Source organism: Uranotaenia lowii, chromosome 3 (genome assembly GCF_029784155.1).
Source record: "Uranotaenia lowii strain MFRU-FL chromosome 3, ASM2978415v1, whole genome shotgun sequence".
Taxonomy (NCBI): domain Eukaryota; kingdom Metazoa; phylum Arthropoda; class Insecta; order Diptera; family Culicidae; genus Uranotaenia; species Uranotaenia lowii.
In genome coordinates, this window is record NC_073693.1 from 20300155 (window position 1) to 20369392 (window position 69238).

The following is a 69238-nucleotide window of genomic DNA, read 5'->3' on the forward strand; positions in this document are numbered from 1 at the left end:
AATAGAACGATGCCGGTTTGCCGTTGTGCGCTTAATCAATTACAGATACAGGAATGACAGCAACAACATCCTTATTAACAGCGCACATTCATGGGAAGAAGTCAATGACTCAATTAGCGAATCATTCGTCATAGTAGAACATTGCTTAGTCCTATTGTAAGATCTTAATCAAATGGACATCCTATTTACAAACAGCTGGGGGGGGGGCTATACCGGAACAACGTGATCTAGCTTGAGGTATAGAATTCAAATTAAAAAGATGCAATGTTGAATATATACCCAATTAATTTTTTAACTAAATGTTTTCTGTTATTTTAGAACCATTTTCAGTAGTTAAAAATTCAATGTTTAGTTTAGGTATTTAAAATCCAATTATCAGGTCATGGTTTTTCATATATTCTACGTTCCACTGAAATAACATTGGAGAAAGTTGGCGGAATTTATGCACAAACCATTGGGAAAGAATTTCAAATATTGATAACCTATTGATCTCGAACCGACCTCAATGGAATATGAGTGGGATGAATCACAAGACAGTTTGAATTTTCGTTCAAAAACTCTCTTTAAACATTTTGATCCTTAATGCAAATTAAATGAATACTGATTCTTGATTTTAAGTGAAAAGAATTAAAAATTGCTTTGGCAATAAGTCAGCTCTTTAGAACCTCACATCCCCTACAAACACTTCAAAGATCATCCATCATAAATGTCTCATGGCTAACAAAATTATTCGTACGAAATAGATATAAATTATACGACAGCCAAACAGCATTCTGATCAAATTAAGCTCCCATTATTTGATATTTCCGGCTTACATTTCTCCACCCATCATCATGTGTAAAAGTGTCCCGAACGTTAGTTCTTCCGAGGAATCACACCAAGAATACTCGCTCCACAATCAACTAAGAATGTTTTGGGGGATCGTCCAGGGCTTCTGTGCATCTTAAATAATGCTTAGTTCCTGAATTGCATGAGTTTCGTCATTTTCGGAAACGGTTCTACGGACTTATCCCTAGACCGATTATGGTGACCTACAGCTGTTCAATTGATTAAACGCTCAGTACCGCCTGAACGCCCGGCCGAGAACGTCGAATTCCTTTCGCTAGGTAATACAACTTCCTTACTAATGCATTATAGATCAGGCTTATAGGGTACCGACTGGGAGTTGATTGATCAATTATCGATCATCAATACATTCCTAAATTTGAACAAGCATTTCTCCAATAAATTGCGAGTGAGTCTGAACCTGAGGTAGCCGTCTGAGATCGATCGACATACTATAAGAAGTATCAACGGCGTCGAGATCGAAACATTCTAACCGTTGTGATTGCTCCCTGCAGGCTGAGATCGTTGTGTTCGAACGTTGCAGTGTTTGGAGAAAGTTTGCTTTTTGCTGTGATAGGAAGATTGATAGTGTTGTTCTTTTCACCCGGACGACTGATAACAGAATCAGTGAGTTTGCTTTCTTCGATTCGTAAGGTTAATCGTTCCTGTGAACAGCGAATTTTGTTTTTGAAAAATTATGTACATGTTTCGATGTTTATAAAGCTTCCTAGGTCAGCCAAACAATAAGTTTGCGAAAACAATTCTTGGGAAACATTAACGGTTTCATTGGAACGAACAATCGAAACTAGGCACGTGGAAATAAGAAAAAAATATAATTGAAGGGGAAACATCTCAGTCAATCCTTAGATCTCAGTCTAGTCGAAAGTGATATTCAAAGTAAAAAATAATTTGAATATTATACTCATTTCAGAAAAATGATTAATAAACTACTGCCGTTGTTCGCTGTTGCGCTGTTAGGTAAGTCAAAAACAGTGTATTTTTAGATAACTAGAATTTAATAAATACCTAATCCTGTTCGTATTTGATACTTTTTTCTTAAATTATAAAATCTTCATATAACTTAAACAAATTAAAAAGTAAACTTGTTTTTTGCGAAACACTTACCTAAGGTGGAACCTGAATCCACATCTAGCGGCTCTCTAGGTCCCATGAATAAGTCAATCTATCTGACTCGGGGTTTCTTGGCGTTGACTTGGGTACCTGATTGGACTTGAAAGCTTTCGGTGAAATCTTCGAATGTTTGTGAGAATCCTGGTACCTAGTTTAAAAAAAAGTGGATTGAAACTTCGGTTCATGTGTAATGTATAGAAATGAAATCATATCTTTGCTGAATTCAGAAAAAGAAAAATAAGCAAGCGTTCCGATAAAATTATGTTACTTTAGATCGAGACTTCCACTTAAAAAAAAAATGTCAACATCGGATTGAGACTTCTGCTAGTTAAAAATAATGTAAGCGAATTTGGATGAATACACTTTTATATCTACGAGTTGAATGAACACAGACATCAACGGAAATCAAACCGTTGAAACGGGATGGGACTTCTGCTTATAAGAATCAGTTACAGTGGATGGAGTCTTCTTTTGTCGTTAGATCGAAGCCAGCATTTGCATATAACAACATTCAAGATTCTCGTTGACAGCTCCAATAGTCCCCATTCTGAACCGCGCGTGAGCGCGAATTCCGATAGTAAGTGAAGTGACAGATGTTCATTCCTAAAGTTCTTCCGAAGTGACGTTTCTCACCTAAAGCACTTGGCCATCGTCACCTCAAGCGCGGCGCAGAATTAGGGCCAATATCTCAGCTTGGACTACGCCACCATGAGCTGCTTCGCTACGATGTTCATCTGGATTCCAATCAAGGGCATACCTGAAGATTTCGTTTTCATATTTTCGCAGCATTTGCCCAATCCATCTCCACCAATGTTCCCGAATCTCGACTTGTGGTTTTTCGTTTAAAGGGAGATCTGGCGTTAACTTCAAATGTATCGCAGACTTACAAACGCAAATCGACCCGATTCTGGTCCGGAATTCGATATCTTCTTGACTTGCGACCGGTTGTCGTTGGCCGAGTAAAACAGTATCTTCGGCCAGGTCAAGGTCGTTTAGCTGCTCCATTGCCGAAGGATTCCACGGCAATACACGGTTTGGTCTACAGTCAATCGTACCAGCGAAGCAGTTATATAAGATACTTTTTTGTCTCACTCCAGCGGTTACTGAGATTGGATCAGACAAGACACTGCGCCGTGCAGTTCCTTAACGAAAATGCCTCGTACTGTGCTTCGAAGTAATGAACTGGTTGGGACTCCTCTTCGACTTGATGCAGCTTTTTTTTATGGTTCACTTGGTCGAATGCTTTCAACGAACACCAGCAGAAGAGAATCCTGAAAATCATTGATATATTCCAGTATTATTCGTAGCGGCAATCTTCTCGTGGTTCCTCTTTAGGATCCCTTTGCAGAGTACTTTGAGGGTTGTACAGATCAACGTTATGCCACGTCAGTGACCACACTCTGTAAGGTCTCCTTTCTTCGGGACCTTTACGAGGATGCCCTGCATCCAGTCGGCCGGGAATGTTGCAGTATCCCAGATGTCAGCGAAAAGACGGTGCAACATTTGTGCTGACAAAGGTTGCATTTCTGCAGGGAAGCAATCGATACCAGGCGAATTGTTGGATTTCATGTCATTGATTGCCGCTCCTATTTCAGCCAGCGAGGGCGCTTTCGAGTTGACGCCATTAATGCGACTTACTGTTGGTGCTTGGAGCTGCGGGTTCTGCTAGCCATTCCTATTCGTGACTCGGAAGAGTTGTTCGTCAATCTTAGTCCAAAGTTTGAGCTAATCTGTTCGATCTGTCTACATCTGGCCTGCTCGGTCTTCAAGCGACATTCTAGCAATAGTACACGCACCATTAAGGCAGCGAGAAACGTCATGGGGAGTATATTCAGGCTCTATTATCTCATCTACAAGCTTGTGGAACTGCCTTTTCCAGATCCGCATATCCTAAGCAGGCGGCTGCTTTGGCAGACCTGGTACATGCTTGCTCAGTTCCGACTTTCGCTTTTCTCCTGTTACGACCATTCCAGGTTTCATCCGACATCGATTCACTTCTTTTTCCACACATTTTACCGAGAGTTTCATGCCTCCTCGTGATGATTCCGATTCCTGATTCGACCTGCTTGCCATACATATAGCAAAAGAAGCAAAACATTCATGACGATATTCATCATTCGCTGGAAACTTTTGCGACTTATGTTCGGTCCAAAAAGCAACCTAATAAATTGAAAATGAACAATAAAGCCTGTAACATGGCTCATTAGGCGGCGCACACTATCTTCGTCCATCGTTTTAGCTATAATGTTCCACCAGGTCTTCATCTGATTGATGTCTTTGAAACAATGTTTTCCTTTGCCTTGAGTCTCGTCTTCATGATTGCCCAGTATTTTATATTAGGGCGGAACTGAGGGCAGTTGGGTGGGTGGGTTAAGGTTTTTCGGAACAAACTGGACCCCTTTCTCTGCATACCATTCTTGAACGACTTTGCTGTAACGACAGCTTGCCAAATCTGGCCAAAACATTACGGGATTGTTGTGTGAACATCCCCCCGATCTATTTCCAAAAAAAAAAAATTGACCTGGGATTTGCCCGAAGTCAGACTTGACATAGGCTTCATCGTCCATCAGAAAACACCCGTCGAACTTGGTCAGCATCTGGTCGTAAAGCTTTCGAGCACGGATTTTGGCTACACTATTCTGTTTTATGGTACGATTTGGCTGTTTGCTAGCTGGATATGAGTTGATTCCTTCACGGTGGGCAGTACCGAATTTTCTGATCAAATCACAGTCCGACAGATTGGAATTCCTCTTAATCGTCTTCAAAATCTTACCATGCAGTCCAGTCGACAGTTCCACTCCGACGATTGGCTTGAGGCTTCCGAATCATCGTCTATGTTTCCTTATAGTCGATTGATAACGCGCCATACGGTATTTCTGGGAAATAGAAGTTGTTTAGCTAGCCTAAATGCAGGCCACAATTGATTCTCCAAACAACTGTGCGCACTTTTTACCCTTCTTACTCCTTCCATGTTGATTGTTTACAAAGTACAGCCGATTTGCGGAATGTGAAAAATACATACGTGAAGCTGACAAAATTCCCGACCCGTGGGCGCCAATAACTTCCAAATCCATCCACCAGGAGCGCCACAATATGGGCAAAAGTTTGTTCCAATGCTAAATGAAGCAAGCTTTAGAAGCGAATCAAACTCTGGCGTTTAACCATGTCATGACGACATTCATCATTCGTTGGAAACTTTCGTGGCTTATATTCAGCCCAAAAGGCAACCTAGCGAATTGAATTTAACTCTATGACGAAAAAGCAGTCAATTTTGGGTAATCTTAGCAGTTTATAGCTTGGCATTTCCAGAAAGCAGCAAAGAAATAACCTTAACCGGGCTGCCTGGTTCCATTTGAATTGTTAAATTGCTTTTTCCAACTTGTTGGGTTAGCTTGTATATTAGACTGCCCCAAAAATGTATGAGAACTTTCAAGCTTGTGTAATGATGTGTAATAGATCCGTTTTCAAAAGAAATTGGCCGAAGGGGACCAAAGTTATTCATGCAAAAACAGGATTTTCGTGTTTCTCCCGAACAAAATGTCTCAAAATCCCATACAAACTATAGGCTCGTTGAGCGACCCCTTCCCGTGTGATCCGATCTGGCCTAAATTTGGCATGAGACCTTGTACTAGGCCTAGGATCAATTTAAGCCTGCAGCGCATAACTTTTTCAAATGTCAGGTCATTTGGGGCACTGTATTGTGTATTGTTTATTGCTTTTCATCGATCAATCGAATCTTGATATTATGACATAAACATTTGAAAAGTCGACTCATGGCTCATAGAATAAAATCCGGTTTTCAAAAACCGTTCTCTTTGAACTAATCAACTAATCAATGAATGTCATTGACATATTTTCATCCTTTGAATCAAGTTGCTGAAGTTAGTTACAAGTTATACTACATAGTTTAATGTCCATCACCCTTTACAGCGCCCGCGCTGATCCTCGCCGACTTCAACGAAATCGACATCGATCGCTACCGGCACCACCTGCCGGCCAATCTGCAGAACCTGTCGATTCCGGACTTCGACGAGATCGAAAATGCGCTGAAGCAGAAGTGCATCGAAGCCGGTGGCTCCGACGAATCCTACGAGGAGGTCAAGGAGGCTGGTAAAACGCTGGCCAACTGTATCAAGGGTCTGGTTGACATTGATCAGTTCCGCCAGGAGATTGAGGAAGCCAAACCAACCGGTGATTTAGATACGGTGTTCAACAAGTACTGCCGCAAGCGGAACACTCTGCTCGAGTGTGTGAATACGTTCTCGAATACGCTGGATTCCTGTCTGGACGATGAAGAGGAACGTCACAAGGGCTACGGACTGGATGTGTTCAAGAATCTGCTTAACTTCGTGTGCCACAAGGATGGAGATCAAATTGCACGTAAGTTTTGTCAATTAGGAAGACTCTCAAACCCTTCTTCAAACAATTATTTTTAACAGTCTTCATCGCCGAGAAGGGACCGGAATGCTTCCAAGAGCAGAAAGACGATCTCATTGCCTGTGCTAACGAAAGCTTACCGGAATTTTTGAAAGGAATTGACACCAGCAGCGGAAAAATTCCGAAAATCGTTATCGGCCCGAAACAGTGCGAGTAAGCGACCTAATCCAACAATGTTTTTAACCCCATGTAAAATTTATACTTTGTTAAAACGTAGGGACTTCACCAAGCTGCAGAATTGCTTCGTGCGGGAGCTGGAGCAGTGCGATGAATCGACTCCGGCCAATTTGGTGGAATCACTGTTCCGATTCATCCGAAAGGGATCCCCTTGCGATACCAAGGGCAAATCCGGACGTAGATAAACACTGCGGCTTACTGTGGATGTACCGGAGAAGAGAGTTTCATGTCGATCAAAGCAAAATCATCAATCTTTCAGAAGCAATTAAAATCAGTTGAATAGTATACAATGTGTTTTATTACTTTTGAACCAGAGCTGGAAACAACGCCCTTTTTTTAAGTTTTCGAAAGATTGACAAATTGTGCCCGTTCATTAGCCAATCGTTTTGCTGAAAAGTCAGCTATCTCTTTTAAGACACAAATATCGCCGAGTAGTCGTATCGTTAGTTTTTATACATACTGATATGTATTTATCCATTACAGAACTGTAACATATCTGGTATGAGCGATCATGTCATGCTATACTACAGAGATTGTTGTTGATAGTAAGTATCACAGCTTGGTGAGGTTAAACCATCACAGTTCTAAAAAGCCGAAATGAGAAAGGAGCGTTCCTTTACAAAGTTGTACTTACAAAAATCACAAAATTTTTAAGCGATTGATTTGAAAATTTATGTCGAAGGTCTTGGATTTTGGATTATGAATCACTGGTTGAACCTCTGAAAGATGATATTATTTTCGACTTATTAAATTCAATATATTTTGTGCGGTCACATGGAGCTTACTAAGAAACAAGGAAAAAGGTTTGTGTTATACTGAAGACGATTTTTGTAAGTATTTTTTCAAAGCCCACCTCGCAGTAGTTATTTAAGTTTATCAAGGCATATAATTATCGTGCAGAAGTACTTACGTCCTTTTATCGATAGTTGCGTACTGGTCCTGATTTTCGGTTTGGTTCAGAAAATTCGTTTGTGGTTGATACGGAATTCAGGTTAACGATCCGAATATTGGTATTGGGGCGGGTCCGGTTTACAGGTTTGGTCCAGAAAAATTTTCTGTTCGGAAACGGAGTTGATCCGTGTAGAGGTTTTCTGGAAAACGTTGTAGGCTTGAGGTATCTCGGCGTAAACTTTGGTTGGGCATGGTGTACCTATTTTGAAAAAAAAAAAACCGGAATGATATTTTATTTTTATCATGCTTATCAACATAAAGCATAGTTAAAAGAGAGTAGAAAAATGAAGAAATAAAAAAGGACAGCAGAATAGGATAACAAATTCTTGCGGCTCTTCTGCCCTGCCCATGTTTCAACGAATTCGATAGTTGATGGTGTAAAACAGGAAGAACCCTTTCAAAATAGCTGTGAGAATTTGCCTTCTCTCCGATCCATTCTGCCAACCCACTCGTATCCTCCAGGCAGTGATCCATTTCTATTCTGCTGTTCAGCACCGTCAATGGAACTCTCGCTTGCCAGCCTGGTCTTCCACAACGTCGAGTGCTCGGGTCTAAGATACAACATGACATTGGTCCTTCGGGCAGGATATCGGATTAGCGTTTCGCGTGACTCAAACAAAGCGATAACCGCGATACAGTAGTTTTTCGATTTTATCACGATAAAAAAAAATTTCACCGTGAATATGGCGAAACCGTGAATTTGGCGAAACTAAAAATTGAAGTAGAAAAAAGTATTTTTACTGTCTTTAATCAATAATATATAATGTTTTAAGTAGTGGAAACGTTTTGTATCAATAAATTTTGATCATAAGGCGTAGTTATCGAAGATTGCTTAGCAAAAAGGATCGTTATCAGTTCAAATTATTCTTCTCTAAAGCAAATTTTTAGGGTTTTTCTTGAAATAAAACCATGTTGTTTATGCATTTTATAGTCTACATCTAATTAAATTGAACTATTTTGTTTTGATGAAAATTTAACAGCCGTTATCTCTTATTTCGATTTTGAAAAAAAGGTCAAACAAATTAGCATCAAAAAATTTTTTTTCTGCTAATTTCAAATTTCAATATTTTAATCTTAACACCTTTGATGAACTAAAAAGTATATTTATTCGAAAAATAGTTTAAAATTTAGACTTTTAAAGTGTGTTTCTCGAAATTTGCTTTATGGGCAGGTAATCTTTTGTCTTTATATGTAGAAAAACAGAAATCTTAGTCATATTTTCAGACAAAGCTAGCAGAATTTCATTTTGGTCTTCCAAAATTATCCATTCAGACAATACTAAAGGCTATCCAATAAGGATTACGCACGAAACCCTCTAAAAAACAAGTTCAACAAAGAAATCAGAGACACTTATCTCTTTTCAAAAACGCTTAAATTCGCCCACATTTTTATATGATTCGCATAACCAAAAAACTAAAATTTTTTAAAGCGACTAACCAACACAAGTAACAACACTAGCATCAGCGTGACGTTAAAATACTTGTGTCGATTATTACAAGCGTTTTTAAAATCCAAATGACGATTTTAAACACTATACAGATAAAATAAGCAGTTCAATGGCATTTTCATATTATTGGATACCTATATACTATAACATAAACCATAAAAAAATATTATAAAAAAAGACGCTCTATGCTTTTGGATGAAAACTAAGGACCTGGAAATGGTTTCTGAATGATTTCTTAAAAAGCGTGATAAAATCGAAACAATAACCGTGATAAAATCGAGCGTGAATTTGGCGAGTATTGATAAAATCGAATAGTGATAAAATCGAGAAACTACAGTATATCCATTGATCCGCACGAGTGAGCTATTCCTCCACGCCACGATAATCGCAAGTTTTGTTCCGTTGCCGTTAGGTGTTGAATTTACGCGTCATGCTACATCGGGGGGACACCTCTTGAGGTTCTATGCCTAATAATCTCGCGCATCCATTCAAAACTTAAGAATCCAGGGCAGGTGCAGGCAACAATCATTAACATCCTCTAACCTTTTTATTTTTATTTTTTATAAAGAATTATGATTCTCTGGGATAATTCATCCCTAAGCATTCTCAAACCTCTGATGCGGGCCGAAAAGAATCCGGCTCGAAGGACCAAAGGCCGCGTACGGCGTACAGCACAGTTTGCTGCTCCATCTCCAAGTGTTCAATCTACACGTTTTCTTTTCGGTATGTTTCCGAGTCTACAGGATGTGTTCACAACAATCTAAGACCAGTATTTTTAAACTATGACCTGTAGAAATCAACAGAGGATCGCAACTTTTTTCCTTTGTTCATTGACTAATTGAAGGCAAGCTTCGCCGCCCTTAAGGAAATCTCATCAATCGTCTACGTACGTACCCTTAAAACCTGGAACTGTCATCGAACAAAGCTACACGACATGTTTGATTTATTCCAATACTTTGTATTACGGTTCATACATTATTCTAGTTTCTATGTATCGGTGTGTGTTAATTATAATCATAGAATTATAGTTATTACTTTTTAATCATTATAGTCGGATCTCAGTTGAGTTATGCTGTACTGATGTTTGAAATAATTAATTACACTACTTGCTACCAGACACATGACACGCTCGCACTAATTTCGCGACCGAATGAACGAAAAATTCCGTTCGGTTCTAATAAGATTTTCTTGCTAAAAACCTGTGTGACATCTCTGGTGGTCACCCTGTTCCAACACTCAATATTATTTTCGTTACATAGCTTAGCAAAACATACCTTTACAAATATGCTTATAGGAAACAAAAAATGACAAAAATGCATGTTTTAGCTACGAGAATAAAACATTCGACTTTTGTTCTTTTTAATGGTGCGTTTTCGACAAAAATAGTTCCTTCGCTCGTTAACAAAGCAGAATAAACCTGCTACTGCAGTGTGGGGGTCAATGGTAATTGTCCTAATTCACTTTCTTTTCTCGAGAAACAACAGTGCTGCAGGCAGACCGTAATAAGAGGTTCAAACAATTGAACTAACATGAAATAAGAGTTTTTTGGGAGGGCATATTTGTGCGAACGAAAACGAAAATGTCAATTGGTTAGTTTCTAATGACTGATAAGTTTTTTACTTTAATTAGTTAATTTTATATTCAATATATATAAATAGTTGGTTGATTCTAAACGACGATTGCGATAACTGGTTTTCGTTTCATTGTTGAATAGCTTTTTTTGACATTCAGCATTATTCGTTAAGATTTTGTTTTTTGCCTATGTTTGAATATCTCATAACGTTTAATTATTAAATGCGATTTATTTCCTCCAGGCTGGCTAGCTGGGGGATTAGCGGTTTCATTTGCGCATAAATGATACAGTGGCTAATAAATAATAAACGCTAGGTGCTGGTTTGCTTCTACGCTTTTTTTTTTGATTTTTTTTAAAGGGTTGCTTGCGTTATACTTCAGTGGTATAGATAAAATTTGATATCTGATTAAAACATTGACGACTGTTTTGTTTTTTTTTTCTACTACTGTATGTTATGTCTTATGACGGTTTTACAAGAGTTAATGGTTTTTTACCGGAAAGAACTTCGCTGGTTCGTTTGACCAATCGGTTTGATGTTCCAACAACGAGTTCGCATTGCGGCGTACCATCGTATTTCAGCTTTTCCTTCTACAATTTTTAATGTGCTAAGCTATCAGCAGCACAAGATAAGCGCTTCTACACACTTTTAAGTTCATAAATCTCTCATCTACGCATAAATATATCCTAGAAACCTAAAACAGACTGGTAAATAAAGCTCACAAACATAGACAACTCAAATTGAATAACAAAAATACATTGCACTGTTTTCTTTTTAATTTATAGTCGTTGTTTTTATAGAGAGAAGAGGAAGAAATGCGATTTCTTGGAAAATGTATGTTTTAAATACATTGGGGTAGAATAAATGGAACCGTTTTCTAAACACGTTCCTGTGAAAAAGCGATAAAATGTTTTCAAATGCATTTCGATGCAAAAGGTTATGTTCAAAGTAGGATAACCGAATGACTGGTGGCAGAGGAAGTTGCATATGTTTAAACACTGAGCTTTGACGCTACTCTAGAAAAGGTTTTGGTTAATGTCCAACGTTACAATTCTGACCAAAGCTTTTCAATATCATTGAACGGTTTCCTAGCAGATTCAGTTCTTGGTTTGAAAATTATTTATTAATTTTTTTTTCTAAAATTTTCTTTTTAGGAACGTGCGGGTTTTTTGTTTAGAAGAAAATAAAAATTCTTCAATGATAGATTTAAAAGAAAAAATTCTAACAAAATATCAAAAAAAAACTTTACCTTAAAACCGATTAGCGAGTAAGAGAGCTCAGCACATCTCTATAATAGATTCCCGTGGAGGACATTTCAACCTCCGTAAAAGATGTAACTTTTTTTTTCTTTATAGAAAGGAACATTTGAAAATATCTACATGCCATGCCAAGTGGTGAGATTCAAACATTTTCCTCCGAGAGTGCGGTCATCTGTTTACTGCCATTGACCAACACCACCCGGTTGACTCGGGTAAGGTGGATAGTTGGGATAGTTCGTCGGGGGTGGTGGTGGTGGATACGGAGGATGGTACTGGGATTCGGGGGGAGCGGCCGTGTATGGAGCTCCCGGGGCAGACGCCGGGTAGTAGGGATAGGCAGGTGGAGGGTAATAGCCCTGGCTTTGGTGATGATATTGTGGCGCTTGGTAGGGATACTGGTAGGGATTGGCACCGGCGCTTTCCGGGATGTATGTTGGCGGGGTTTCGTAGCTGGCTGGTGCCGTCGAACTACTGGTAGTGGTAGAAGCTGAAGGCGTCGGAAGAGTGGCACTTTCCGGCCGATGGAAGGCAGACCCATTTGATACGGTCGCCTGAGTTGTAGAAGTAGAGTTATTGGTGGAAGTGTGGGAATAGGTTGAGTAGGGTGCGAATGGTGAACCACCAGAAGCGCCTGGCAGATGATGTGGTTGTTGTTGATAGGAAGAAGCAGTTTCTACTGGACTAGCAGTGGCAGGAGTAGCCATGTAACTGCTCTGGGAGTGGGACTGGTGATTCGGTGGTGGAACCGTGGAAGAAGCAGGAGTGGGAGGATAGCTGTGGGATGACGATGACGATCCGCGGGAATTGCTTCTCACCTGTTGTTGTTGGGGTTGGTTTGTTACTGGCATATGTTGCGGTGTCGATGAGGTTTGCTGCTGATGATAATAGTTGGAGGAATCAGTTGGAACCGTCGACGAAGACATCGTGGTAGCACCGGGAATATTTCCTGAGGATGCCGATGATGATGACTGATAGTAATTTGAGCGGTTCATTGATGGTGCTGTGCTGCTATTAGTCGATGCATATGACGAACCTGACAAAAATAAATTGACGATTACATTATTTAGAAAGTATAATAAGGACAGCAATAAAAACAAGAAACAAAATTCGACCCTACTCACCACCATAGGAGGAACCTGCTGCTGGAGCAGGGCCAGTGGCAAGCGGAGTTCCATAAGGTGACTGCTGATGTTGCTGCTGTTGGTGTTGCCCACCGTACATGCCTACAGCTGGTTGGGTGTTTCCACTCGCCGTTGTCGCTGGCACGGTCACCAATGGTGGTTGCTGATGCTGCTGTTGTGAATACTGATCGTAATAGCTGCCGCTGGTAGCAGTGGCAGTAGGAGTTCCCCCTTGAGGCGGTGGGTAACCGTAGTAGTTGCCGGCTGCCGGAGCTGTGGGCACAGCGGGATTATTGGCCGTTCCTGCTGTCGAAGCCATTGGCGTGGGGGTTCCGCTCAAGGAACTACTGTTGCTGTTTTGGCTATGGTTCATGACGGCCGGCGAGGGTGATGGAGAGGACGATGCCGATGATGAGGACACAGGATGATAGGGCGATGGATTATTGCGTTTGCTCTGGGATGCTTTCTTTGAAGTTGGCGTTGCGTTGTAGTCATTTTTCGGTTGCTTGGGTGGCTTTTTGGAAGTGGACTTTTTTCCAGAAGCAGGAACAGCTTTCGGTTGGAATTCCATGAAACTGTCGGTGGGAGTTGGTGATCTGGTGATGTTGCTGAGCGACGCTTGGAATTCGTTTTGGTTTTGATTGTTGATGATGGCGGAGGTTGTTTTCTCGAGGAAATTGAGACTCGATTCGTACTGGCCTGGTGGTGGAGGCGGAACAACTTGGGGCTGCTGACCATAATAGTTTGATGGGCTATTTGCAGTGTACGGATTCCAGGAAGCTGACTGAGGATGAAGGGATTGTTGGTGTTTAGTGCTGCCGTAGGATGAGGAGTGCATATGCTGGGGTTGATGTAGAATGGGACTCTTTCCAGAGGAACTGGGAGTATTTGGCACACCATAGGGCGGTTGTTGAGAATGACTTACAGCTGTATTCTGCGGCGAATACGTCGTTGGTGGTGGTGTCTGATAATGTTGCTGAGCATGCATGGTTTGTGGTGTGTGAGTTGCTGGTATTTGGCGGCCCATGTGCGGATATTGCTGCCCTTTATGTGGGATTGGCATTGTTTCCTGTACAGGGGAAGTTTCTGTCATTGTTGGTTTTTGCTCTAAAGTAGCTGAAACTTGAGGGGTAATGGGATCTGGTTGTTCACAGTGAATAGTAGTGGGAGTTTCCGAATGAGATTTCGTAGGACTTGATATCGCTGGAGTGGGTTCCGGAGCTTTTCCAGCTTTGTGCCTATAATTTTTCAGAGAGGACTGTGGAACTTTGGATTTGCGTTCGACGAGATTCGGTTTGTAGATTACTTTCTCTCTGAGTGGTGGTTCATCATCGATTGGAACGACAGATGGTTGATGCTTTTGTGGCGTCGGTTGGCTAGGAACTTGTTCATTGTGCTGAACTTTGAGTAAACTTTGAGTTGAACCTTGTGCTTGAGGTGCAAGCGAATAAGCAGACTGAATCATTGGAAATTTGCTCACTGAGTTGCTGTTGGTAAAGTTTATGTTCCGCGGCTTCTTGCGCACTCCGATCCTACCATCTCTTATTTCACCCTCTTCTAAATCATCATCTTTCATATCGCAATCGACAATCTCTCCCTTCTCCGGGAAATCACTCATCAATTCCTTCTCGCTATCCGCATCCAGTGGAACGATACTTGAATCCGATTTATCTTCATCATCAGACGGAATACTCAGCGAATTTCCTTCAGAGTCCTTAGAAGTCGAACCGATTGAAGCTTTGGTAATCGTTGAAGTTGCACTTCCACTTCGTCCTGCTAACAAAGTTGCACCAGCTCCCTTAGTTGCTGCATCCTTATTTTGACTGACCTTAAAGGCAGTTCTAATCGCAATGATTTTACCGCTCTCCAGCTGCATGTAAATGCCTTTGGGAGATTTAAGAACCATAACTTTCTGTCCAGCCTTTAGAACGATGTTAGATTTATCAGCAGAACTTGTCGGTATAACAACATCTAAAAAATAAAATGAAATCTTAGTTACAATCGATATTTAACACTTCAACTTCTTACCAATAGGAAGAGTCATCTCCTGCGCAGTCATTCCTTGCCGTTGCCAAACTTCCGCTGGGATCCATCGTGTCGGGCGATTTCCACCGATAGCATTCTTACCCGCATCTCCTGCTTGCATTGGTCGAACCTACAGCACAAAAGGGGACATTAGTTTTTCAATTAACAATACACCAAACTAACTAAAAACTAACCGATGCTACCGGGCGATGAATGATTGAGCCATCGGGAGTTCGAATGGCCCTGTACGTCGTACCCATCGAAGTGTACGAATAGCTTGGCTTGGTAGCGGCTTGTTTTTCCAACTCGTAGCCCCGCTGAGCCTGCCTTTTCTCCGCTGACGATAGCTTTTTTTCCTTTCGATCCACTAGCAAACTTTCGTGAGCAAACGGCGGCTTGGTTAGTTTCTTCGAATGATTTTCTAACAGACTTTGCATAACCACATCGATATATTTGTCCTTCTCCTCACTGAAATCCTTAATCTCTCCATCTTCACCGTCGTCATAACACAAGCTCGTAACCTCCTTCATTGACAAATGGGCGTCCGGGTTACACTCGTCCACGATTCGGTCGCTCATGCCTTGTTTATTAATCTGTCGATCGTAAATTTTCTTCTCCAAACAATTGTCAACGACAAGTCGATAAACGAAGCAGGGTTTCTTCTGCCCATATCGGTAGACGCGACACACGGCCTGCGTATCATGACATGGATTCCAACTGGCATCCAAAACTACCACCCGATTAGCTCCTACCAAATTAATACCAAGCGAACCTGCTCGAGTGGACACCAGAAACAGCAAAATGTTGGGATTTGAGTTGAACTCGTTGATCAGCTTCTCTCGCTCTTGAGCCGTCGTGGAACCGTCCAAACCTTGTGAGAAAAATAATAATAATTTAGACATATGTATGTAAGAAATAATTTTGAAAAATATTCGAATACTTACGATAGTAGCTAGTGTTCTTGGCCCAATTATTTTCCAATCCCGGTATTTTCTGCCTCTGCAGAAACCGTTCAATCAAATTTAGCGTAAGCAAACTTTGACTGAACACCAACATTCGATCGCCCAACTTGATACTCTCCTCCAGCAGGTAGAAAAATATCTCCATCTTTGAAGAATTTTCCAACAGATCTGGTATGTAACCCTTCATCAGTTCAAAGGCCCACTCGTACGGTATTTCGTCTTTATCCTTGGCCTTAGCAGCATCTTTAGAACTATCTTTCTCTCCCTCCTTACCACCATCTTTCGATTCCTTAGCCTTGAATTCATCTTCTATCTTCAGAAGTTCATCCTTCAGCTTCGATTCATCCTTTTCCTCCTTCACATCCACGCCATGCTCCTTTTCTTCAAACCCCTCCTTTTTAACTTCCACCTTTTCGGAACTTTCATCCGCTTCCTTTTTCACTTCAGCTGTATCTTCAGTTTTTTCATTTTCGGTTTTCATCTCTTCCTCTTTAATTTCCGATTTCGGTTCCACCTTCACTTCACTACCGTTAAACTCGGTACCACCTTCTTCTTTAACTCCTTCCATTATTTCAGTTTTGACTTCCACCGCAGGAGTTTCGGTTTTGATTTCCGGTTTAACCTCCTGCTCCTGCTTAATCACTTCTACCTTGCTGATGATCTTCGTGTCCAGGTCACAGATTTCCGTTGGTTTTCCATCCTTGCTGTCCTCCTCGGCTTCTTCTTCTGTCTTGACTACCAATGGTGCCGCTACCGGATCCTTGAGATCCTCGAGCGACGGCTGATCGGCATACTGGGCATTGGCCTGCTGCTGAGTCAAGGCAGGATCCATGGGTTGTGGAATAGGATCCGGTTGAGGTTCCAAGAGGGCTGGTGTCGGTTGTTGATCCATCGGGGTAGGCGGCGGATAAGTACCGTCTGCTGGAGGAGCTGCGACAGATTGTTGCGAATCATTTGGTGGTGCCTGTGGCTGATACGGCTGATTGGGGTACCATTTCTGTTCCTGCTGATCTGGCGGCATTTCGTTGTATTGATTGTACTGATTGTTGGGTTGCTGTTGTTGTTGCTGCTGGTCTGTAGGTGGCTGGGATTGTCCCTGTTGCTGATCGGGATAGTTGTAGTTGTTGGAATTTCCATAGTAATTTCCATTATAGGAATTGTTTTGCTGCTGAGGTTGTTGATAGTAGTTATTATTTCCCCAATAGTTTGAGTTCTGGTAGTTGTTCGTATTGCCATAGTTGTTCTGATAGTTCTGATCGTAACCGTAGTTGTAACCTTGATTGTAATTGTTATAGTCATTTCGACCATAATAGTTTCCATAATTGTTATACGGATCATTGTTTCCGTACTGTCCGCTATAATTGTTGTAACCATTTGGATCCTGATTCGGTGCCCCTTGATTGTAGTTATAAGGAGCTGGTGGGGCCTGCTGGTAGCCTGGTCCTTGGTAGCCAGGATACATACCTTGTTGTTGAGGTGGTTGTTGATTGTAGTCTGTAGTTTCTTGTTTGATTGCTGGATCAGTATTCTCCGGATTTACCGGAGCCGGAGCTTCTGCCGCTGGCGTTTCGACTGCTGCTGGCTCCTTATTCACATTGCTAGGACTAACGGTAGCTGCTGGAACAATTTTTCCGTCTTTACCGACCGCAGCCTGTTGGTTTTTCAAAGCTTCTCTTTGCTTTTTTGTAGTCCTTGGCTTCCGAGGAGTCCCATCCTTCTTCAATGCCAGCGGTTTAGGAGGCTTGGGAGCAGCTGGCTTCTTACCAGGTTTCTTCTTCTCTTTTGGCTCTTTCGGTTCTTTCTCCTTTTTCTCCACTGGTTTGGGCGGGGGAGGTGGTATAACTACTGGAGCCTTTTCAGCCTTATCAGCTTTATCAGTCTTGATTTTAGCACCTGGTGGTTCAGGTTCTTCAATTTCAAGATCCAGATCACGTTCGTTTTGCTTTAGGAAATTGTAAAGTACATCTGGATGATTCCAAATTTTACAACAAACCGCAAAAGCCTTCAATGGATTAGGAACTGCTTTAGTGCGCACTACCTCGTTCATGAACACCGTGTAGAGTTTGCGTTGAAATTCTGTCATACGTATCAACAGTACGTATTCTTCCTTTTGAGGCAGTGAAGTTTGCAGCACCGAGTGTGATCTCCGTTGAACAAAACCCAACAGCAGGGAATGCAACACGTGAGAACGATAACGCATCAATTTTATATCCTGAGGCGTCGAATCAATACACTGACCATTCTGAATAGGTCGCTCAAACATATTGCAGAATTCAGTCTTAGTTCCAAGATAATTCGGACGAACAAAGTCCACCATGCACCAGTATTCCAGCAAATTATTCTGCAAAGGATAGCCTGTCAACACAACTCGTCGCTTGGACTTGATTTGTTTTAAAGCGACTGAAATGCCCGCATGTGAGTTTTTAATTCTGTGTCCTTCGTCGCAAACTACCAAATCCGGTCCAGGCTTGACCAACGCTTCGTGAATTTCGTCAAACATATTCTTCTGCTCTTCGGTCGATTCCTTCTCCTCTTCCTGAACCACAGGCTCACCCTTCTTTTTCTTTTTCTTCTTCTTAGCCATCTTTTTCTGGCTCAAAAGCCGGTACATCTCGTAACCTATCAAAAGAACGCCTCCATTCTTGGCCCACTCCAAAACTATTTTCGCTCTCGACTTCAACGTTTTATGACTATCGTTGAGAATGAAAATTTTGAAATTGCGTGGCCTAACCTCCCCATGATTTTTCAATGCACTAGTCTCCGCATTCTCCGGTAACCATGTGTTGAATTCGTTCAACCAATTCTGCAAAGTATTGATGGGCATAATGATCAGTACTGTTTTCGAGCTTGTGTGTCTCAAAAATATATCACAAAAACAAACCAACTGCAACGTCTTGCCCAAACCCATCGAATGCGCCAAAATGCAACCAAATCCGGTAGAGCTATCATACCGTTCAATCGATTCTATGATGTTATCAAACAGGAATCGAACTCCACCAATCTGATGTGGTTTAATAATTCGTGCAATTTGCGGAGCCAAATAGATGTCGTCCTCGTTTTCTGTGTGCCCAACATTTATTACAACTCGACCCTGATCATCGGGTACATTGTACGTATCGTTCACATGCATTCCACTATTTTGCGGATCGTCATCCGAATCATCTTCCGGTTCTTCATCGTCGTCGGACAACACAATGCAATCGTCATCTGACGAGCTGTCTATAGTAACGACTTCCTTCTTCTCGACACTATGAATCATCTCCGCCTCGCTGTCCTCATCCTCGTCGTCGTCTTCATCAAACTCATCTTCACTGTCGACCATATCGCTAAAAGATTTCACCGAAGGAATTTGTGCAGCCAACGAAGTACTGGCCGACTTCACCGGCGCAATGCTAACTGAAGGTGTCAGGTTCGCTTGCACCGGTCTGGCCTTTGGCGGTCTACCTCGGGTTTCGAAAGGATTCCTTACGTAACCTACCTTCACCGGAGTGGACGTTCCCGGTTGTTGGGTTTTCAAAATCGAAGCATGACCTTGTAGAAATTGCATCACCTTCTGTTCGGTTTTGTTGGTTTGTCTTTCCAAAGCCAGCTGACGCTGGACCTCCCTTATGATTCTCTGCTGCTCCTGGACACGAGCTAAACGTTCTAATTCCTGTCTTTGAGCCGCCAACGTTGAAGCATCCAACTGATTATCGTCCATCACTTCCTTGATGTTTTTCCTCAAATTGGTCACCTTTCGCAAAGCTGCATCCTTCTTGGTAATCTCCAGAGACACTTCCTCGGTGCACTCCGATTCTTTGCTTTTACTAGCACTGGCATCGTTTTTGGACACCGGTTTAACGCTAATCTCGCCCATTTCTTTCAGTTTTTCCGAAATGTCAAAGTCCATTTCTTGGATTGCTTTCGAGCCTTCGGAATCAGTTGCAGGAGTTGTTTCTGATGTTGCAGGATCCGGGTCCTTTATTTTCAAGTCACCCAAAGGATCCGTCTCCTCTTGTTTGGGTGGAGTTTCTGGAGGCATTTCGTGTTCCGACGCTTTAAGGTCGGATATCGTCGTTTCACTGGTGGTCTTTTCAACCTCCGCAGGAGGTGCTGGTGGTATTGGCGGAGACTTTTCTGGAAGTGGTTCTTCTTCCTTCATTGGTTGTTGTACTGCTGGCTGTGGTGGTTCTGGAGGTGGTTGCGGCGCAGCCGGAGGTATTGGAACCGTTGAAGGCTCCGTTTTAGGTTTGTTATCCAATATATCTGACATTTGGAAAGAAGACTTGCTGGAATCGTTGTTACTGGGAGGAGCCGTTACTACCGGAACCACCGGAGTTTCTTCAACGGGAGGTGTTGGTACAGGTGGAGGAGCCGGGGGTGCAACTGGTGTCGTTGAGACAGGTTCCTTATGCTGTTCGGCCTCCAGCTCGTGTTTGGATTTTTTAATTAGCACATTATCTAGAATTTCTATTTTTCGTTTGGGTGGTATCCCGGAACCGTTATCCGTTTGATCAAGACCTAAGCTACTAGAAGTAGGACCAATCAACATGTTTTTATCATCACGTACTGGTACACTGGGTAATTTCGGGGGAAGAGTATTGTTTTCTGCAAACGGTGTCTTTTCGTGAGTTTTGATTCCACTCACACCTGACGGTCCGCCGGGAATGTGAGAAGGTGGAGCGCCTGTAGCCGAAGGTGGATAGGCGCCTTGACTGTGACCAGGATAGCCGGGATAACCGCTAGCAGCTGCAGGTCCACCAGGAGGAATCAGCGAATGATGGCCACCGGTTGTTGGTGGATAACCTGGCTGGTGATGATACGGATGGGCACCGTACGGAGACTGATGATGGAAAGAGTGCTGATACGAATGATAGGGGGCATGCATCGAATATGGATCGTAGTGTCGTGAGGCAGCTGCTGCTGCGGCCGCATGATGATAGTATGGATCCTTGGAATGGTGATCCATCATGGAGGGAGATGCACCGTAGCCGTAGTGCTGATATCCACCGGGTGCAAGGTGGCTGCCGGGAGGTGGAATCGGAGCTCCTGGATGCATTGGAGGCATTCCCGTGGGATTCGAACCCATGGGAGAGCCATCTCCCGGTTTCATTTCCCCTCCCGTTCGCGGCAGATGCGAGCCGTTATCCATGGTGGATTACAGGTTTTTACTGGTTGAAGACTGTAGACATTTCAAAAGATCTTTAAAATCTGAAACGAAGAAGAGAAAGGAATAACATTATTTTTTAGAGATAATAAATAACTTAACAATAGAGGCTGTAAGAGGTACATTCAACATGAAGATCGTCGAAATTTCATCTGGCGGCAAGCTGCAATAAGCCGGCGAATTGCCTCATTCGTGCCGGCGCGCGCTTAACAGACTCAAGTGCCAGCCAACAAAAAAGTTTTTAAACTGAATCTCAACACACAGTTGATGATGAGCTAAATAATTGAAGATATCGGGGCCACAAACGGGTGACCAATCGTGCTAAACTTGCCCCGATATTGGCAACAGGAAGGAGTCCTTTACGAGAGGTAGTGATCGACACCAAGCTATTAAAATTTTCCAACACGGTTGGTTCTTGGAGAACTGCGGAGCTAATGGGAACTGAAGGCTTCAACGATTGCGCCGAGGAATGGCTTAGTTGACGCATGTTTGACCAGTGATTGAACGAGTCCTTCACGTATAGCTAGCACATTGCCGGTTGACAGCGCAGGCTCGAGTACGAGGTCATGTAGTGAGGACGACGACAGGTAAACGCCTTTGGCAGACAACGCAGTTCAACCAAACAGAACCTATTTGACGTTGAAGTAATAGAAGAATCTGATGAACCTATCGGTGGAAAACCTAACGAAAGTTCTTGAGGGGCTTGCAGTGCCTTCCATTGCGACAAATTCTGTAGACTGTTAGAAAGCTACTTTCATAATTTTAGAGTGTGTTCTACAATGGCCAATACTTTGCTCGGTCCTGTGGAACAACAGCTATGATGGGCTACTGAGGATAAGCCTCTCAATGGGAGTCATCGCCCTAGCTATGGACTCCTCTACAGAGGAAGATGAGCTATGGGTCATTAGACTGAGTCGATTTGGGGTCATTTTGGAATTTCTCAAACCCTGGGGTCTCAAAAGCTTCGTATTGGTCCAAAACTCATCCATGATTTTTTGCAAAAATTTTAAGCAACGTTTACATGAGTAAATTTGAACTTTTAGGGTTGTATGGGAAAATTGAATATTTTGTACTGAAAAATCAACATCATTTTTGTTTCGTCTGTGGAACCGAGCCAGCTGATGGTTTTTGTGCCAATTTATGAAATTGTTTAAGGAAATTTTCCGCTGAACAACTTTGTCGAAGACCGTAACTTCGTATTTTATTTGGCAAAAAAGTTATTAGCTGTTTAACAAGGGTATGTCTTTTCGCATTGATTAACAATAAATTCAATTGACATCACTGCTTGAGCCTCACGAAGTGTTGCATGGAAAGTAGTCACGCAATACCTCGCTAGGCACCCTGCACGGATGTCAATTGAATTTATTGTTTATCAGTGCGAAAAGATATACCCCTGTTAAAAAGCTAATGACTTTTTTTTTTCTAAAAAGATACGAAGTTACGGTCTTCGACAAAGTTGTGCAGCGGAAAATTTCCTTCAGGAATTTTATAAATTGGTACTAAAACCATCAGGTGGCTCGATTCCACAGACGATACAAAAATGATGTTGATTTTTCAGTACAAAATATTCAATTTTCCCATACAGTTCAAATTTACTCATGTAAACATTACGTAAAAATTTTGCAAAAAATCATGGATGAGTTTTGCACCAATACGAAGCTTTTTAGACCCCAGGGTTTGAGAAATTCCAAAATGACCCCAAATCGACTCAGTCTAATGGGTCATGGTTGCTATAGAGGCGTTGAACGGTTTACAACAATCAGCGCCTAGCTCAATACCTTAGGTTCAATATCCATTGTATGCGCGCAAAAGAACGACAATGTCTACGGCTACCGTATCGCGGACCACGGTAAGATAGAGTATCCTGATCATGAAATGATGAACCATGAAATGGTGAACCATAAGATTGCCATCAGAAAACTCGAACGCTGAGGGTTCTGCGGTACTCTACTTGGCTGGTTCCGCAGTTACTTAACTGGCCGTAAATTGATTGTTCGAACGGATCACACCTTTTTCAGACAGTTCCCTGCCACCTCCGGTGTACCCCAAGGTAACCATCTAGGACCGATTATTTTCCTAATTTATTCCAAAGACGTGTTGTCACTGTTTGTGGCTATTTTGCTTAGTGTATGACCCCGTGGTCTTTGAATCAGGATCTTCAATTGTATAATCCCATTCAAATGAACAAATACGTAGCTAACAGCGCCCTCATCGGTGCAATGAGATCGTTCAACCGTTTTTCGGAGCATTTTGACTTCGACGTTTCGAGGGGGGTTTTCCAGAGAAACCTGATAATCCGATAGTTAGACTTAAATGTTTTGTTTTTTTTTTTTAATTTTAATTTTAAGTAATCATTTTTATCAATATGTGATCTGTTGATCAGAAATAAATAACAAATAACCCACTGGATATTACAGATTTTGAAAGTTTGTTCTCCTTGTTTTCAACTTGTAACAACGTTGAATGATCTTATTCTGATTGGAAGTTTGTGAAACAAAAGTGTCAAGCTTGAACAATACATTCATCTCCGTTCTCTCTGCTGTGAGCATTTCTTCCGTTCGTTCCATGCTGGTGTACATATCTATTTTATGTATTAAATATGCAAACACTTATCATCATCATGTCGTCGTCGTTGCCATCGTCATCGTCATCATCATCACCTTCATCATCCATCATCGTATCGTGTCATTTCGCCGCACCGTTTGGTATTCGGCTGCTGAGCAATTCTAACAAATCTCGCCACTAGGTTTAGCCTTGTGAAAAACAAAAAGTTTCTGCGGATTTTGATGATTATAATGACAGGGTCCAGCTTTCTGTAATGTCACCGGCTGTGCTGAATTGATTCCAGTATACCTATGAAGCTGCTGCGCTGAAGAGGAGTTTGAATCCTGGTTTGCATTTAAATGTTGCTCTTGAATCGACCACCCACCACCCCCATCGTCAAACTTCAGCAATAGAGAGAGGAAAAGCGGGGTGTTGGGCTGCGTTCCGATGTATACCGAATGGGATGATGATGTGGTTCCAAGTAGAAAATCCCTTTATTGCAATCCCCCCGCAAAAGCGAAGCACCATTCTCTCTGGTTCGTTCGGGGAATCATATTATTTGTGCATTCGACACTCTGTGTCCTTTCTTGCTCTTCGACTCCACCCTTCTTCCTCTACTGCTTTGGGATGTGGTCCAGCATCCCAGCATAAGCTCGGGGTAAACAAAACACCCGCCGTGGGTTGAGTATTTGTTGGGTGGTGGCCAGTGGGTGGATGCACAATCGGGTGGTTCCTATTCCTACCACCTCATTCAACCTGGGTGGAATATGATAGCAGCCAGCACATCCTGTTGGGTGGAAGTTGAACCAGATAAAACAGCACAAACAACACAAATTGTAGAAACACATATTCTGGGGCAGCAGCAGCATCAGGTTCAGGACCAGTCAGCCAGCCAGCTTCAGCATCGACGGCAGCAGCCGCATTGAACCTGCCGTATTGTGACTGTGCGGGATTGCCTCTGGCAAAAGGAACGAACGAACGAATTCCTGGCTGGCTACAGCAAAATGTGGGAATGCGCATGGATGAAACATTTCACAGTTGTCGTCGTCCTATCTGTTCGGTATACATATCTTACTGGCACACGCCAAGCAAAACTCGATTCAGCTTCAAACAAATGGCAACTGACTGGCTGGGCTGGTGGAGCTCGGCAAAAGTGCTCCGGGAGATTCCTATTACCCTCTATAATGTACATATATGTGCGCTGCTGCTCCTCTCCGCTGATCCTGCTTGATGTCGGGCAGAGGAAACCAAACGGATGTAGATGTAAATTTGTGCCCGAGAAAGCTAGAATTATATGCTGCATTACCATCCCAGCATGATTGTACCAAAATTGTTGAATGTAAAAGGTGAAATTTGATTTAATTTTCTAAGATCATGGCACTGGATGGAGTTTGCAGATGAAGTATTGAAAAAACTCCCTTCAATTTTTATAAATCTGAGCGGAAGTTTTATCACTTAGGTATATTCGTGTCGGTGTCATTTGTCTTCAGGAAAGACGCTGCGAAACTTCGATGGATTGATGACATAAATGAAATATGCATAATACCAAATACCTACGTTATATCCTGAAGTTGATGACCAGCACAGAGTTCATTCTTTCCAATACAATCGAAAATTTCGAATTTTGTATAATTTTAAAGGGTTAACAAAATATTGGCTTAAGTTGAGAAACGCTTTTTAAGGATCTTTTGATTATTTGCGCAATGATCAAAATGAAATACAGGAACGGCATAATCAATAAGTTTCATAGAACGATAACCTTAAACGCTTATTCAGGACACTTGTAGCATGCTACTTAGCTCAAAATTTAATTTCTTATCAGTCTTCTTAAATCTTGTAATTAAGCTGATAAGGAGTGTATTCGAAAAAAATGCAACACTTTGTTTTGAATGCAAAATTGGAAATTGATGAAATTTTCAGTGAAGCTACCTAGTAATGTAATCTTTACATTTGCAAATTTTTGTGACGTTTTGTCAAGTGTTTTCAGCGGTTTCGATTTTTAGGCGCCACGTGCGCCATCTATGAACCATGCTATGAACCACCATTTTTTCAAATCAAGGCAATTTTTAATAACTTTGTTTCCTGAAGCTTGACTTTCAAAACAACTCAAAACTTTTAATTTGATCGAAAGTTATGACGATTTTAACAGATTGTCCTCTTTCGACACAAAAACAACATATTTGACTTTTAATCACTCCATCTCTGATTTCGAGCTATTGCACCATTCCAGATCCAACCAAAACATGGTATCAACTTTGTAGGATCTATGGAAGTGTTATTGAGCCATTCATTGTGTCAATATTTATGTAACACTGACTGATTTGCAGCTTTCACAGATTGTCAACTACCTCGAGTGCTAGACATCAATAGTTTACTTGTTTCTCTTTGTTCATCTCCGGTACATCTAGGTGAGACTTGTCAACGAAAAATTTCTGGCTGGAAGCCTGCCTGCCTGTAGCCGACGAAAGAGTTCGTTTTGCTGTCCTTCACGTAATGTTTTGCGTAATGCATTTTGCGCACGATTTGACCACCGTTATTTCTTATTTACATAGTATTCCGTCTCACGACATAACTTGACGAACATAATTCCTAAAATTCACTCGGTTCATAGCAACCGTTCTCCAATTTCTCGGGCACCCCACGTTCGCCAGATCACGCTCCACTTGGTCTAACCACCTCGCTCGTTGCGCCCGTGCTCGTCTTGTTCATACCGGATTCGTAGCGAACACCTGTTTTGCAGGACAGTCGTCCGGCATTCTCGCAACATGTCCTGCCCAGCGTATCCGGCCAGCTTTCACCACCTTCTGGATACTGGGTTCGCCGTAGAGTCGCGCGAGCTCGTGGTTCATCCTTCGCCTCCACACTCCGTTCTCCTGTACGCCACCAAAGATGGTTCTTAACACTCGTCGCTCGAATACTCCGAGTGTACGCAGGTCCTCCTCGAGCAATATCCATGTCTCGTGCCCGTAGAGAACAACCGGTCTAATGAGCGTCATATACAGGTTACACCACCGTATTTTGTTTATTTTTACGGCGGGCAGCTTTATTTTCTAGCAGAAATGAAGTCAGACGTGTTTATTCGAGGGATTGCAGTGGAGAGAATTCTTTGCATTTGGAATGGTAATGATAAAAATTCAACAACTGCTTAACAAATTGCAACAATTTGCAACAATTAGCTCATTTTCACTCTCTCTGAGCACCGGTTTCTCTCATTTTAACTTAAACCTTCTAATTCTCTCTAACAAATTGCCACAAATTATAAAAAATTCAATCATTGGCAGCCGAATTTGTTTGATTATTGAAGATGATTCTCCGTTTATCTCAGTCCCCTGTGTTTATTAGTCAGTGAGATGGACTAGCAAAAAACAATTTTTTTTTTGTAATTTCCCAAATCGAAGTTTTTGATTTGCGCTTGATAAAACCTCTAATATTCCCTACCTTCATGGAATTTCATCATCTTAACTTTATTCATAGTGAAAATTAGAATGAATTAGCATACTTTCTTGAATTTTTCGTGATCCTGCCCAAAAAATTTATTCCATTCTTTCTGTATTGAACGATATCTCAACTACTTGAAAGAACGTCACAAAAATTTGCACATGTAAACATTACACTGTTAGATAGCTTCCCTTAAAAATTTCATCAATTTTCATTAATGTATGCAGAAGTTATTAACAAAACAAAGTGTTGCATTTTTTCGAATACACTCCTTAATAAGTTCATTCATTTATGCATCCTTGCTGTGAATGATTCATCTCTACACCCTTTTTGTGGAAATGATGAAACAAAACTAATTCAGTACCAATTTTTCCAAAAGTATGCTTTTGTCAGACGGATGATGTGTGTTCGAGATATTAAGAAAACAAATGACGTTTTCGCTGGGAGCTTATGGAGCTTTGAACGCGATTTTCTCGAAACAGCGATTTTGGCACTAGAATTTATACCGAATTATTCACTTTTATAACTTTTTCTTAAAATTCACATGTCTGGGGAGTATAGAGTAATCCAAACTCTATTACAAACATGTCCTTTGGAGGTTTTAAACATATCTCTGCTGATATCACTCCATTGAACAATGCTCGATTTTTAGATGATAGGCTTTCTGAATTCAAATGAATTCTTTTATGTTGCTCCAAGTCCATTGTCTATTAACAGTCCATTGTGAAGGTCATTGACAACACGTGGGTCGCAAGGTTTCCGGCTGTATAAGGTTTGGGTTTCGAAATTCAAATTTAGATAAAAATAATAACAATACAACAAATAAAAAACTGAAAAGGAAAAGGTTTTCTTACACCGTTTGTCACTCATGTTCAACACACAAACTAAAAAAAAGACTGATAAACAAAATTTTGGAAACATATTACAATGAATGTTTCAAATTTTCGATAAGTCAAGAAAGTAAGAAATTAATTAGTTTCTAAAGAATTTCTAAGCAAATTTAAAATTAAAAAAATCTGAATTCTTAAATAAATGTCCAATCTTGTACAAAACTTACCATGAATAGATGTTAGGGAAATGATAATAATTGTTAATTTTTATTCATCTAAATTTGGAATTCTTTTCCTCATTTTCAACTGGAAGTTTAGTGAGAAATTCCGCTGTAATTTTTTAATTTGAACAAAAAATATTTAATCACGATTTAAAATGTGAATTACCGATTACTGAATACGAAATAAATTTTGAACAGAATATGTTCAATGTTCGATGGTTTAATTTAATTCGATAAAAAGAAGAATATATTTATGATTATTTTAAAAGTGCCAGTTATATAAGCCAGACATAAAACCTTTAATAAAGTAAAATTCTCCAGTTATCAAAATTTCATTTTTGAAGCTTAAATAATAACTTCATGTTCCACTACACTGACACAGAAATGTTAGAAAATGAGTAATTACGTGAATGATAAAAACTGATGAAAAATTAAAAATAATGAGTACAAAACTTTTGTTATTAATATTGAAAGCACAAATCAAGTACAAATTTAGTTAACATTGCGTATTAAAATTTATTTTTAAAGTTGCTACTTAGAACAATTTTTCAAACTTTTTAGATGAATTTAAAAATCATGATCGATTAAAAAACATGATTTCATATAAAAAATATTAATAAAAAGTTTTTAAATTTTCAATCGCAGGTTTTAAGGCTTTAAATTACAAGCTCTGAGTATTTTGTCTCTTTTGATTAAAATATTGGGTCCTGAAAGAACAGAAGGTTGAAATTATGTTTTATTATTAAAAATTGGGAGTTAAAGGCTTATGGTTGAAGAACACAAAAATTCAGAATTTAAAAACAAGGAAACAATATTTAAAAATGTCTTAAAAATTTAAAAAGTTTGATTAAAAAAAAATCGGCAAGTTGATTAGAAAATTGAAAAAAAACTGTACAATAAAATTCGGTAAATTTATTTGAAGATTGAAAAAACAATATGGAAATAAAAAAGATTAGTTTTTAAAAACATTTCAGGAAGAGTTTTTTTCAATAAACATGTTTCACTATAACCATTTTGGTGCTTATTTTTTTTTAATTATTGATTTGGTAAATAGTGTCCTAAACCAGAAATTTTGTCAAATTCGGCCGAAAACATTTAGTTTTGGTGATAAAGAGTTTATTACTAGTAAAATCAATCATTGATAGATGGAATATTATGGAAAAATGTCATTACAAGTATTTTTGACATCACAGCAGAAAGTGTAAAAAAAACCTGATTCTATTCAAAGCTCATCAATTGATTCAATGATTTTGATTTGAGTTTTTGCAAAAAAAAAACTGCAGAAACTTCTCTAAAGATTTTTAATTATTTTCAAAAGTCATTACAATAACAAAAGCTGATAGAAATATTGCATATATATTTAGATTCGGAGAACCCAAATTAGTTGAAATTACCGTTTAAATTCATTGCACCTAAGAAAAATGTAAATTTTGTGGCCTTGTGTAAATTTTTAAACCCTTTTTTTTTAAGTATTTAGAAGAACAAAAGACACGAAATAAATTTGAGTATGAAATTGTTTTTTAAAGAATATTTCATATCAACATAACATTTGTTATAACATAAAAGATTAAAAAATAATGGTTCGTTTCAATCTCAAACTCAGTTACACTTCTTAATAAAAAACCCATTCTAAAGACGAGATAGGGTTTTTGTATATCAAGTTTTGAGTTCCAACACAAAAGGTTGATTGAACTAAAAATAGAATCTACAATCAAAGTTAGTTTCAATTCATGAACGTCAAATAATGTCGTAGATCGAAATGTCTCAAGCCAAGGGTGATTCATGCCGAAATTCCGCCGGAGGAGAAAAAAATTTCTAACTGACTGATCAAGTAATTAACCGTTACTACCGTCAATATTCACACGCGCAATTCAAATTACTCTTTCATTGGTTTATTTTCGGGGAAAAAAGTGACTTTTGGTGATAAAAGTGACCATTTTTCGGAAAATAGTGACTTTAGTGACCAAATGATGAAAAAAGTGACTTTTTAGTGACTGACCCAAAAAAAGTGACCAAGTCACTAAAAAGTGACTCGCTACCAGCCCTGCATAAAGGGTGTCCACGATGAAATTGCCAAACTATGAAATTGCTCTAACTTTTTAACTTAGAATAAATGAAAATTTGGGTGGATTTAGTTCATAGTGCATTGTTTAAATCCGGCAAGTTTCAAAGTCCTGTGATCAAAACTCCGCGAAAATGGAGTCGAAAAAACAGCTTGTGCGTGATAAGATCTTGCGCATTCATCACGAGAACAGTATCTTTCGCATCGTTCCATCGCTAAAACGTTGAGAATCGCGAATTCCACGGTGTCTCGAGTGATTTAGCGGTTCGAGGAACGATTGACCACCGATCGGAAGCCCAGAAGTGAAGGAAAAAGTATTCCGTACAACACCCTAAATCACAACCGCGTAGTTGGGGCCTTCAACCGAAACCCGAACGCCTCCGTTCGGGATGTGGCTAAGAAGCTGCACCTAAGCCAAAATTTTGTCCAGAAGGCCAAAACTAAGGCTGGACCTCGAACGTTCAAGGTACAAAATGCCCCTAATCGCGACGAGAAGCAGAACAAGTCCGCCGGAAGTTGTACTTCAACATGCTGATGAAAGTTGAACTCTGCATCATGGACAACGAAACATAGGTGAAGGTCGACTTCAAACAGATCCCAGGCAACCTGTTTTTCACGGCCTAGGATAAAAGTTCAGCGTTCCGGAGCATGTTCGCACTCAGAAGATGTCCAAATTTGCAAATAAATTCCTGGTTTGGCAAGCCATCTGCACGTGCGGGAGGAGTGCACCTTTCGTGACTCAGGACACGATGAACGGACAGGTGTACCGTAAACTGGGGGAACTTTGATCACTTTTTTCATTCATTTTAGAATATTTTGGAAGGGATTGCTTTTTCGTAATACCTAAAAGCTTTAAACCCCTTACTGAGGTGAGGAGTTTTAAACATGATCATGGATTGCAGTTAATTCAAACGACATTTGTGGTCATAATTAAATGTTTGTTACAAAACCAGATTTCGAGTTTCGGGGTAACTTTAATCACTATGGTTTTTACGTATCTCAACATCTTCAAATTTATTGTTTTGATGCCATTAAGCACAGAAAGCTCAAAACATCGAAACAGTAATTTTTTGTTTGGACTCAATTGAATTTTTCAACGTTTTCTTTCAAAAACAAATATTCTCGAAAGATGGACAATGGTGCAGCATACATTTAGGGGCAAAAATTATAAACATTTATCAATATTTGTTGGCCTCGAAAACCAAAAAATTTTTACCTTCATGCGATTCCCTAAGTCCTCGTACTGTTCCCACGTTCTTTTTTTCTTCAAACTTAACCATTTCATAGGGTTTTTAACCATTTTTCCTATTCAGGCTTTTTCATGAAAATGACCGTTTTTTTCAATATCCAAAAATGATCATCAAATGACCATAAAAATAACACTTAAACTTAACCTAAACCAAGAAAAATAGTTGAACTTTCACATTAAACAACCACTTTTTTTTTTTTTGTATGGGTTTATGAGCTACCTGGCTGACCCGGAAAGGAAAAACAGATCGGGGGACAGAAGAGGAAAATTTACATGAGAGTAGAATAGCTTAGAGTAGGATAGCGGCAACAGAGCCCGAGGGTTCTGAAGCACCAGTTTAGGGAAGCGTTAAGATAGTGCTCGACGGACTGGGACAATTGGGCCCTACATGAGCTTCGAGTTAACCCAACCTCCAATTCAACCGAGCAGTAACAGTATGGTAGCAAAAGTTATCATATGCTAACGTCTCAATATCATTGTCTGAAGGGTTCACTATCTTACCGTAGTTGAGTTATCCCTACCTGTCACCTAACCTTACTCGATTTAATGAATTTATGATCGTTTTTAATCGAGATTAACATAGATTGACTAATAAAACATATTCCCGAATTCAGCACAAAACATCAAAATAATAAGCTATCTCTCAATGCAGCAATTATAGAATTTCGCTAAACACAAATATTAATTGTACCAATTTTTTGGAAAATCAAAAAATAAAATAGAGATACAATTATGAATTCCATGATCAATACCATTTGTACTATCATTGACTTATCAAAACAACAGGATATAAACCATAATGCAAATGGCGATTCTGTTCTTCTAAAACCTCATTGCTAATTTCGAACAACTTTTCAAAACAACCTCGATCTTTTGTTTGGTTAAAATGAATGTCAATATTTAAAACCCCGATATTATTTTCCTGGGCGAGAAGGTTCTTGTTTATCAAAATCATACCTTCTATCTTCTACATCCTTATTTGAATTTCAAACCTAATCAAGCTATAGATCGAACTACAAAAAAAAAAGTATAAAAACGAGAAAGAACTAGATTCAGATGGATTGGGTAATTAAAGATGTTTCCCAATGTGTGATTCCTTAGAAATTCAAAATAAGTACGCGGCTGCTCTGTAATTATATTAACAACTTGGATACCATAAAACAGAATTTCTAATTGTCTATCACTCCAACTTTTGTATTAATTTTACATTATACAAACAATAAAATAAATAGCATGATTGAATTCATAATCGGACCATACTGCTATGACAATGCTGTTCTTCTAAAATCTCGAACTCTTAACAACTTTTCAGAGCAACTTTCTTCAATGTGTTTCTGATGAAATAAATTACACTCCTATTTATAAATCTCCAATATTATTTTTCTGGACTATCATCTATCTTTTACTTCAATTTACTTCATTATTTGAATTTCACACCTAACCAAAAAAATAGACAAATCTTTCAAAAAGTATTGAAACGAAAAGGAAATATTCTTGACAGGAAACTGTCTAAACCGCATCTTGATCCAATTAGCCTCTAGTTCTTGTAAAATGTTTGATTTAAGAATAAGCCTTCGAAATTCACACTTACTAGAGCATTGGGGAGAAGAATACTATTACTTTATCTTGCCTAGTAGCACATTAAACATTGAATACCTAACTATGTGCCAATTGTTAACATCGTCATCCAACTAATTCTTGTACAATTAAATTGTCTATCTAATTTTGGCAGTTATCATTCATTTACAATACTGTCTATTTTAATCTAACTTGCGCATGGTGGAAAAGTGGAAATATCAACATTTAAACTGAAAATTGTGATATTTCCACTGCGCAATGCTGTTGTTGTCCAACGGAAGGGAGGGCAAGTGTTTCAACTCCCATTCACCTTATCAACATGGATCATCAAAGAAAAAGTATACGATATTGAACAACCTTTTAATTTACTTTCTATGATCTCATATCGAATAAGGCTACGTGCAACCGCCCTTTCAGGTTTATGTTAGTATAGACTATAGAGTCTGTTTCCAAACCGTCAACTTCCATAAACACAGTAATGCACGCCGTCGCCGTGACCCATTACAGCCTAGGGTACGGAACTCTCATATGTGTAGATAAATTTATTCTTAAAAATTCAAAATATTGTTAAGTAAGCTCAATACAATAAAACTGTCAGAAATAATACACCCAAAAGAATTTAGAAATTATTTTTACGGGATTTTTCACGTAAACTATAATTTTGTTGCATCATATCGTTTCTACGTGAATCTTTAGTAACATACAGTGTTTCAAGTGCGTCCAGGTAGTAGCTACAGTAGCTCCACATAATTGCCATATGAACTTCACGTAAAATCTAAGTGGATGCTTCAAATCGATTTCGAGAATTGTTTTTATTCAAATTCTTATAAGGAAAGATTAGTTTGGTGACTTTGTTCGTTCTGTTTGAGAAAGTTGTGATACACTGACCTAGGACTACACTGAAAACTTCGATTTCTGTCTGATGCCTCAGGAATATTTGGAAGGTGAGTGGTCACAATATTCGGGATTCGAATAGATTAACCGTTGATTGAGCAGAACCAAATTTGTGATTAATGCATTGTTTTATTTTCTCAGGCCACGGAACAATCCTTCACGGTAGCTTGGTATGAGGTTTCCAAACATCCTGACGAATCAAGTAAATCCGAGTTTCTTCCAGGGATTAAAAGGATACGAATTCTCGACTGATTCGAGAAAGGTAGTTTATTTACTTTTCAGGAAATTCATTTTTATTTATTCAACTTTTTTATACTTCTACAGGGGGACCCAATCAAAACAGGCCAAGACTGCGGATTGTTGCAGATTTTTTGTAACAAAGTTTGATTCTGTTTATGTTGCGCAACAAGTTTAAAATAAACTTTCTTTAAAAAGAAATTTTGTTTTCTTATTCAAAATAAAAAGAAAAAACAAAATCTACGATCATATAAATTGCATTTCAAAACCAAACGAATTTCACAAATCTTTCATTATCTCATCATGTCGTATTGAGCTTGAGCTTGAGCTTAGACAAACCGTACATTTCAGTAGTTGCTACTCCGTGATTGACAATCATTATCTCATCATGTCGTATTCATTATAAAATCACGTAAATTTTAGTTGATGATCATTCTACACCGATTCTTATAGGAGCGCGTTTACATATTTATTTCGTAGCATTTACGTGAAAATCAATTGGATAAAAATTATGTAGTTTTTCACGTAGCCGCTACGTGCAGATTATTTTGGGTGTAGGCATTTCAAAATGAGATTGTTTTTTTTTCGGAACTTTTTTCATTTGTAGAGATTCATGAGAGACCAGAATAATTATTCTGAATCTAACAACAACAAATTCGGTCAAAATTTGTGGTCAGAGAAATAACAATAACAAATTACGGCTCAAAATGAAATTGAATATTTGAACGGAAATTTTGCGGACAGCATGGGAAGGATGAATAAAGATAGAAATCGATAAAGAAAAAACTGAAAAAAAAAATCGAAAACAGACCATAATAATTCTTATTTTTAGCAAAAATAATGATCTGTCTGTTCTCGAAAATCTTTTGAAAACATCAAGAAAAACACTTTGAAAAATTGATGAAAATTGCCATTTGACGGAACTGATAGATTCTCTAAATAATCAACATTGTAAAATTTGTCAAATTATTTAAAATTGTCGAAAATGTCATATCATCAATAAATTATCAAAAAATATAAAATTAACCACAGTAAAAAACATTTCTCAAAATAAAAATATTGTGAACAATGCCAAATTTTTAAAATTGCCAAAATTTTTAAAGTTGATAAAACTTTCACATTAAACAACCACTTTGCTCCTAAATGCTTAAATTTGATCAGGAGAGATTTTTGTTTGTGAGCCTTCAAAAAACCAGGTATATTAAGATTTTAAAATTTTTATTTAAGTAATATAAAAAATCTCCTAATAAAAACCAAATTTAGCTTATTTGTAACTCAATTTATAGGCTTTCAAACGTAGTAAACAGTTTTCAGATATTTTAACTTTATACTTATGTAATGATAATTATCTGCAAAAATTTCATGTTGATCAAAGATACCCCGCTGATCAAAGTTCCCCCAGTTTACGGTACATGAAATAGTGCCTTCAGAAGCGACTGCTTCCTCTCCTGAAGGCCCACAACGTACCAACAATCTTTAGGCCGGATTTGACTTCATACCACTACTCCAAGGACGTGCTGAAGTGGTATGCAGACAATAAGGTCAATTTCGAGTCGAAAATTTTCAACCCTCCCAACACTCCGGAGCTCCGCCCCATCGAGAAATACTGGGCGATTATGAAGCAGCACCTTCTTAAATGACCTAAGGTAGTGAAGACATTTGAGGAATTGAAGAAAGTATGGGTTTACATACAAAAAACGGTTGATTAACAGGTTGTGCAGAATCTTATGGTCGGGATTAAGGGCAAGGTGCGGGCATTTGCGTATGGACTGTAAATAAAATATGAGTAAAATGGTAAAATGAATTTTAATAGTTATTTTTCAAACCCTGAAAATTTGATGGAAATCGGATGAAAACTCGAATTTTGCGTCACATCTTTTCGCAGAGTATTTCCAATCAATCTTCACTTATGTTCCCGAATCTATTTCTAGCGCCTTTTGATGACAACGGCGATACTTTCCACGTTTGAGATCCAGTTGCCAGACCACAAATACCTGCAGTTTCTGCGTCGTTAGCGCAGTGTAGTTTCACACCCGTGCAACAATACGGATATGAAGTTTGAGTGGAAGATTAGATTTTTTGTTCGTAGAGATATCTGACGAGAGCACCAATGTTTCAGAGATTCGCAAACGCAAATCGGGCTTATCTGATCCGGGATTCGATGTCTTTCTTGGTACCACAATCAGGCGTTTTCTGGCTACCGAGATTCTGGAAGCACTCCACATTCCACTATTTAGAAATTGGAAGGATTTTCTGTGTTGATTTCCATCCACTTGGCCTTTCTGACATTGATTTTGAGACCTGCTTGCTGCATTGGAGCTTTTGGTGAGGTCGTTGAAGTTGCTCTGCATGTCTTGTTGTCTTTGGTCGAGCAAAACAAAATCGTCAGCTAGGTCAAGGTCGTTTAGCTGTTCCATTATCGAAAGATTCCACGGCAATCCTCGGTTTTGTCTACAGTCAATCGATCCAGCCAAGATTTTATCCATTACGGTGAGAAAGAATAATGCTGATAAGATACACATCCTTGTCTCACTCCAACAGTTACCAGGATTGAATCGTCGTCTCTGATTCTGAATGTTTCAAATATGTTTTCCAACCAACACTCCAAGCATCGGTACTGCTAAGCCTAATGTTTAATCAGCTCCATGTAGGTCACATTCAAATACCTTCCTTTTTTTTCGAGCGTAATAACTTCCACTCTCACCTATCTTTTTTTTTTAATGGAAATCCCGGAAGTACGACTGCTAGATTTAAAAAAAAATCAGGCATTTTTAAAATTAAACGCCAACTTCTTTCATAAAAAAAAGGTGAACAAATGATAAAATATGTCATCGAGGGTTAAAATTATTCGCATATGAGTCACATGAGTGTTTTATTGTAATTTCTCCGTAAATACTAGTTAGTATGAGCGCAAAAGTATTCTTTTAAATGTTTTCCATCCGAACTGTTGATAGGTTTTACCCTAGTTTTACCAACAAATGATGCATACGATTGTTTTCATGAAAAAAAAAGTTTCAAACTTTACGAGCGTTTTTCTCGGTTTGCAGTTTTTACACATGGGACTCATATGCGAATAAAGGCAGGGCATTGGGTAATGGGCAAAATTTAATCTTATTTGGTAATGTTTGTCAACAGTTGATTGTCGGTAGGATCAGCAATTATGCTTGTTCCAGGATTCTGTACGACACATCACAGGAATCTTTAAACTGGCCAATTAAACCTAATTTAAACAAATTAGCTTGAAGTCACTCATCTGAAAACTATTTTTTTTTTCGGTTTATTTTTTACCAGAGGACGAATGACTGGAAAGATTAAAATTCTCCTAAATTAAACAGAAATAGAAACAGAATGACTCTGAAAACTATTAAAAATTACTTATGTATGTGAAATTAATAACGACAATGCTCGGCGAATACGAATCACCAGTTGAAAGAAACCAATCACTCGCAAAAATACAATGAATTGTAGGTTTTCTATTTATCAACTAATAAAATACATGTTTGAAATTGAAGATCCAACATTTACGTTTGAGATCTTTCATGTTATTAAATTTGGATAGTTTTTGATTCTAGTATTGTTTTCTACAATTTTCTGGATCACAGCTCAAATACATCCCCGTGGCATAACCGCGTCGTCGTCGTCGTCGTAGCGTAGCACTTGCTCAAACGAACGAAGCTTGCTACACACGGGAACAAACGCAGAAGGAATAAGTATTAGCTCAGCGAAATCTCATACTAAAGTAAAAAAAAAGGCAAACTTTGCTGTTACTCTGTTACTGTTGTTGGGACTGTTTGCGAGGCGAGGAGGCCCCACTCATCATGATGAATGTTTTATTGTTCGTTTTGGTTTGGTTTGCTGGTCCGTTGGCTTGGCATTAAAGATATGCATTCGGTCAGAGCTCCATCGTCTTGTCAGTGCCATTTGGGTTTTATGTCTTTTCTCCCGGCTTTCGAGGTGTAGCTTCGAGTTGTTCGTAGTGCAACCACTACCATCGAAGGGTAGCAAACAAGCACCGGGGACATATCTAGTTAGCAGATTTTTGAATTGGAAATAATGTTTCAATTTGATCAGAATTTGATTCTTATTTTAGGTAAGGGAAATATGGTAAAAGAGGATGATGTGAAATCCTAATATTCAATGGAAAGCAGATTATCCAATAATTCTGAATCAGCAAACCCCTCATTAAATATGCAACAGCCAAACCAACCGGAGGGGAATACATATTGATTCAAAAAATAATCATATCAAAATGCTTCCCCGGACGACACTCCGATGATGGTCGTCATTAATTTACTCTTGCCAGGAACGACGACTCCACCAGTGCCATGTTTCTGGCTGCCTCTGGAGCCTCCAGAGCCAAATGGAAGCGCCCCCAAAAGCCCAGAACCCGAGCCAACTCCCTGATTATTGTATTCAGCACACAGTACGTATGCGAGCGAGCGCTTTTTGCCAGTGTATATGTTGGGTGAAAATGTTTAAAAATATGTTACCCACCGTCCTCCCCGATGACAATCCTTCGTCGCCAGCAAGAGTGGCACCATTTTCTGATCCAACAGGAATCTGCTGCCCTGCTTTGGTGTAGACACTGCTGCAACTGGGCTGGGATGACTGTTTGAATGAAAATCACTACTATAATCCTCAAATCCGGTGGTGTTCTCGGCGGAAGATTGTGTCCGATTTCTTGTGCGGGTTTACTGAACAGCACTGCACCTGATAGGACCACCAATTTTTTTGGGCACACAGAATGAAAACTCAATTCAATCGACCGTGAATTTCTCTTACTGAGCTCAGGATCAAAATCCCATCTTGGCGACTGAAAAAATACACTTTTCACCGGTCAAATCACTAGCTCGTTCCCCAAAACCAAGCCCAAACGGGAGCTAAACTTTTCCCCAACAAATTTCACACTTTTTCCCTGACCCAAAGTACTACGACAATCCAGTATCGATAAATTTTTCACCTCAATTCCCGAGTCCGGGGTTTTTTCTTCCTAGCCTGGCAGCCATTAAAAAGAACGGCGTTTTCCAAATCCACACACTACACACCGAACTACCGAGTAAGAACCGCACCGATGGACTGCTTTTTTGCTTCTCTTTACAGATTTCTCGGAGTTCTGTTCGCCCGTGTATCCGTACCAAACCAAAAATGAAACCCATTCATGTATTCGTCGACGTCGAGCTGTTTGATAGTATTCGTCAGACGGGTGTTGGGGTTGTTGGGTTGAAAACAGCGTTGCCAATGTGTCTGATTTTTCCGGATTTGCCTGAGTTTTGGAGGCTTAATTATCCTGAAGACCTGATAAGCCCCTCTGATCACGAATAGCCTCATAGGTGTAAAGTGTCACTAATAAAGACAAAAAAAGCCCCTCTGTTTTATCCTGATTTTTGGAACAATTCTGATTTTGCCTGATTTTGTAAATTTCACGGAAATTAAAAAATGAGATTCCCGTTTTTGCTTATTTCTTAAGGAAATTTTAATATTCATATAAATTGTATACCTTTTCTTATTTCGCCTCTCTTGCACAAATGAACTAACAGCTTTGTAAATCATCGAGCGGAATCGAAAGGGGTCTACAACACATAATTAATAATATCACGATCATCGTGATCGATATGTGAACTACAATGCTTTTTGTATTTTTTAAGCCTGATTTATCCTGATTTTTATATTCAAAAAAAAAGTTGGCAACTCTGGTTGGGAAAACGACAAAACCTGGGTTGCCAGGTGCCCAGATTTGTCTGTAAAACCAAGACTTTTGACCCTTCGTCCAGATATTGGTCAGACACAGATTTTGCCCAGATTTTTGCTGAGAGTGCCCAGATTTTACAGATTTTCAAAATTGAGTGATGAAACCAAGATTTATGCATCGGATTTGATCCGTAAGTGCCAGATTAGACTGAAATCTCGCTTGTATTCATTGGTATTTCACCATGCATTCATTACCAATTCTTTTTTTAATAAGATGAACATGATACGTGGTAGGAAACAGTGTTCTTAGCGCGATAATAACCTGAATACCACAGGAAACCACCCCCCCCCCCCCCCCCGCTCACACGCACCGTCAAATGTCTTATTTAGTATCAAATTTGTGATCTTCCCTGTGCACAGACAAACACAGACTTTTTTTCGAAATTGCCCAGATTTTTACTCCTCAACACCTGGCATCCCTGGACAAAACCCACAAAACGGGACAATATTCTCCTGCTTTTGCTTTTACGCGAGTACTTCGGTTGTTGCTGTTGGTGCCGATCGTGACCGAGACGATGGCTTTTTTACTGGCTGTCCGGATTTCATTGTTGATTGCACCAATACTAGCACGTGAGCGGGCTGGGAAAAAATCAAAACAAGTTTTTTTTCGAAAACTCGATGACAGCTTGCCGTCAGAACTGTCATACCGGGATTTTCTTCTGAAGGGGTAGGAAACTCAGTTTTTTCGAGCTGTGAATACAGCTTAGCATAAAGTTTTACAAAAATCCCGGAACCATACACCTAATTCAAATAGAGTATTCTCGCTAAATTTGAAATACTCAGAGCCCGGCTACCTTTTACTCAGACGTCGCCACATGTATGAAGCAGCCGACGGCTGTTCTTAATGAACTCAGATATCAGCGGAAAAAATACTCAGACGTCAGAAAATTCGGCACTTAGAGAACTCGAGTGCTAGAAGGTGACAACTGAGTAAATGTTGATCAGTTTGTGCGAGGCGGTTGAACTTGGTTGGTTTTGTGCAGCAAAAACTTGAAATTTTACATGGTGAATATATTGATTTTAAAGGTAATTCCTAGATGTTGATACGGTTTTATTTATATTACAGAATTCTGCGACGAAGGGACGATGGTCCAAATAGATTTGCCATCTAGTACGGCATAATGGGTCCCGGCCCGGGAGACGAAACCCGACGAGCCAAAACAAAGTTCAGAAAGTTTGTGGATTTTTTTAAAATAAAGGTGTATGAACAATATTTTGACTTTTATTATTTATCAATCAACCAATCCATCATTTGTCTGAATAATAATACAGGTTTTTGTTATTCTAGCATGAAAAAAGCGGCCAAAAACCGCTTCAGAATTATTCGCGCATTCTGAGTAACCATGACTCAGTTGTCGCGAAAAGGGCTGTTATTGCGTATTCAGAGAAAAATTGGATTCACGCAACGGTAGTTAGACCCGCAATTTGACAACCGTAATTTGACAGCTCGATTGATGGGCTGCATTTTTGTCAGTGTAACCGAGTAACACTGAAGAAAATAATTATCTTATATCTGAGGCTTCTTTTCTGGTGGTGTTTTATGTTGTCCTTTGATAAAGAGTAGCATGTGCGAATAAAAAGGTAGGTAAAAGTGAAATATGATTTTGCAAACTCAAAATCAAAACCGCTTTCAGGTATGGTGCTTTTGAGAGCAGAAATGGAGAACCATGCGTCTCCTAATACAATTGGCCATTGTTTAACACGCAGAAAAAATTATTTTAGAAACAATAAGATTTCGAACGAAAATAATAAAATTTTTGGTTGGGAAAAAGCACAAATATATTTTTGGCCACATTGAATAAAAGTATCGATTTGATTTGAACTTATCGTTTGATTGAAAACGAAATACCCCCTTTTTGAAAACGATCCATCACACTTGTCAAAATAATAAAATAATTTTGGGTAAAACACACTAAAACTTTTTAGCTTAAAATTAAAAAATAAGTGAGGTTAAAAATTAATCATATTTTATGATTTGAATTCATTTTTTCAAAAGAAAGCAAAATGGTTATTGATTTTCGGATTAATTGAATTCGGTTACAATTAATTGTTTTATGCCTCATTTATTTGATACAAAATGCTTTTTATCATTGGGAAAGTCATCGTTTCCCTTTTTACACATCATGGTCAATCTATATTACCGCTAATAGCTATTGCCTTGGGGGATAATGGAAAGCCTTACTTCGCTCAATGCAGGGTCCCATTCCTTCCTGAACCAGCTTCGAATATTGGTTCGACTTCGATCGGTCCCTAAACATAAAAAAATAAAAATAAGTACCTCACCCATACTTGAATTTATGATACAAACCTGTGAGTTGTGGAACAAATCCGGAGGGGTCCAGCCGCACCGACGAATAAGCCGTTCGGATGAGAAAATTTGTTCATCTTTCCCGCTAATTTTCTTTTTTTTTTCTTTTATTTTTAATTTTTCGGCCAACTACACGTTTATTGAAATGAACCGATTTTATATTTCGAATTCAATCAAATTTTATATGTAAGTAATAAAAAATGAGTGTGTAAAAATTACAAAATTTTATTATTATTTTCGATCGATTTTTTAGTGAAACGTATCGAAAAATTTGCATCGATATTGTAAAATAAAATAACAAAACGTTTTGTTGAAACCAACCCCCTTTCTTTTTCTGCGTGCTAAACCTGGCATACTCCACGCGGCGAAGCAGATGTCAATTTGTTCCGCCACTCGAGTTCGCATTGGCCGCGTTCGCCAATTCTCATCACATCGCTCTCACTATGACCATAGTTTTGAACTTTTTAAAGAAAAATAGGAATCGAAATTGTGAAAATGTTGGTTATTGGCGTGGGCGAACGCGACCCTTGGAAACAAATAAATTACGAACGTGTTAAATCAATTCACTCAAATGTTAATAAAATATATAAAAATTATATTCGACTGTCTCAATTCTTCATAAGAAAAAATAAAACAAAATAAATAATATATTTAGATTTAATATGATTTGGTCTGAGTTGTGTTTGAAAAACACAAATCATTTATTACTTTGTTAATACTGATTATATACGAAAACCACCTGGCACCCTAAAATGCGAGTTTGGTCGAATGAAAGAGGGGACGCTTAAAGCGGCCCGGGCCATAGACTACACAACATTTGTACAAATGCGATGAAATTCGATGAAATTTTGTCGCTGTGAGCACGATTTGCATAGTGTATGGCACTGCTTGAATGAGCGCCCAAACGGTTGGAGTAAAATCGGTCGGGATCGAAATATTTTGTACAAAACATTCTCCCAGCCGGGGTGGAGATGGTTTTTTTTATTGCTGTTGCTGTTTTCGCCAGCAATCATTTGTGTTCGCGTGAAATATGTTTGTATAGTGTGTGGGCGAGCATAGATCAAACAATCGACGCGAAATCATCGAATTTGTACAGGCCAATTTGTGTAGTCTATGGCCCGCTTAAGGTAACAGTTCGAGATTGTTTTTACTTTTCACATGAACATCACCTTTTAAACGAACGTATATGTTTCGTTTTGATCGATTTTTGGAAATTTAGCAAACAAGGTTCAACAAAATTTCAACGATTACATAAGCAGTCACTGTTTCTGGATCAGTTTGGTTAACGTACTGACTATAAAAGTTATGGTTTTTTCGTATGCGGGTAGTCAATGAAATTCCCGAATGCACAGATGTCGATCACATTTGATTCCATTTTATTATTTTTATATTTTTTACTTCCGTTGTATGTTGTTCGGTAGAAATTAGGTAGCCAAATGTTTTCAAATTGTTTGTTTAATTAAATAAATGTTTCTAAAATATCAATGGTTTTCTTTAAATGAGATATTGAAAAAAAATCTGAAAAATGTTTTGGGTTGGTTTGGGCATCCATTTTTTTTTAAATCAGTGGTTGTTTCTTTTGTTTTATCACGAAAATAGGTAATAAAAAAACATTTTATGTTGATTGTTAAAGAGTAGTTTTTGAAATATATTTTGTTCTACAACTATAAGAGTTGATATTTTTATAACTCAATTTGTTACGGAATGGTAAATATGTAAGGCTGAAGTCAACTTATCTACTGCAAATTATTGATTTTTTCTTGAGACGTCGAAAACAATCCCTTCACTATATTTTTTTCGTAATTATGACATGGACTATAAATGATTCTGAACAAAGTGATGCTTGTTCCGTCGCGTTACTTAACGTGTCGTTCGCTTATTATGCCATCCGCTTAAAAGTTAGAAAATGAATGCCTTAATACTATAATTTTTTATAAATAAAAAAATTGATTGGTTCCCGTTTTGTTTTTCAAATCAATGATTCGATACATTTCTTTTCTAAATAAATGTGATAAATCATTTAATAATTGGTAAAATGCATTGAAAACGGATTTAAATGTCACTGCATCATTCATAATTGACTTTTAAACAATGGTTTTTTTGCCCGAAAAAACTCATAAATATAATCTGAATTGTTTGTTTCAGTGCAACAGCTTTGACGTCTTGCGGTAGTTTTTCTTCTTCTTTTGGAAGAGTTGCATAAATCCAACTTTTCTCTGTAGGAGCAATAGTCAGTTCTGAGTAAAAGCCGTTTAGTCAGAACTGAGTAGGTGCGGTTTTGGCGACAACTGAGTAACCGCCACTCTGAACTGAGTAGCTGAAAGTTAGCGAGTTTCCTGAGACAGATTGTGGTAGGGTAGCTTTTTGTTTTTGTTTTGAAAATGTAAACACCAACTGGTCGCCATTTTGATCTTCGATGATAAGCTCTGTTCAATGCTTTCTTTTAAAAACTTCTTCAATTAAAAGCATTAACATACCTTCATGTCTTAACTTGTTATGAATTTACAAATCATTAAATAAAGAATTTATATTCTCCTCACCCAGGTGCGCTTGCAAAACCACTACACTTGCATTGCCAATTTTATTTCGTTACTATCTGGTCATTGAACATGTGTACACTGTAAATTTTTGCCTCGATTTCCAGCAAAAAAAATTGCTGGAAACGTTCAGCAATCCAAATTTTTGCTGGAAACCAGCAAACGGTTTTCGAATTGCTGGATTTTTCAGCATTCGGTTATGTGCTTGTCATTTTTGCTGAAAAATCAGCAATCAGTTTTCAAATTGCTGGACTTTGCTGGAAAATCAGCAATCGAGTTGTTAATTTGGAGTTTGTTTTTGTTTCGTACGCTGAAGTAAGGTGAGATTCTATTTTACGAATTAAGGTTAAATTAATATAATTATTTTATTTTCCTCTATATTCTAGCAACCAGGCATCAAGTCAAGGGTAAGTTTTTATTGTACAGGTAGATATTCCATATAGAAGATACTAATCAAAACTATTTTTACAGGTGGCGGATTGTCAACATTTTGGCACAAAGCGGCCACGCCAGAGCCGGTGTTAGAAAGTTGTGAAAAAAAAGTTTTTTTTGGAAAATAAATTAATCCCTTATTGAAAATGGGAGAAAATAATTGTTTTTATTGCTTATTATATGCACAGCCAATATTAAACTTTAATTTTGAATTGAAATATAAATTTCATACTAAATACTGCCAGTTGTGTTGAAAGAAATAGCTGGTTTCCAGTAATCTGGATTGCTGATTTTCCAGCAATTTGAATTGCTGGAAACCAGCATTAACGTTTGCTGTTTTTTCCAGCAATTGAAATTGCTGGAAATTTTGCTGGAAAGTCAGCGGGACAAAAACCAGCAAAATTTTGCTGGTTTCCAGCAAAAAAAAATTTGCTGTGTAATGTTGTTGTTATGTTTACCCTACCACGATGTGCCGAAAAAATGTAAACATGAGAAATCAGCTGTTCGTCTGACAAGTGAGGAAATGCCTTATATCGAAGTTTCTCTGAAAGCACCTGTATCCGTGGTCCAAACAGCCGGTTGGTTTAGACCCAAATTCCGACCAAAGCAACCGCGTCCGTGGTCCATTATACTAGTTTCAATCATCTTTATTTTAGAACTGCTATAGAGATTGGGGGCCGTTCAGATACTATGTGGACAGAATTTTTTTACCTCCTTCCCTTCCGTGGACATTTGGCAAACCCCTACCCCCCTCCACGGATGTCCACGTGGACATGACTCAAACCACTACCCCTCTCTCCGTGGACATTTCCACAACCCCCCTCTCCCGCCCCTCTAAGTTGATCGCGTTGTATGTGAACCGCCCCTTCGTCAAAAACTAATGAAATTTGGACCCAATTTTACGCAGTTCTTAATCGTTTGACAGTTAAAAGACCACGAGTGGGGTTGCCAGTTTTTTCACTGGATTGGATCTTATTTCGTTGGTCCAATTATTTTTCCAATGGGCGATGGGCACGCTCGCAAGCAAGGGGCTGAAAGAGAAGGAAATTTCCGAACTGACATTTCAGTACCGCACTGACGTTTTGGTACCAAAATGCCATTGAAATCAAAGGGGAACTGACGTTCTGGTTCCAAAAAGTCGGTACGGTCCGTTTGTATGTGATTTGACAGTTGCTTCAGTCCTTTGCTCGCAAGCAATAGCCTTTCACTCCAATTAGCTGTCATTCTTATGGTAATCTGTGTAAGAGTAAAGAGCAAGCTTTATTCTTTTTAGCAGGCCCAATCCCAATTAGACTCAAGAACCACAGATGCAGATGCTCTCAATGCTCGGCTGGTGCAACCAGAGTGCCTCCAGTAGGGTGGGTGCATACTGAGGAAAAGTAGGCAAGGGGTACCAAAAGTTTCTCATTGGTGGGGGGTGGAGACGGTGCGCTTTTTGACAGCGAATTGTTCGCCTACCATGCCTACGATTACGATTGCCTGTCACAAGATGGACGATTCCGTGCATTGGTATAAGAACACACCTACCTTTACCCGCCTTGGGTGCAACCCAAGGTGCCCAAGGTATATATTCAGGAGGTGTTACCGAATAACGAATTCCCGATTCAGCCATTTTGGCTATGTATAGGCTATGCAACTACAACCTGTATACACATCTCAGGTGGCGATGGAAATCCCGTGCTAAGTGTTAGTAAAAGTTTTTTTTTGTAAACATTGTAACCAAGACAATTCGTGACGTCAGTTGCATTTCCAAACAAACAACCAACAGCGAAAACTATAGAGAAAAAATCATTGCCAACTGCTGTTTACGATTCTCGCCTAGGATTCATAAACATCCAGGCAAGTTACGTAGGCTTTGTTTACCTTTTTACTTCTTGAATACACGCAGAAAAAGAAAGGGGGTTGGTTTCAACAAAACGTTTTGTTATTTTATTTTACAATATCGATGCAAATTTTTCGATACGTTTCACTAAAAAATCGATCGAAAATAATAATAAAATTTTGTAATTTTTACACACTCATTTTTTATTACTTACATATAAAATTTGATTGAATTCGAAATATAAAATCGGTTCATTTCAATAAACGTGTAGTTGGCCGAAAAATTAAAAATAAAAGAAAAAAAAAAGAAAATTAGCGGGAAAGATGAACAAATTTTCTCATCCGAACGGCTTATTCGTCGGTGCGGCTGGACCCCTCCGGATTTGTTCCACAACTCACAGGTTTGTATCATAAATTCAAGTATGGGTGAGGTACTTATTTTTATTTTTTTATGTTTAGGGACCGATCGAAGTCGAACCAATATTCGAAGCTGGTTCAGGAAGGAATGGGACCCTGCATTGAGCGAAGTAAGGCTTTCCATTATCCCCCAAGGCAATAGCTATTAGCGGTAATATAGATTGACCATGATGTGTAAAAAGGGAAACGATGACTTTCCCAATGATAAAAAGCATTTTGTATCAAATAAATGAGGCATAAAACAATTAATTGTAACCGAATTCAATTAATCCGAAAATCAATAACCATTTTGCTTTCTTTTGAAAAAATGAATTCAAATCATAAAATATGATTAATTTTTAACCTCACTTATTTTTTAATTTTAAGCTAAAAAGTTTTAGTGTGTTTTACCCAAAATTATTTTATTATTTTGACAAGTGTGATGGATCGTTTTCAAAAAGGGGGTATTTCGTTTTCAATCAAACGATAAGTTCAAATCAAATCGATACTTTTATTCAATGTGGCCAAAAATATATTTGTGCTTTTTCCCAAAAATTTTATTATTTTCGTTCAAAATCTTATTGTTTCTAAAATAATTTTTTCTGCGTGTAACGAGTTCTGTATTAGTGTGCGTGTTTCTTCATCACCTTCTTTCCACCACATTGATGCAACTATACGGAACTCATGAAGTTTGTTTACCAACAAACCACAGAAAAGCTGAGCAAAAAGTAAACAAACTCATTGAGAGCCCCGCTCACTCCTCGCCTACTTACTGTGAAAGTCGGAGAACCTAGTGTATCTAAGAACCTTGGTGCAACCAAAAAATTAGAGTTTCCTTTCCTACCCCTCGCTCTGTTAAGATTTTTTTGAATTCCGCTGCGCAGCGCGTGTCAAAAAATCAAAACATTCGTCCATTTCACCGAAGCAACGAGGTTCTGTTTAGGAATTACTTCTTACTTCTCAAATTTTAATTTAGTTGGGCTTTTTCAGTAATAATTTACAGCAAAACAATGGACGTCCTGAATCGACCGGCAGAGGAATTCGTAAATGACGGTATGGTCGAGGAGCTGTGGGCCATGAAGGCAGTCGACCACGCCGAAGTTCATTTTAACCTGCTGTGCAGTGTTGATCCGAGACAGCTTCGCCTAACCCCTTACGATGATGAAATCTACGAAGAATTCAGACGCCAGTTTCCCACAATGAACGTGGCCTCGATCAACGAAAACGAATTAAAAAGCTCCGAGGAAAAGGAGCGGTGGCGTGCTTACATGGAAAAGTTCAACCGACTCGAGGACTACAGCTATGGGACTTTGATGCGGGCAAAGGCAACGGAAGAATTTCGACCGGATAATGCAATTTTGGTGGTGAGGATACAGTTTTGGGCTATTGAAATAGCCAGAAATCGAGAGGGTCTCAACGATGGTATCAGAAAAAAGTTTCGCAGCCGAAGCAAGGAAGAATAAAGCGAAGGTGAACTTTTAATTTTGTGTGTTTTTATGAGGCCATCGGATATGATAACAGCAACTGTTGAAAATGCGACACGGATACTCTACACAATCGATGTCCACCGAGCTTGAATTTATTATGTTTCGTTTGAGTTGTAGAATTTGAAGAATTACCCTTGTTTAACATTGCTACTGTTTCAAATTAAGGAAATTATAACGACTTACATGATGGGGTTCCCAAGATTGCCACTCGACGGCAAGGTTTTTATGCGGCCATCTCTTCAGCCCCTCGTTTCTTTTCGATTCTCTGTTTTCTCAGAAGCAATCGTTTCTCGCGCTCGTATTCCTTCATCCGGTAGATGTAACTGTAGGGAGAAAGATTGAGTTGGTTTTGGAATCACTAAATAAGGTAGATAATGAAACGATTTACTCACTCTTCATATTCACAGTTAAGGTACTCGTGCTTTTCGTGGGCACACTTAACTGCCCATGGCCAAACGTCAGCCCGGCAGGCACGGTACGCGATCAGCTTGTGGGCACAGTAGTCCCGGTCGGCCAGAGGTATTTTGGCGGCTTCCATTTCCTGCTCGGTGGCAATCATCACTGAAATCGGGAAAAAAATCATTCGATTATTAACTACCCGGGTGTCAGTCACATTGTTATTGTTTGCAATCCAACAAGCACTTCGAGCAGTTTCTTGACAGACTGCGGCTTAACCTTTTAACGTTATGTAATTTTCTACATAAACATCAGCTCGCTAGCTTGCAGCTTGATATAATAAATTCTCTTTTTTTTTTATGAATCTGAACCGAAGAGTTCCAACAGTAAAAGGACTTAATTAACGTACCTCGTTCCTTCCGGCCATTGGGAAAACCGAAATTAGGATCAAATGAAGGATTCTCCAGTGTCTTAGGAGTTCCTTCGGGGTTCGACACGTACAGTGAATAATAGTTGCCCATTTCCGGTGCGATTCGTGGGAACCTTCAACCTAGCCGGATCCTGAAAGATTGGCAAGAATATTATTTCAAGAGGAATCGGTTTACGAGCGAATAAGAAAATTTACAGCCACAAAATTCGATTTATCCAGCCAAAAATATTACGACGGACCACTGATGTGATGATTTTGAAGCTGCTGACAGATTTGGAAGAAAACAACAGAAAAGAAACATTTTTAACGAAACTACACTGAATGATATCGTCGCGCCAATTCTAATGCATTTTGTTCCTAACTTTTTTTTTTGAGTGTTGACGTTCATTATTGCAAAACTTTGAACAGTTAACATCATATAAAATGAAAAATATCATTTGAACGGAATTTTAAACTTTTAATAGCATAAATTTGACATGATCGAGATAAAATTCGGACGAAAATGTTTAAAGGATAAAAAAAGCACAAAATTACAAGACAATTTTATTGCGTGTTTCGTTAAGTTTTCAACGTGAACAATCTCTCAAAAAAACATCCACAACTTTATCGCAGTCGTTATCGTCAACAAATTATCACAAAGTGCAGAAAAGGTCGCGAGTAAAAAGGGAGGCGATTTAATTGCATTTTCAGCCTTAAAAAATAAGTTCAAGTGGTAAAAATTCCAATCCCTGTTGGCCAGGATAGCGGTGTGCATAAACACGACGGCAAATGTTGTGAATACGAACCGGAAAACATCGGCGGAAAGCAATATCTCACAGGAAACACCGTCAGTAGCTGAACCATGAACAACTTGAAAGCCCCGTCACTTCATTCTCTGCTAGATTCTGACCACGGTTCATCGAATGACAGCTTGCTTGCGGAATCATTGCAGCTGGATATAGATGAGGTACGTGTACCATAATTTGATAAGAGAGTTATCGTTGAAGTAATTGTTTTTTTTTGCGTTTCCAGCTGGACGATGAAGAATATTCAATTCCGGCTGTCAGTGAACTTCCAACGCTGGAAAGCGTGCTCAGTGAAATTGACAGCGACCTGGACAGTGCATCAGCATTGGGCAGATTTGCTACGGAGAGGGTCGGTTCCAGCACTTCCAGTTATGCGAACAATGGCCGAGGAGGCGATTTGGGTTCTACACCTACCCCTTCGATAATGGGAGATGACTACGTGAAGCTAGAATCGATTCTGAGACATGTTGTCCTGCAGGGAGTGACTGCACAGCTGTCTTCTGCGGTGGATCGAGTCGATGCTGGATTGGCCACTTCCTGCACAGTTTCACAGATGATTGCTGTGGGCACCTCACATGGGCACATATTGGCGTTTGATTGTTCTCAAACGTTAAAATGGTGCTGCCAGGATGGAGTGGCCCAGGGAGCAGTTTCGGCACTAGCTTTCAACGAAGACAACACCCGATTACTGGCCGGATTTGCTCGGGGGAGTATTCTTATGATAGACGCTTTCAGCGGAGATGTGATTCGAACGCTTAACGAGGTTATCACACCGAACACGGGAGTGCTTCATTTGAAATGGACAAACAGGCCGGCTTTGGCGCTTTGTTCCGATTCTGGAGGGTCAGTTTGGAGTCTTAGCTTTACCCGAAGATTGGGCATCCGTGGTTGCGATTCACGGTGTCTTTTCAGTGGTGCTCGCGGAGAAGTTTGCACAATCGAGCCCCTTCTGCTTGGCGATGAAGATCACCCGCTAAAGAACTATACTCTGGTTGCGTTGGCCACGTTGAGCAAGTTTTTCGTTGTAATGATTCGACCTCGACTTAAGGTCATAAAATTCCATCCAATGGCTGCGTATCCGGACTGTTTGCCTCTTCTAGCTTGGCAGATGGTCTTGATTCAAGCGGCTGACTCCTCTCGGACAATTGACCCAGTGTTGGCAGCAGCACGTGGGCCTGACCTTTTCTTTCATCAACTGAGTTACACTAGCGGGAGATTTTCTTTAATTTTCTTACGACATATTCACCTGGGATACAACCTGTTGGCGCTGCACTGGCTTGGTCCCAAAACTATAGCTTGTTTGGATTCGATGGAAATTTTGCACTTATCGGACGTCCGTACTAACAAGGAACTGGAATCGATCGACGTATCCAACGTTGGCCTGATGTACAACTCTGCACAGTTCAAAGGTCTAGCTACTGGAGGCAATGTTTCTCCGGCGCTTGCTTTGGCTGGGGGATCGGCCTGCTATAACACGGTAGTTTCACAAGGGAGTCAGCTTTATCTACTCGCCGGAAAAAGTCTTCACGGGGTCAGCGCAAGGGCCTGGAGTGATCGGATATCTTATCTCACCTCGATGCAACGGTGGGACGAAGCCATCGAACTAGCAATTGAGGGTTGGAGGGCTGCCAATGGAAGACATCGACGTTCGGCTGTGGCCAAGGAAAGAATCCTGCGCATGTTTGACGAATACTTGAACGCTACCCGTAAAATGCCGGAGCAATGTTTGGAGGGTATAGTAGCATGTCTGATAGAAATAAACGAAAAGTGAGTATGAAAATTGTCTTCTAAAACAGGGTCTAATATAATCTTTTTTGTAGGGACCTTCTCTGGCAGGATCTGTACGATCGTCTACCGAACCCGGATTACTATCTGACGATCATAGCTCGACACATCGAGAACGACGAACTGAACACAATCGCTCCGGCCGTTGCGCAGGTACTTTGCGATTACTTCTGGCGCAAGGGATACACCGCAAGGCTGGAAAATCTTATACTCAAACTGGACTGGCAGTGTCTCGATCTGCACCAGGTGCTAACCATTTGCCGTAAGGAAAAACTCTACCGAGCTCAGATGTACCTCAATACCAAAGCTTTGACCGATTACGCCGTTTCCTTGACGGATCTTATCCCGCTAATTCAACCGGACGGCATCGAAGCTAACGATTCTCATTTGGGAAATTGTCTGCTGGTCTATATCTCGAGTTGTCTTGCTGGACGAGGCTATCCTACTGGAGAAATAGCACCGGAAATGGTTGCCACCGTCAAGCATGAGGTGCTGCGCTGCATAACGGTTATTCATTCTAAAAATGCTCCCGAAGGAGAACTTCCCTATCCATATCTGAGGACGTTACTAGATTTCGATACTCGGGAAACCCTCAATGTGATTTCGCTGGCATTTCAAGAAAAGGAGTTCAACGGAGAGCTTGGCCTGTCCCAAAGGCAACGCATTATAAACATCCTCCTGGAAATCCTTACTCCAGAACACGCCCGATGGTCACAAATCGGTAGTTTGTTGAATTTCATCGCTCAGCAAATTGCCTCGCGTCAACTTCCGGAAGACGATCTTCTACTGGAAAGAGTGGTAACCTATTTGACGCGGCAGAGCGAAGAAACAACTGGACCAGAAATATCCCGACGAGAACATTCCGAACAGGAACAAACCTGGCTAGAGTTGCTGCGCTCCAACTGCCTCAGCCACATTCCGGACGAAGAACTTTTGCGGATTTCACGTCAGAGTCGATGTTTTCGGGTGACGGAGTACATTCTAGATAAGCTTGGACTTTTCGAAGACATATTTGACTGTTATCTTTTGGACGAGTTTCGGCATATCGAACTGTTTAGTTACATTGTTCAGTACAGCGAAGATGAACGAAGACAAGTGCTACCTTTGGTACTAAAAAACTTCCACAAACTGTTGGACATCAATTGTGTGGAAACGGCGAGAGTTATAACGGAACAATTTATGCGACATCTCAATAAGTTCCTGCAATTATTGGAAGACTCCGCGGAGAAATTGTTTTTTTTCCTGCGTCAGCTGTTGCGTCTTTCAATTCAACTGGAAACGCGAGATTGCGAGAAGTATCTGGAGCTTCTGTGCCAGTATCAACCGGATGAGGTTATAGATTTTTTGAAATCAAATGATTCCTATCGTTTGGACTTTGCCGTCAGCACCATCCGAAGCCACGGGATGTCATCGGCCTTGATCTACTTGTATGAGAAGCAGGGTGATTTTCAAGCGGCCTATTCGGTGGCCATCGATGCCCTGAAAGATGCCACCGAAGATTCGGCCGAGATGTGTGCAATACAGGTGGGTTACTTTTTTTTAGAAAAAAAAAAATTCAGAATCCTTAATCTGTTTTATTTCTTGTTCCAAGGTTTCTGGATTATGTTCCCGTGCTTCATCAGTTCTGTCTGAAGCAGAACGGGAAGAGCTGTGGTTTTCCTTGCTGAAAATAGTTCTGTCCCGATCTGACCTAACGCAAATTACCAAGAACATCCTACACTCGGCCAGTGAATTTGTGGATTTAGCGAAATTGGTGCAACTGGTTCTGACATCGGGAACTAAAACGGGAAACTTTGGGGACATCAAGCATGTTCTGATCGGAATGTTGTCCAATTCAGCCTACGAAACAGTGCTGCTCCAAACAACGTCCAGTATTTTGGGTCGCGATCTGCATTCGATTCTGGCTAAGGAACGCCGTCAAGCGCGGAAAGGACTTTGCGTGAAGTCCATCAAGTGCACCATTTGTCGAGCCAAACTGTACAATGCTTCCAAGGATGCCGTTGTTGTGTTTGGCAATTGTGGTCACGCGCTCCACAGAGAGTGCGCCAACAGATACTGCACGGTTGAGCCCGATTCCCCCTCATCGGTCGAGACGAACTCTTTTGTTAAGCTACGCTGTCCACGTTGCGATACCGTTATAGTAGAACGAGAATCTGTTCGAACTGCCGATTGCCGGGTAGATTTGGTACCGGCTCGTAGTGAAGACGCCGGAGACCCAAGCATTCTCAAAGTCAGTGCCCCTCCCCGAATTGGACTTTGAAGGCGCAATCTGGATTACACTGATATATCATCTACTTGAAAACAATTGTTTAGTTGTTCCTTTCACCTAATGGTTCCAATTAACGGAAGCGCCAATGCCATTCTACTTTAGTATGAAAAGATTACTTTAGATTATTTCCTCTACCTTTTATAGATCTTTTTTTAACAAACTAGAAACCATCTTATAAGGTTATGCATAGTGAAATTAGCCTCAGAATAGTTTCAAAGAGTATAAAATCTAACATTATTATTGCAATTATTTATTACATCTATTACAAACTATATAGCATCTAATATATAGACAACAATTATAAGTCATCACTGAAAATTTTATTCGCTCTTATAAAACCATTTGTAGTACGAATAAATAATCCAAAGTGTATTGAACGAAATACGAGGAATTATCGGACAAATAAATGTTTCCCAACCTTTGGTAAGTCTGTGGGGATTTGATTCTCGAATTAAAAGTCGACCGTTTAGCATACAAGACAAAGTAAGACTGTTTTATTGTTCTCTCGTTTGAAATCTATTCAGGCGAAAGCTCGGCAATGCAAGTCCGAGAATTCCGCCACATAACTCCCCCCAGTTACACCAGAAATCTAATTCTATGCCCGGATGGGGTAACTTTAGTTTTAGTATCAGTTAACGGGTAATTACTAATATTATCATCACATAAAATTGCAGGCTTCAGTCGATCTATCGTAATTCGTTGACGCTTCCCGTTGATTAACAAATCCATGAACTTGTCACCTCGGTTTAGGACTTGATAAGGGCCCTCGTATGGTCGCTGCAATGGCCGTTTCACCGAATCAACCCTCACGAAAACGTGAGAACATTTAGCTAGATCTCGCTGAACAAAAACGGCAGGCTTGGAATGATGAGCAGGTCCATGTGGTTTCAAATCCTGCATAACTTTGCGAAACTGGATTACAAAATCTTCTTGAGAAATTTCGGGAACTTTTTCAAAATATTCTCCAGGCAATCTTAAAGATTGTCCGTAAACCAAATCTGCAACGGAGCAGCCGAGATCTTCTCTGTAGGCAGAACGTAAACCAAGTAAGATGAGTGGAAGACGGTTGACCCAGTGCGTTGCATCCACTGCCATAATAGCTGCTTTTAATGTCCTATGGAAACGCTCGACAAGGCCATTTGCTTGTGGATGGTATGCAGTCGTTCGGACATGTTGAAAACCATTAATACCTGCTAGCTCTCGAAACAGTTTCGATTCAAACTGTCTCCCTTGGTCCGTTGTGATTCGCTCCGGCACACCAAAGCGAGAAATCCAAGATGAACAAAGCGCGCGTGCCACAGTTTCAGCGGTCATATCCGCCAATGGTACAGCCTCGGGCCATCGTGTGAACCTGTCAACGATGGTGAGAAGGTAGCGTTGACCATTAGATGGAGGTAACGGCCCAACTAAATCCACATGAATATGTCGAAAACGCACTTTAGGTAAATCAAAAGATTGCAAAGCTGCACGAGTATGGCGATGAACTTTAGACCTCTGGCACGCCAAGCAACTTTCTACAAAATTCTTCACATCTTTATTCATTGAACTCCAAACGAATCGATCCGAAAGAAGTTTCCGAGTCGCTCGAATTCCGGGGTGTGCTATGCCATGCAAGAACAGTAATACACTTCTTCGATGTTGTGCAGGAACGTATGGTCGAACCTTTCCATCGACAGACACATCGCAATAGATTGGTTTAGACGCTAAGGTGGTTTGTCGCAGCAGCAATTTCAGCGATGTCTTTTCAGAAAGCAATTTTATCAGTTCAGGATCATTAGCTTGATCACAAGCTATTTGCTCATAATCGAGGGGTGAAGGAGCTGAAATGGTCGAAACCCGTGATAAAGCATCAGCTACCACATTATTACTTCCGCTAATATGTCTTATGTCAGTCGTAAAACAAGAAATATACTCCAAATATCTTTGCTCATGAGGCAAACGACTATTAGTGTGTGAGCTCATAGCGTACGTGAGAGGTTTGTGGTCAGTGAAGATAATGAATTTCCTACCTTCAAGCATAAAACGGAAGTATTGTACTGCCTTTTTTGCTGCTGTCAACTCGCGGCCAAACGTAGAATACTTTTGCTGGGTTCGAGAAAACTTTTCCGAGTAGAAACCCAGTGGCTTCCACAATGACCCATCCAATTGCTGTAACGCGGCTCCTACAGCGGTATTCGAAGCGTCGACCATGAGAGCGAGCGGCATCCTAGCATCTGGATAGTGTAACAATGTAGCAGCTGACAATGATTGCTTACACTGTAGAAACGCTGATCGAGCCGGATCGGTCCACTCTAATTTTCTCGTATCATTTTTCTTGTTCCCTGGGATCAAAGTACGGAGTGACAACTGCACATCGGAGGCGTGAGGAATGAACCGCTTGTAGCAATTCAATAGTGCCAAAAACCGACGTAAATCCTTCACAGTTGACGGTTCCGGGAACTCTTCAACAGCTCTAACACGTTCTGGCAAAGGGAGCACTCCTTCATTACTGATGGTATAACCAAGAAATTCGACGCTTGTTTGTGCAAACTTACTTTTAGCTGTGTTTATCACCAAACCAAAACTTTTGAGGCGCTCAAACACTTTTCGCACATGCAGCAGGTGTTCTTCCATCGATGTCGATGCGATGCAAATATCGTCGATATAGACCACTACGAACTCGAAATCCCCCAGCAGCTGGTGCATGAACCGTTGGAAGGTTTGCCCAGCATTGCAAAGGCCAAATTGCATACGCGGGAACTCAAACAGCCCGAAAGGAGTGATGACTGCCGTTTTTTCGATGTCCTCTTCGTTGACAGGAATTTGATGATAAGCACGAATCATATCCAGCGTCGTAAAAACAGACTTTCCCTTGAATGCATATAAAAGGTCATGAATATGCGGAACGGGATATCTGTCGGGAATAGTCACCTTGTTTAGCGCTCGATAATCGCCAACAAAGCGCCAGTTTCCATCTTTCTTCGGAACACAATGAAGGGGACTCGCCCAGCTGCTGCTGGAAGGACGGGCGATACCAAGATCGCACATGATCTTAAATTCAGCTTTAGCAGCTTCGAGTTTTTCAGGAGATAAACGACGAACTTTAAATGCCACTGACGGACCTTTTGTTTGTATGAAATGTTTCACGTTATGTTTTGTTTCGCTTAACATTGAATTTGGCACTGTGATTTCACGAAATTCCAGGAGAAGGTCTCGAAACGGATGATTGACTCCAACTGTTGTCACACCAAAAACAAGAGCAGATGTAATTGCACCACACACTTGGAGTCCAGTTTTTTCATCCATTAGTCGATGGTTTTTTAGATCGACTAAAAGTCCGAAGTTAGCCAAAAAGTCTGCACCAATAATCGCCATTTTAACGTTGGCGGTAAGAAAATTCCAACAGAACGTGCGTCGCAGACCGAGATCTGTGTTGATGAATTTAGAGCCGTACACTTTTATGTCGCTACCGTTTGCTGCATGAAGCTGTATGCCAGTAGGTGGATTCTGCTTATCCGTCATCGAGGCGGGAACAATAGAAACGTCTGATCCGGTGTCAATTAAAAACTTGTGTTTACTCGAACGATCATAAATCACAAGACGGCGACTTTTACGAAAATCGCTCACCTCCGCCGATTCAGGTGAACGAAATGTTAGTTTTTTGAAAACTCACAAGGGTCACGACATCGTGAGGCACGATTACCATACTTTTTATGATACCAACATAATTCACGGTCAGATTTTGAAGTTGACCGGCTTCGAGATGCTGAACGGGTTTTCATACGTCGAACTTCTGCCGACAGCAACGTTATTTGTTCTTGCAAATCCATAAGCGACGAATCATTAACAGAAGCCACATCCTGTTTCGTTGATGAAGAAGAACTTGTCGCAATAGCTGACACGTTTTGTGTGCTCTCCATCATTTTATCGGCCATTGCCGCTATTTTGTCGATATCACCATCACTGATGACGAGAACAGCTTTCACATGAGGCGGCAATCTTTGAAGGAACAGCATCTTTAGCAAATCATCAGTGACTTTGAGGTTAGCCGCTAACTCCCTCATTCTGGCCAGCAAATGAGTAGGTCGCATGTCACCGAGATCAGTGGAACCAAGCAGTTGCTCCAATTTCCCTTCGGCTGAAACTTCGAAACGGGAAATGAGCCGTTCCTTAACAGCGATATATTTATCGTGCTCCGGAGGATGGGCCACTAAATCGGATATATGGCATATAACATTTTGATCAATTTTTGCCACGATGTGGTAGAACTTTGTGTGGTCTCGTACAACATTAGCTAAAGCAAATTGGGCCTCGGCTTGTGCGAACCACATAGCAGGATCAGAACGCCAAAACTCTGGTAATTTCACAGCCACCGAAGCCGTACGATGTGGCTGCCCCTCCTGCTCGTTATCCGACATTTTATATTTTTTCGCGTCGGGGTCACCAATGTGGGGATTTGATTCTCGAATTAAAAGTCGACCGTTTAGCATACAAGACAAAGTAAGACTGTTTTATTGTTCTCTCGTTTGAAATCTATTCAGGCGAAAGCTCGGCAATGCAAGTCCGAGAATTCCGCCACAAGTCCTTTGGCAGTCACTTAGAATGGAAAGAAACAATGTCCTTGGCAGTTGAAAAAAAAATCGGAAAAAACCCGGTTTAAAAGTTTCATGAATCAAAACGTATCGAATTGTATATTCAGCGGAAGTTAATTCGCTGTACAGGACATGCTGTAGGTGTTTGCTAGAAATCCAGTTGGAACGATATGCTAAGATCAGGGGAAGGAGGATTTGGCGAATGTAAGATATTTGAGAGATTGAAGACCGGTTGTCACAGACCGAGTTAATTACTTAAACTTTGTTCATTAAATGCCTAAAGACTTAATTAAATTAAAAAAATTCACAAATGCCCGGATGTTGTCACTTCGACTGTTACTTTTAACTACGCAAAATAAACCCGTAAAGTTTAGGTTTGAAGAATACTATTTATTTACTATACGTCAGGGTAAACATTTTTGCAAATCTAATCGATAAAGTACGTTCACAATCATTCCTAAAAATTAAATCACAAGTTTTTAAGATAAGTATGGATGGAAACGGAAATATTCTCTCTGTAGTATACAAGTTTCTATAAAAAACAACTACGTATAAATGCCGATAACTTCACGATAGCTAGGTTTGCCTACTTCATGCACACTCGATACACAGCACACATTGGTTACTGCACTACTAGTCGTCCCAACTGTTTGATTCCTGTTTGAAAAGTAATTCGTAAACGGCTGCCGGATTAGCAGCCAGCTGGGCAGCGGTCGGCCCACTAGGACCTCCAGCCCCTCCGCCGGAACTATTGGCGGCAGCAGTTGCTACCGCAAATGCTGCCGCGGCCTGTTGTTCGGCATGCAGCTGAGCGAGAGCTTGGTGGTGTTGTTCCAGAGTCAGTGGTGGTGAGGTTCCAATCGTAAACGTGGATGGCCAATTACTGCTACTGCCGCAGGTCGAGGGCGATGACTTCGACGGAAGTGGTATTTTCCGGTGCATCCGATTATAGTGTTTGATGTAGTTAGAATTGGCTATGGCCCCGCTGCTGTCGGCATCCGGTGCTCGAATGTAGATTTTGATTTCCATTCGACAGAAGGGACAGATGACCGAACCCTGAAGTTTTCCGTCCTGCATGGATACGTTGATGTTGATGTCCTGTAGCTCGACTTCTTTCGTACCAGCTTCACCGTGGGATGTTAGCCAGGATAGGATGTTTTGCTGGAGTTTGGTTCGATAGATTTCGACTAATGCCTCTCCCGATGGGACCGGACGAGCTGGTGGAGACGCATCATCCCGTGAATCGGTACTGGTGGGATTTGGCGGTGTGGGTTTGGACACTCTCACAAGGGTGGTGGCTTGGCGGTCTAGTTTTCTTAGCAATTTGGCTGTGAGATCTTCCAGCCCTAGCTGGTTGATTCGTTCCGAGAGGACCCGAATCAGCCGCCGGTGACCCATCGGTAGTTTGTGTTGGGCAGTAATTTCATCCAGGTCGGATTCACGCATGGCAGATAGCGATAGAAGATTGTCGAATCCAGTAGTTTTGAGGGCGTCCTTAATTGGTTGGGGTATGTAGCCCAGGGGAGACAGTATTTCCCAGAATACTCTGGTGGCCATGTCATCGTCACCTGTCTGGTGAAGGTATTTTACCGATAAGTTGAAGATAAATGCAATAAGAACTTGTTTTGATACTTACCATGTCCAGCTTTGATTCAGACATTTTTAATAATTCTACATTGACCGGATGAAAATTTTCTTCAAACTTTATGTTGATAGATATCAACTCAAATAGAGTTAAAATCCATCGTTTTTTTTAGTATTCTAAAATGTTACAATATATAGCTTAAAACGCTTTCAAATGTTTTAAGAACTTCTAATAAGTGTTACAATCTTTGACCTAATAAGCCGTACTTGGAATTGTATCGTGGAATGTTTACATTTTTGGCAAATTTTTATGATATTGAAAGGGACCGTCCGTTGCATGCGTACCACCTCACTTACAGGGTTGCCAGATGACGGCAGTTTGTTTTTGAATCGGATTGACCTCGCAGATTGTCTTTGTACTTTCTATACTTTATAACTCAAAACTCTTCTTGATTGCTTTCTAAAGTTCCTCAAGAGAGTCACCTGGGACCTTTATTCTTTCCTCTCATCATTAACGACTTATGTGTCATCATTGAATCGAAAAAGCTGTTGTATGCCCCTAGTGTGCACACTCGATTGCATCACTAGTCGCATTCAATTTGTAAATAAATTGGAACGTTCCTTGTAAGTAGAACTTAACTGACCTTTTATTTTAAATAAAGCAAGCATGTTCTGACAATTTAGTCTATCCATGCAAGCATTCTGAAATGAAAATAATATGAAAATAACTAGTTTTCAGGTATTCGCTTATTACTCTGACAATAATAAACTGGAATCATTAAAACATAATGGCGAAGATGTTCAAGTGGCTTTTTAGGAAATTGACTTTTCCGATTGGCCCAACTAAAGATAGCATGGTAGATGCGGTTATTTTTATTGTCGGTAAAGCGCAGCTTCCTCAAAAGACGTGGCAGATTGTTATCGGTTTCGGAATTTTAAAAAGCCGAGGCGTTATTCAATCCTTAGATTGTAACCGGGAGGGAAAACATCTACTTCCTTCAGCGTATCTAGTACTTTTTACTGTCTTTTGTGACCGCCAGCCATGTCACCAAAGACGTTTTCTTCATCAGCGAGATGATGAAGCTGGATTTAGTAGCCTCTTAAAACGTTTAAAACATGAATATCAACGACAAGTCAACAGTCGTCATTGACCTTAGAATCTGGTGTTTAGAGTAACGTTCTCTGGCCAAAACATTAAAACGAAGGAGAAGAAGAACTTAGAATAATTTCGGACAGCCAGCTAAAGCTATCTCGGCATATATTTAGAGGTACTGTACACTATAGTTTACACGAATTGTAATGTAGAAAAGCCATACTGAAAAATTATACCACATTCCAAGCACTGAGTATTGCATACAAGTTAGCAATACATTGTGTGCAACATACTGTCGATTGAAATTTGTAAATAAGCTTATTGGTACGCTTATTTGTAAATAAGCTTATCAGTACAAAAACTCTCGAGTCTTACTCCAGATTGCAAAAGTTTTTTTTCGATTGATTAAAGCCAATTGAACCAAATCAAAACTCAAAATCAATCTTCAACAAACCACAATGACCTCGCCCTCCATTCTGGAGCGTTGCATCTTCTGCAAAATCGTCGCCGGCAAGGATCCAAACGCCACCATAGTGTACGAAAACGAACGGCTCAGTATCTTCAAAGATATTCGGCCGGCTGCCGAGCACCACCTGCTAGCGGTTCCCAAACAGCACATTGACGATGTGCGCGCTCTGACCGGCACCGATAGACCGCTGCGTAGGTTTCCTTTCAATTTTTGATAGGAGGTTTCAATTTTTTTTCTTTTTTCTATTGAGACAGTAGAGGAAATGAAACGGGAGCTCGAGAACGTACTGAGGGACCAGCACCAGGTGGAGTTGGGACAGGCGCTGTTCGGGTTCCACATACCGCCGTTTACTACGGTTAAACATCTGCACATGCACGGGATTGCTCCGACTAGTGGGATGGGTTTCATATCCCGAATGATTTTCAAACCTAACACCATGTGGTTCAATACGGTAAATGGGGCGTTTGATTAGTAAAAGTGTGGTAAACACAACTTTATTGTTCCAGGCTCAAGCTGTTCTCGATAGACTTCCAACTGTGCAATCCGAAGGATAAAGGGCTGAATGAATTGCAGCTCAAATTATTGCGACCTATGTTCAGCTTCACATTTGTGTTTTCTCCCATAAGTAGGTTCTTGAAAAATTATCAATTTTTGTTCAAATTCTCAATCGATGGTCTAGGAAAAAAAAAGATAAAGTTTTCAAAAGTACTGGTTCATGTGTGAATGTCAGATTTTGAGAACTTTTCCCTCAAGCTAATAATTTTGAAATCTCAATCATATTTTGTTAGGCATTTTAACGTTTACCCTCAAGTTTGCTGGAAGGGTGCGCACGGCACCCTTTCAAATAAACGTATTTCAAATCAAATCAAGTTTGCTGATTCAAGAACTAATACCAATTTAAAGTTGCAAACTAAAATTACTAACCCTCAGTTCAAATTTTGGGTCCTGTTGTAGATTGCTGCCTAATAAAAATGTTGAGACATGTAATATCCACTACGTAAAGAAATATATGCCTTAAATATGGTTTAAATAAATCATCTCCTTTATAGCGTATATGAATCATAATTATCGCAGAAATACAACAAACACAGGTTCACTTACCTTAGCTACAGACATTGTGAAGTAATCAAATTTTGGTAATGTTGCACGTACTCTCCACATTGTTCATCTGCAAATATGAGAAGAAACAAAAAAATTAGTTGAATAAAATTTACGTCAAATCAAAAATGAAAAATCATACTAACGTTTCAAAAAATCCGGAGACCCCCGAAGTCGAACGTTCTTCGCCTGGAAGAAGCTATACACAGAGTGGAAAATGAGTGGTTCGTTCGTTTTAAACGCAGCTTCCAGATATTTTCGGGCGGGCAGACTATCGGCCCCATTCGGTAGCTGCTCCTTAGCCATGCGGAGCGCTTCAATGACCTGACCCTTCTCAAGCAGCACTTCCAGGATAATTTCGTGGGCATTCAGCCGGGCAAGCATGTCCAGGGCCATCTGCGCTATCGATGGATCCGAGTTGGATAGCGACAGCAGAAAGCAAGCTAGCGGTTTGGATTCATTTAGGGCGGAATACTTCAGCAACTGTTCCAGGGTGACGAACTGCTTGTGTTTTACAAGATCGATCACTATCTGTTTGCTCAGCTCGTGGCTTGGCGTTATTCCGTGCCGGGCTAGGGAATGTAGATAGAGCAGCAAAATTTTGCCAAGTTGTTCGTATTCGCTCATGGTGGCAAATACTACCGTATACATGTCCGATTGATCGATTATAACCCGGGGTGTTGAGATGGTTTTTTGCGGCTGAGACTTGATGGTGAGTGCCAATAGAGCCATCTGACTTTGCAATTCACTGTCCAAGACGGTCTTGTACAGTGAGTTAAGTTTGTTGAAGATGCTTTCTATTATTGGTAGCATCGTTCCGCTGTAGTTGGTTGTCATCATTTCTTTGACTACATTCAGCAGAACAGATTTGCCTTCGGTGCGTTGAAGAAGAAATTCCACCAAACGAAGCCGATCCGTGATCAATGTGCATAGAGTAGTCAGCTTCAATTGAACATACCACAGACATCCCAATTTAGCATCGATCACTATGTTCGGTTGAAAAAGGACCCAATGCTGGGAATCTTAAAACAGGTTTAAAAAAGTTAAAATAATTCGAAATATATTAAATTAACAACATCAACTTACAAAGATCACAATTCATCGTCTGGCCATCGAGAGAAATGCTTGGAACTTCCAACGAAAACGGTTTGATGGTCTTGGCTGGGATTATCGGTTGATGAATGATGGCCCCCGAACCCGGTTCTGTCTCCACTCCCCCGAGCGCAATATCGAACAGCATCGAGGTGGCCGTAGCTTGATGATGAACTGCTATAACATCATCGACGATGTTCATAGCAAACCGTCCATTTTGACCTAGTCGCAGAATGTGCGATTTCCTAGGGGCCAGCCCAGGACCGTTCAACAAATAGATCACAACTTCAAACTGTCGGTTTTGAAGCTGCTTCAGAATCATTATCGCATTCGTTCCATGGAGCTGAGCCAAAGTTACATCCCGACCCGAGCAACTCTGCCCGGTTCCCAGCTCTAATCGAGGAAGCTTGGTAATAGTCGAAGCTTTCAGTAGAATCGGTGTCAAAATCGTGCCCATGTTCGCCGATAGTAGTGCAAAATTCGAGGTCGGACAAAAGCTGAACCAGTTTACGGTCATGTTGAGAGATTTTACCGACTTGAGTGATTTTTTGTCCAAATTGAGCAAGTGGATTTCCACTCCGGCATTGGAAATCAGCGCCACCTGTCTTTCCTGAACCCAAACAAACCCGTAGATGCTGTTTTTCCCATGATGGATGAACATATCCTGCACCAGTGGCTGAAGCTGTTGCGTTACTCCCCCGGTGGTGAACGGCACAAACTCGACGGACGTTTCGTTCCGCTGAATGGCCAAAATCTGATTGTCCGGGGAGAATTTTATCGACCGAATCGTACCACGGTCCTCCATGCAGAAGGATATGTTTTGGGCATCAGTCGCACTCTTGACCACAATGCCGGTGGCTCCTCCGGAACGGACCGCAAAAACCTGATAAAAGAGAAAAAATGGAAGCTACATCGATCCAAGGTTTGTGAATCACGTAAGCTAGCTTACCTGCTGTTTGGCATCGTCGAAGAATACATTCGTCAACTGGCTGACGGCGTCGAATCGAATTGGATCCGGCGATAGTTCCAGATAGTAGTGCTGTAGATCGGTCGCCGCAGCCGTCCTGTCCATCTTAGTGATGCGTAGTAGAAACTGAACTTTTGTGGCTTATCTTTTTACAGTTCTTTCATGTTTATTTTTCCGATCAGTCAGAACGAGCGATTAGAATGAAAACATGCAGAAACCGCACAGAATCGTATAATGCCACGCTAGAATATTTTTATTCCGAAATGATTACAATTAAGGCAATCGTTTACTCATTTATGGGTTTACTCAAACTTAATACCGTATGTGTTTATTCCTGGTGTTGACCTAGATTTGCACGGGTGCACCACTATCGGCGCGTTCGTTAATTGATTGTTTTGGGTGATGCAATCGATCAATTTTTTCGGTAGATGAAAAATCACTTTACAATACTTTTGCATACGCCTGTTTCGCCAGGATCGATAAAAAAATCACTTTGATAGAAGCGGCTGCGGCTAGGCTTCGCCCCCACGAGTTTCTAGGTCTGCCTCTTCTCCGATGTCCTTCTGGATTCCATTCAAGCGCCTTTCTGCAAATCTCATTCTCATCTTTTCGCAACATGTGCCCAATCCATCTACTTACGTTCCCGAATCTCGATTTCTAGCGCTCTGATGACACCGGCGATGTAGTTCTTAATTTGAGATCCAGTTGCCAGGCCACCAAGCGCGGATGATATTCCGCAGGCAGCGGTTTACAAATACTTGCAGTCTTCGCGTCGTTACCGCATACGTGTACCAAGTTTCGCACCCGTACAGCAATACGGATTTGACGTTTGAGATAAAGATTCGAATTTTCATCCGTATAGATATTTGACGTGAGTTGCGGAGACTCGCAAACGCAAATCAGGCTTTTCTGATCCGGGTTTCTATGTCTTTCTCGGTACCACCATCAGGAGTTATCTGGCTACCGAGATACTGGAAGCACTCCACTTTCTCAACTTGTTGCCCAGCTGTAGCGAGTGAGACCCTCGAATTATAAGTGGCGCAATTTGTGGCCCAGAAAAAGAAAAGGCTTAAACTTCCGGCCTAATGCCGGGCACCCTATCGTGAGACAAATTGCGTGTCACTCACCTTCTAATTTCAGCAGCAGCAGCTGGCATCGTGGTGATATTCGCGCTACCAGACATCACGTGAGCGCGGCACCTCCTCCGAGTTTCGCAATTTCTTCGCACGCTGCCCTGGCTCTCTCTTCCTCCGCGTTGCTTGCACGATGAAATCTCGATTCCGTCGCTACCGACGGTTCCTTTGACCTCACGCACGATCGGAGAAGTTCCCTTGGCGAGGTCAAGCCCTCTCTCTTCCGTTGAATATTGCCGACCTCTTTCCGGAACATGCACTAAGGAAGAACATTCGACGTGATTTTGGGCAAGTGCTTCGCTTTCCGGGAGCTAAAATTTCCTCGGCTCTCGAGAAATCGGTGCTCTGCAACGGGGCTTATTCGGGAAATAAGATGGTGCACACGAGGTGAGGATTCTTCCCTATTCCCCCAAAACGTGTTTCCCTGTTTCCTCGTCTCCGACACGGATCGCGGGCTCACTTTCGTTGCTTAATTGAGCTGGTCACACCGGGCTTAGCACTATCCCGGATGAACTGCCGTTTTCTTCGATTTTCCCGGCCAATCGACGGAAAATCCACTAACGCCGGTACTTTTTCTTCCCGCACCAGTAAAACTCGATTCAGCCGCGCGACGTCAGCACACCTTCCCGCGTCGAGAAGAGAAACCGAACCGAAAGCCGTTTTTCTGCCGCGTGGCCTCCTTTCCTTTTTTGACGTTTTCCCTCGGTTGTCATTCATACACGCTCGAACGCATTTCATTAATTTAGGGTGCTTAAGCCATATCATACTCAATTTTGATAAACACGTTACACAACACTACCACAAGAGAGGAGTTTCTTGTGAGCTGAAGCGAAGCAAGCTCACAAGAAACTCAAAATTCTGTTCAAACCAGGAACGACATAGAGACTATTCAGATCGAGATGTTTATCCTCAAGTATATCTTGAGCGGTACGACGAAGCTAAACTTCAACAAAACTAACACACATGAGCCTACAGCTCACCAGATCGGTTGATCCTTAACGTCCACGAAGCCACAAATACATAACGACAATCCATGTTGCCAGAAGTGATCAGTAAACCAGCCAAGCTGGCGAAGTCGTCTCTATGCCGCCCTAACCACTCTACTACCAAACAGTCTTGTGGTAAACATTCAAACGAAATCTAGTTTGGTTCAATTGACTAACCAAGAGATCTCACAAAAGGAACTGCAAGATACAAAGAACAGATTATTAGCTCAATAATAATGAGGCATGTCTATGTCGGTATTCCTCGGGAAAGGGTGGATTTAGCACCCAAATTGTCATGAGTCCAGATGGAAGTTTTACCGCGCTTCCAATTCGCGTTGCTTTTGAAGGGAAGTGTCATGACAACCCCCTACAACCGAAGACTATCCTCAAAACCCCATGCCTCAAATTTTAATTCACTACCATAGAAATACTAATCAATACTATGCTCCTTATCATTATGCTCTAATTCTAGACTAAGATAGATCAACATGAGATTATGCTGAAGTTGTTTAATTGTCGATAGCTGTATGGTTTCTTATTATTTTAATCGTTCTCGTTTATGGTGCTTGTGCTAAGTCGCAGACGAGGTTTTTTGACTGTTCTGTGTCCTCTAGTCTTACGTGCTGCACAGTTTGTTGTTGCTGCAACCTTGTGGATTGCTGCGATGGTTCTACATAGCTCGGTAAACGACTGTATGAGTGCGTCCTGTACGAAGTTTCACAGCCTACACTGAAGTCGATATGGCGGTAGCGGCCGTCATAAAGTCTACCCCTCACAACTTGCAATGCAGTGCTGTATTATTTGGAGTGTCATTTTCGGGAAGTACCTGCGTTGTTTTGCTCCTTGACTGATGGCTTTGCTTCTCCGGTTTCTGTCCTGGTAGGGCGAAGTGAAGCGTTCTTGACTTAACGCATTCGGGTAATGTTGAGTTCGGTATGTCGTTGCATCGGTAATTGTCACCTTCGGAGTTGTCGCATTCGGGAAGTTTCGCATTCGGGAGTTGTCGCATTCAGGTGTTGTCGTATTCGAGATTTGTCGCATTCGGGAGCTGTCGCATTCAGAAGTTGACGTATTCGGGATTTGTCGCGTTCGGGTGTTGACGTATTCGGGATTTGTCGCATTCGGGAGTTGTCGCATTCAGGTGTTGTCGTATTCGGGATTTGTCGCATTCGGGAGTTGTCGCATTCAGGTGTTGTCGTATTCGTGATTTGTCGCATTCGGGTACTGCTGTCATAATCGGACGTGTTGTCGAATGGGGCGTTTCGTCCTATCCGGGGTTTGATACCTGCGTCTGCTGGCTGCATGTTGTTCAGTGATGAGTATTCTCCGTAGTTTCTATTCCACGTCTTGCTGCCTTGTGCCGTTGGTGGTGTCAAGGGTTTTCACTTTTCACTAGGACTGCGGAGCTTCTTCACGATTATGCTTGGCATTCCAGCAATGACTGTTTCTCCGATGAGTATGAGAGGCGAGGTTTCTAGAGTGGGATGTTGGTCCGTCAGCCATCATCATTTCGTGTTTGGGTGGCGTTTACTGGTCGTGGTCTACAACATGAAGTCTGCTTACATAGCTTGAATGTGTTCCTCCCGGTCGTTCTTTGTGGTTTTGGTGTCCTGACAATCGTTTCAATTGCAGCGACATGGTATGCAGCGCCTGGCTACGGTGACTCACCAGTGCTACTATCCCCAGCGCGATTACGCTGCTTGTGAATGACAGGATTGCTTTCAGGACACTGAGTGGCGGCAATCC

The 69238-nt window shown here is 40.5% G+C and overlaps 8 protein-coding genes across 13 annotated transcripts; 4 read left to right on the forward strand and 4 right to left on the reverse strand.

The window, feature by feature from the left end:
- The first annotated feature begins 1004 nt into the window (after positions 1-1004).
- LOC129757346 (27 kDa hemolymph protein) lies at positions 1005-6860 on the forward strand. 4 transcript variants are annotated; one of them, XM_055754539.1, is made up of 5 exons: positions 1005-1106; positions 1757-1803; positions 5887-6336; positions 6396-6546; positions 6611-6860. In XM_055754539.1, exons 2-5 carry the CDS (start codon positions 1761-1763, stop codon positions 6753-6755), a joined length of 789 nt encoding a protein of 262 aa, XP_055610514.1. In that variant the 5' UTR covers positions 1005-1106; positions 1757-1760; the 3' UTR covers positions 6756-6860. The 4 variants fall into 4 exon arrangements, with proteins under 4 accessions (XP_055610514.1, XP_055610515.1, XP_055610516.1 ...); XM_055754540.1 differs by lacking the exon at positions 1005-1106 and adding an exon at positions 1264-1452; XM_055754541.1 differs by lacking the exon at positions 1005-1106 and adding an exon at positions 1295-1474.
- A 3045-nt stretch (positions 6861-9905) lies between these two features.
- On the reverse strand, positions 9906-39210 carry LOC129750991 (uncharacterized). The gene is made up of 6 exons (XM_055746221.1): positions 38600-39210; positions 15889-21096; positions 15139-15815; positions 14948-15074; positions 12920-14890; positions 9906-12831 (listed from the first exon to the last, which is right to left on the reverse strand). Exons 2-6 carry the CDS (start codon positions 21035-21037, stop codon positions 11975-11977), a joined length of 8781 nt encoding a protein of 2926 aa, XP_055602196.1. The 5' UTR covers positions 21038-21096; positions 38600-39210; the 3' UTR covers positions 9906-11974.
- A 9042-nt stretch (positions 39211-48252) lies between these two features.
- LOC129756985 (protein PBDC1) lies at positions 48253-48839 on the forward strand. The gene is made up of 2 exons (XM_055754067.1): positions 48253-48279; positions 48338-48839. The coding sequence occupies exon 2, from the start codon at positions 48358-48360 to the stop codon at positions 48808-48810; it is 453 nt and encodes a 150-aa protein (XP_055610042.1). The 5' UTR covers positions 48253-48279; positions 48338-48357; the 3' UTR covers positions 48811-48839.
- Positions 48840-48892: 53 nt separating this feature from the next.
- Positions 48893-50011, reverse strand: LOC129756962 (NADH dehydrogenase [ubiquinone] 1 beta subcomplex subunit 7). The gene is made up of 4 exons (XM_055754041.1): positions 49856-50011; positions 49640-49791; positions 49227-49395; positions 48893-49157 (listed from the first exon to the last, which is right to left on the reverse strand). The coding sequence occupies exons 2-4, from the start codon at positions 49749-49751 to the stop codon at positions 49058-49060; spliced, it is 381 nt and encodes a 126-aa protein (XP_055610016.1). The 5' UTR covers positions 49752-49791; positions 49856-50011; the 3' UTR covers positions 48893-49057.
- Positions 50012-50279: 268 nt separating this feature from the next.
- On the forward strand, positions 50280-54914 carry LOC129756165 (vacuolar protein sorting-associated protein 8 homolog). The gene is made up of 4 exons (XM_055752951.1): positions 50280-50606; positions 50672-52212; positions 52266-53754; positions 53822-54914. Exons 1-4 carry the CDS (start codon positions 50502-50504, stop codon positions 54488-54490), a joined length of 3804 nt encoding a protein of 1267 aa, XP_055608926.1. The 5' UTR covers positions 50280-50501; the 3' UTR covers positions 54491-54914.
- A 4506-nt stretch (positions 54915-59420) lies between these two features.
- LOC129755604 (uncharacterized) lies at positions 59421-60939 on the reverse strand. Its single transcript, XM_055752176.1, has 2 exons — positions 60707-60939; positions 59421-60642 (listed from the first exon to the last, which is right to left on the reverse strand). The coding sequence occupies exons 1-2, from the start codon at positions 60728-60730 to the stop codon at positions 59704-59706; spliced, it is 963 nt and encodes a 320-aa protein (XP_055608151.1). The 5' UTR covers positions 60731-60939; the 3' UTR covers positions 59421-59703.
- Positions 60940-62058: 1119 nt separating this feature from the next.
- On the forward strand, positions 62059-63394 carry LOC129753008 (adenosine 5'-monophosphoramidase HINT3-like). Its single transcript, XM_055748802.1, has 3 exons — positions 62059-62407; positions 62471-62667; positions 62723-63394. The coding sequence occupies exons 1-3, from the start codon at positions 62206-62208 to the stop codon at positions 62768-62770; spliced, it is 447 nt and encodes a 148-aa protein (XP_055604777.1). The 5' UTR covers positions 62059-62205; the 3' UTR covers positions 62771-63394.
- On the reverse strand, positions 63236-65569 carry LOC129753007 (regulator of MON1-CCZ1 complex). 3 transcript variants are annotated; one of them, XM_055748800.1, is made up of 4 exons: positions 65356-65569; positions 64401-65289; positions 63461-64300; positions 63236-63384 (listed from the first exon to the last, which is right to left on the reverse strand). In XM_055748800.1, the coding sequence occupies exons 1-4, from the start codon at positions 65476-65478 to the stop codon at positions 63323-63325; spliced, it is 1914 nt and encodes a 637-aa protein (XP_055604775.1). In that variant the 5' UTR covers positions 65479-65569; the 3' UTR covers positions 63236-63322. The 3 variants fall into 3 exon arrangements, with proteins under 3 accessions (XP_055604775.1, XP_055604776.1, XP_055604774.1); XM_055748801.1 differs by having other exon boundaries at positions 63457-64336; XM_055748799.1 differs by having other exon boundaries at positions 63461-64336; positions 65356-65568.
- Between the last annotated feature and the right edge of the window lie 3669 nt (positions 65570-69238).

Bases quoted from the DNA above. Each gene is read 5' to 3' on its own strand.
- LOC129757346 (XM_055754538.1), top strand. From the start codon at position 1,537: ATGTTTATAAAGCTTCCTAG. The intron at 1,804-5,886 runs GTAAGTCAAAAA...CACCCTTTACAG, and splicing joins GTTCGCTGTTGCGCTGTTAG to CGCCCGCGCTGATCCTCGCC. The intron at 6,337-6,395 runs GTAAGTTTTGTC...TATTTTTAACAG, and splicing joins GGATGGAGATCAAATTGCAC to TCTTCATCGCCGAGAAGGGA.
- LOC129750991 (XM_055746221.1), bottom strand. From the start codon at position 21,037: ATGGATAACGGCTCGCATCTGCCGCGAACGGGAGGGGAAATGAAACCG. The intron at 15,075-15,138 runs GTTAGTTTTTAG...TTTGTGCTGTAG, and splicing joins TTCATCGCCCGGTAGCATCG to GTTCGACCAATGCAAGCAGG. The intron at 14,891-14,947 runs GTAAGAAGTTGA...TTTATTTTTTAG, and splicing joins GGAGATGACTCTTCCTATTG to ATGTTGTTATACCGACAAGT.
- LOC129756985 (XM_055754067.1), top strand. From the start codon at position 48,358: ATGGACGTCCTGAATCGACCGGCAGAGGAATTCGTAAATGACGGTATG.
- LOC129756962 (XM_055754041.1), bottom strand. From the start codon at position 49,751: ATGGGCAACTATTATTCACTGTACGTGTCGAACCCCGAAGGAACTCCT. The intron at 49,396-49,639 runs GTACGTTAATTA...TCCCGATTTCAG, and splicing joins CAATGGCCGGAAGGAACGAG to TGATGATTGCCACCGAGCAG. The intron at 49,158-49,226 runs GTGAGTAAATCG...TTCTCCCTACAG, and splicing joins CTTAACTGTGAATATGAAGA to TTACATCTACCGGATGAAGG.
- LOC129756165 (XM_055752951.1), top strand. From the start codon at position 50,502: ATGAACAACTTGAAAGCCCCGTCACTTCATTCTCTGCTAGATTCTGAC. The intron at 50,607-50,671 runs GTACGTGTACCA...TTGCGTTTCCAG, and splicing joins TGCAGCTGGATATAGATGAG to CTGGACGATGAAGAATATTC. The intron at 53,755-53,821 runs GTGGGTTACTTT...TCTTGTTCCAAG, and splicing joins CCGAGATGTGTGCAATACAG to GTTTCTGGATTATGTTCCCG.
- LOC129755604 (XM_055752176.1), bottom strand. From the start codon at position 60,730: ATGTCTGAATCAAAGCTGGACATG. The intron at 60,643-60,706 runs GTAAGTATCAAA...TACCTTCACCAG, and splicing joins CTGAATCAAAGCTGGACATG to ACAGGTGACGATGACATGGC.
- LOC129753008 (XM_055748802.1), top strand. From the start codon at position 62,206: ATGACCTCGCCCTCCATTCTGGAGCGTTGCATCTTCTGCAAAATCGTC. The intron at 62,408-62,470 runs GTAGGTTTCCTT...CTATTGAGACAG, and splicing joins CGGCACCGATAGACCGCTGC to TAGAGGAAATGAAACGGGAG. The intron at 62,668-62,722 runs GTAAATGGGGCG...TTATTGTTCCAG, and splicing joins ACACCATGTGGTTCAATACG to GCTCAAGCTGTTCTCGATAG.
- LOC129753007 (XM_055748799.1), bottom strand. From the start codon at position 65,478: ATGGACAGGACGGCTGCGGCGACCGATCTACAGCACTACTATCTGGAA. The intron at 65,290-65,355 runs GTAAGCTAGCTT...CTCTTTTATCAG, and splicing joins TCGACGATGCCAAACAGCAG to GTTTTTGCGGTCCGTTCCGG. The intron at 63,385-63,460 runs GTTAGTATGATT...TCATATTTGCAG, and splicing joins GTCTCCGGATTTTTTGAAAC to ATGAACAATGTGGAGAGTAC.